Source organism: Helianthus annuus, chromosome 3 (genome assembly GCF_002127325.2).
Source record: "Helianthus annuus cultivar XRQ/B chromosome 3, HanXRQr2.0-SUNRISE, whole genome shotgun sequence".
NCBI classification, from domain to species: domain Eukaryota; kingdom Viridiplantae; phylum Streptophyta; class Magnoliopsida; order Asterales; family Asteraceae; genus Helianthus; species Helianthus annuus.
In genome coordinates this window covers 46,986,268-47,058,356 of record NC_035435.2, presented here as the reverse complement: position 1 = coordinate 47,058,356, position 72,089 = coordinate 46,986,268, and the positions used below count along the sequence as shown (strand labels likewise).

The 72,089-nt window shown below is 40.5% G+C and overlaps 2 protein-coding genes across 2 annotated transcripts; both read left to right on the top strand.

Moving 5' to 3' along the window:
* The first annotated feature begins 35,319 nt into the window (after positions 1–35,319).
* On the top strand, positions 35,320–49,941 carry LOC110931466. Its single transcript, XM_022174858.1, has 3 exons — positions 35,320–35,468; positions 35,607–36,442; positions 49,829–49,941. Exons 1-3 carry the CDS (start codon positions 35,320–35,322, stop codon positions 49,939–49,941), a joined length of 1,098 nt encoding a protein of 365 aa, XP_022030550.1.
* A 9,313-nt stretch (positions 49,942–59,254) lies between these two features.
* Positions 59,255–60,357, top strand: LOC110931465 (histone-lysine N-methyltransferase, H3 lysine-79 specific-like). Its single transcript, XM_022174857.1, has 3 exons — positions 59,255–59,644; positions 59,724–60,026; positions 60,070–60,357. The coding sequence occupies exons 1-3, from the start codon at positions 59,255–59,257 to the stop codon at positions 60,355–60,357; spliced, it is 981 nt and encodes a 326-aa protein (XP_022030549.1).
* The last annotated feature ends 11,732 nt before the right edge of the window (positions 60,358–72,089 follow it).

The window sequence follows — 72,089 nt, the reverse complement described above, 5'->3', positions numbered from 1 at the left end:
CGGCCACCACATTGGCTTTGCCCGGATGGTACTTTATAGCACATTCGTAATCGTTCAACAGCTCGACCCATCGACGTTGACGCATGTTTAATTCCTTCTGTTTGAAGATATGCTCGAGACTCCTGTGATCGGTGTAGATGGTGCACTTCGTACCGTACAGGTAATGTCTCCATATCTTAAGCGTGAAAACAACAGCTCCCAGCTCCAGATAGTGTGTAGTGTAGTTTCTTTCATGAACTTTAAGTTGGCGTAAGGCGTACGCAATGACTTTATCCCGTTGCATCAAAACACAACCCAGACCCTGAATTGATGCGTCGCAATAAACTATAAAATCGCCCGTGCCTTTAGGCAATGAAAGAATAGGTGCGCTGCAAAGTCTATCCTTTAAGTGCTGAAACGCTGATTCCTGTGCATTACCCCAACGATAAGTTACGCCCTTCTGCGTTAGTGAGGTGAGAGGTTATGCAATCTTGGAAAAATCCTTGATAAACCTCCTGTAGTAACCTGCCAAACCCAAGAATTGGTGAATTTCTGTTGGTGTACGTGGTGCAGGCCAGTTCTTGATCGAGTCTACCTGTCACACCCCAACCGATGGCGGAATCATCGGGGCGCGGCACTGAGCGAAACAGATTGTTCAGAAGTTTCCACAACAACTATCATACAATTCAGTTATATAACACGTCCCATACCGTGTCCCAAATAATAACAAGTTATCATAGAAATCAACTAAACAATATGGGAACTGTTCCGACAACTCAGCTTCTTAATTATTACAGACCGAATTTAAATATTGTTTCAAGACTTCTAGACGGCTAACGGTAGATCTTACTGACTACAGGTGCCAGTACAAGATCTACAGATAATTATGGCCCTGGAGCAGGTATGTGGACACTGTCCTAAGGTCACAGGCTCCTAGAAGCTTATTATTGCCTCGCTTCCCTAGCACGCTAGTAGCTTAAACACCTGTCACATACGTTAAAATAAAGGTCAATACACATAATGTAAAGGTGAGTACACAAGTTTGATATAGCATATAAAGTTCGAAAAGTTTACGCATAACCAAGCACGTACACAAGGGCAAACGATGCATGTAAATTATCAACATGGGACCATCGATACCAATGACTTCGAGTTGACTGTCCGAGACAGTTCGCAATACATGATTACCACTGTAATCCATGCAAGTAATTGTCCTTAGCAACCCCCGTGTGAACGGGTGCTGAGTCCAAACTATAGTACTACGTTGCTAAAGCAGGCAGATAGCACTCCACGTGTAAACATAATAAACAGCAATCATTTAGTCAAGTAATACATGCGAGTAGGTTAGCGTTCAAATAGTTTGTGTTGTTCGTGAATTTGATAGATTACGTATGTAACACCCAAAAGTGCTGAAAGCAAAAAGGGATCGAGTATACTCACAGTGGTTGGTTGTGGATTGAGAGGAGCACTGAGAATAGGTTAGCCTGAATAGTTCGATAACACAACGATGAGTAACGCGGAAAAAGTAAACAATGTACTTGGATCGAGTAGACCATTCGATCGGACGGCAGTTCGATCGAGTGGGCTGTTCGATTGGTTTGAAAGTCCGTTCGAACATCCATTCGATCGGCCGGCTGGCTCGATCGGCTGGTTCCCTCAAGTGGATTGTTTCTTCCTTTGATGTGAAGGATGTGTTTGTGTATGATGGTTTGTACTTTTAAAGTTTTTGCAGCATTACCTTTCAAGTTGGCCGATCGAACAGTCCGTTCGATCGGTTGGTCCAACCGATCGGTTAGCAGCAAGGACTTGACAAGATGTCACTCGATCGGGTGGCATGCTCGATCGGGTGACATTCCAATGTTTCGAAAAGGTTAAGTGTTGAAGTGTAGTATCTCATGATTCGATGAGTAATGTTTACAATCGAGTGGCTCGATCGATCGAACAGAACTCTGTCAATATTACACCTTGTGAGTTTGGGGGACTAAGTGCTAGTCGATCGGTTAGCCTAGTCGATCGGCTGGCATAGTCGTTCGGTTGGGCTGTTCGATCGAACAGCCTAGCCGTTCGGCCAGCTTCTCGATTCGGTTAACCTATCACTTAACACTTGGTTATTCCCGTTAATTGTTGATGTTTTAGAGATATTTTGACTACGAGTTGAACCACAAAGCTGAAGTCCCTACTTAGTCTACTGACTCGAGCAGGAATCACCCAAGCTCGGCCAGAGGCGGTTTGGAACTTAAGTTTAACGTTTAACCCGAAATCGGTATATCTCTCGGTAGAACCCGAATCTTGAACCATGTGTTTGTTTAGATTGATTTGTAAATCGGTTCAAGTCTCGTTTTCACCATTTTGAGTGTAAAAGAGTTGAAAGATAGATGAAAACCCATCTTCCAATCCTTTTCCACCGTGAAATGTTAAGATCTTTGGTAGATTTTAGGTTATTTATGTGGAAATCGGTTAGATCTAAGCTATTCATGGTGGAATGATGTCAAAACTTAGTGTTCTTGAAGAACACATGATGACATCACCCAAGAACACCCAGATCTTGGTGATTTCATGGATGAAATCCAAGTTTTGAAAGATAGAAAGATGGAGAATCGATTAATGAACAAAAACGTACAAGGATTAGAGCGAAATACTTACCGGTTTGAGAGAAATCTGAGATTTAGTGAGAAGAAGAGGCTGGTCGGTCAGAGCTTTTCCAAAAGTGGAAAGTTTGACAAGGACAGCCCTATTTATAGGCTTCCAAAAGTGGAAAGGATTGGCTGATCGAACAGCATCCCTGATCGAGCGGCTGCCCGATCGAACAGCCTGTTCGATCGGCTAGCCTGTTCGATCAGGTTGCCCTGTTCGATCGGCTAGCCTGTTCGATCAGGTTGCCCTGTTCGATCGGCTTGCCTGGTTTTGAGTGTTTCGCGACGATTTTTGATATTTCGAGTTCGATAGTTGAGGAGTAGAGTAGGATAGAGTTTCTATTCAAATTACTTTCAGTCCCAACTACTATATCTAACATACAAGCATCCTTACAACCTATTTTCAAAGTCGGTTTCGATTGAGTTTGATTATCCTTCGATTCTTGATTGATTTTGATTGATTCACCACACACTTTAACATAAAGTAAGCATGCACAAGTAACACGTAAGGCACACACACACGTATAAAAGCATTAAAGTTATCCACACTTGAGTTCGATGATTGATTTGATTAGCTTGATTATTGATTGACTAGCTTTATTGCATTGTTACTTCCTATCATTCACAGTCGGTCGTTGATTCACAGTTCGATTATCGGCCGATTAGTTTGATTATACAACACTTACTCCAAATAATATGAAAAATCAAAATGAAACTAAAATAAAATTAATCTTTATTGATCTTTAATTCCAATAACAGTCAACTCTTGACTTTGACTTTGACTTTTGGGAAAACACGGGGTGTTACAGTCTCCCCTCCTTTAGGGAATTTCGTCCCGAAATTAGGCCGAGAACCGTACATCGCCGTGTGATTTTACCAATTTGATGCTTCAGATCTATCTGAACAACTGCGGGTACTTGGCCTTCATGTCACTTTCGAGTTCCCAAGTGAACTCCGCGCCTCGTTTGCCTTCCCATCGTACCTTTACAATAGGAATGCGAGAGCGTCTGAGTTGCTTGGTCTGTCGGTCCATGATTTCGACAGGCTTTTCCACGAAGTGTAGCGTCTCATTGACCTGAAGATCGTCGAGTGGTATTATTGCGTCGTGGTTGGCTACGCATTTTCGAAGATTTGAAATATGGAAAGTCGGGTGGACATTGCTGAGTTCCTCCGGTAATTCGAGTTTGTAGGCAACCTTACCGATCCTTTCCAGAATCTTAAAAGGTCCAACAAATCGAGGCGCAAGTTTCCCTCTTTTGCCGAATCGGACTACTCCCTTCCAAGGTGATACCTTTAGGAGCACGTAGTCGCCAACTGCAAATTCGCGGGGCCTGCGTCGCTTATCGGCGTACATCTTTTGTCTGTCCCGGGCCTTTACCAAATTTTCCCTTATCTGGTGGATCTTGTCAGTCGTTTCTTGCAGAATCTCGGGCCCAGTCAATTGTGAATGACCGACCTCGTGCCATACAATAGGCGAGCGACATCTCCTACCATACAAGGCTTCGAAAGGTGCCATTTCGATGCTGGAGTGATAGCTATTATTGTACGAAAATTCGACCAACGGTAGGTGTTTGCTCCAACTACCACCAAAATCGATAACACACGCACGGAGCATGTCTTCAATAGTACGAATCGTTCTTTCAGTCTGCCCGTCGGTTTGCGGGTGGAATGCGGTACTCAAATTCAGCGTCGTACCAAGAGCTGCTTGAAAAGTTTCCCACAATCTCGATGTAAACCGAGCATCGCGATCAGAAATGATGTCTCGAGGCGTACCATGATTCTTAATGATCTCGTCGGTGTAGATTTGGGCTAGCTTGGCCACCTTATAGTCTTCTCGTATTGGCAGAAAGTGGGCTGATTTGGTTAGACGGTCGACTATAACCCAAATACTGTCGTGACCTGATGGCGTGGTCGGAAGCTTAGTTATGAAATCCATAGCTATGCTTTCCCACTTCCATACGGGTATCGGCGGTTGTTCGAGTAAGCCTGAAGGTCTTTGGTGTTCAGCCTTGACTCTTGCACAAGTTAAACAGCTACCAACATATAGAGCAATATCCCTTTTCATCCCAGGCCACCAGTACTTGTAGCGAAGGTCCTGGTACATTTTGTCCGCACCGGGATGAATGGAATATCGGGATTTGTGGGCTTCGTTCATGATGATCTTTCGCAAATCTGTCCTCCTCGGAACCCAGATTCGGTCCAGATAATAGAATATCCCGTTGGCTTTGCTCACGAGCTGAGTTCCATCGTGATAGATTCGTTCTTTCTTCAACGTACGCTCGTTAAAGCAAGCGTGTTGTGCTTCGCGGATGAGAGCTTCGAGGTTATACTGAGCCTGGATGTTTCGAACACCTATCACATAATTCTTTCTGCTGAGGGCGTCTGCAACTACATTCGCCTTGCCTGGGTGATAACGGATCTCACAGTCGTAATCGTTGAGAAGTTCTACCCATCGGCGTTGACGCATATTGAGTTCTCTCTGGTTAAAGATATGTTGTAGGCTCTTGTGATCGGTGAAGATCGTACACTTTGTACCATACAGGTAGTGTCGCCAAATCTTTAAGGCAAAGACAACTGCGCCTAGCTCAAGGTCATGGGTTGTATAGTTCTTCTCGTGGATTTTGAGCTGTCGAGATGCGTAAGCTATAACCTTGTCTCGTTGCATGAGAACACAGCCAAGTCCAAGGTTTGAAGCATCACAATAGACAACGAAGTCATCGCTTCCGTCCGGCAGTGTAAGAACTGGTGCATGGCACAGCATGTGTTTGAGGGTTTGGAAAGCAGTCTCCTGCGCGGTTCCCCACACAAAAGGCTTGTCTTTATGAGTAAGGGAGGTAAGCGGTACAGCAATCTTTGAGAACCCTTCGATGAATCGCCGGTAGTAACCGGCTAATCCGAGAAAAGAGCGAACTTCTGACGGATTCTTTGGCGTAACCCATCTCTTGACTGCCTCAATCTTTGCGGGATCAACGTGTATACCCCGACTATTCACAATGTGACCCAGAAATTGAACCTCTTCCAACCAGAACTCACACTTGGAGAACTTGGCGTAGAGTTGATTTCCCTGAAGCAACTCGAGGACCAATCGCAAATGCTGCGCATGTTCGGCCCTCGATCTGGAATAAATCAGGACATCGTCGATAAATACAATGACGAAACGGTCTAAGAACGGTTTACACACGCGATTCATCAGATCCATAAAGACCGCGGGTGCGTTAGTCAAAACAAAAGGCATGACAACAAATTCGTAGTGGCCGTATCGGGTTCGAAAAGCGGTTTTGGGTATGTCTTCCTCTTGAATCCGCAACTGATGGTAGCCTGAACGTAGATCAATTTTGGAGAAACACTGAGCACCTTGTAGTTGGTCAAACAGATCATCGATTCTTGGTAAGGGGTATCGGTTCTTGATGGTCAGCTTGTTCAATTCCCGGTAATCGATGCACATTCGGAACGACCCGTCCTTCTTTTTGACGAAAAGGACTGGTGCGCCCCATGGAGAAGTGCTCGGGCGAATGAAGCCTTTTTCAAGTAACTCTTGGAGTTGGTTTGAGAGTTCTCGCATCTCAGATGGAGCGAGTCGATACGGAGCTTTGGCCACTGGGTTGGCTCCTGGAATAAGGTCGATTCGAAAGTCGATATCACGACTTGGAGGTAATCCAGGAAGATCATCAGGGAACACCTGAGGAAATTCTCGGACAACGGGGACATCCTTGACTTCAACTTTCCTTTTCTTGTCCGTCTCTGCTACAACAATGTTGGCCAAGAAGGCTCGATATTCCTTGCGGAGATATTTGCGAGCTTGAAGACATGACATGAGCTTGAGATCTTTTGCAGTAGTTTCACCATAAACACATAGAATATCACCACTAGCTAGCACAAAACGAATCATCTTATCGGAACACACAACTTCAGCACGGTTTTCACGAAGAAAGTCCATGCCTACTATGATATCGAAACTTCCGAGCTGCATTGGAATGAGATTAATCGGGAATATATGATTGTTGAGCTCGAGAGTACAATCACGGAGCACAGAATTGACAGCAATGGTCCTTCCGGTAGCGACTTCTACTTCGAAGGGTGACGAAAGATAAGAGCGCTTACGTCTAAGAAGCTTCTCAAATTCAAATGACACAAAGCAGTTATCGGCTCCAGTATCAAACAAACATGATGCATATATACCATTCACGAGGAACGTACCATTGACCACGTTGTTGTCAGCTTGAGCCTGGCGTGCGTTGATGTTGAAAGTTCTGGCGTGAGCGGCTTGTTGTTGAGGCTGCTGTTGTTGTTGCTGGGGTTGTTGGGCTTCTTGTTTCACCACTCTGTTCGGGCACCGGTTTGCGAAGTGGTTAGGGTCACCACATGCAAAGCAGGTCCGAACATTGTTTGCCGGGGCCTGTGCAGCTTGAGGAGCTTGAGGAGCTTGAGGAGCAGGTAGCAGGGCTTGGTTAACAGCGGCTTGAGCTTGCGTTTGACGAGGACCATAGCGGCAATTCGCAGTGAAATGCCCGTAAACGTTGCAGTGGGCACAGTAACGGCAGGCCACACCCACCGGGTGATGATAAGAACATGTAGCACAGAGTGGGTGGGGGCCGGTGTACGCACGCTTAGCCGGCGGCGCATTGATCACTGGCGCAGTGCGCTGTGGTTGTTGCTGTTGTGGCGGTACTGACTGAAGAGGAGCAGCATTGGTTGCGGCGGCGCAACTCTTGTTCTTCTTTCTTCTTCTCGAGGACTTGGAGGCTTGAGCAGTAGGGTTGTCGGTTGATGCGGCAGTAACTTGATGCAACGACTTGGATGGCTTATCCCAGACACCAGCCTTAACTCGCTTGTCGTTAATCTCGGCAGCGAGTAGGTAGGTTTCCTCGATTGATGCGGGTTTGGCGGCGAACACGAAATCTGCAACACAATCCGGAAGAGCACGGATGTATTTCTTGATGGTCATCTCGGGAGTCTTGACCTGGTCTGGACAGATAATGCTCAGTTGTTTGAAACGGGCGGTGAGACCAGCGTTGTCGCCCTCCTTCTGCTTGATGGTCCAGAACTCATCCTCCAACTTTTGGCGTTCGTGGGGAGGACAGAACTCGTCCAGCATGATAGCCTTCAGTTCCTCCCACGTCAGCTCGTAGGCAGCGTCGTTCCCGCGCTTATTCCTTTCGGCTGTCCACCAGTCCAGTGCCCGCGACTGGAAGACACTGGTAGCATTGAGAGTTCGAAGATGATCCGGGCATCCGCTTTGACGAAGGGTAACTTCCACAGAGTCAAACCAGTGAAATAAGCCTGTAGGGCCCTCTTCACCGGTGAACTCCTTCGGTCCACACGCCTTAAATTGCTTGAAACTGAACGGAGCTTTGCTGGGTTCAGTGAGGGTTCGGGATTCTTCCGACGACTTGCTGGTGTTTTCGTACACCTCACTGACAGCTTTCGCTACAGACCTTGAGATGAGCTTGGCGAGACGTCGGTCTCTCTTTTCCTGACGGGAAAGGTTTTGGCGAGTTCTTGATGATGACGACATGGTCTGCAATAGACATCGCCATAGGGCTCAACACAACGAATTCGAATCTCGCACGTCTTAGTTTACTAAAGCTTAGAATCACGTCGCATCTCACGTCACGTAACACATATAAACACATAAGCACATAATCATAGAGGCATATAAGCACAGAAGCAATTAGAGCACATAAGCAATTAAGCAAATAGAGCACTTAATTTCCTAAACACGTACGCAATTTTATCACAGAGGCTGTCAGAAAACAGAAACCTATAACCACAAGTCGAGTGTCGTTCGTTTTGCATATCGGATAGCATCACATTGTATCGTCTAACTTAGTCGTATAGCGTAGCATAGCACACTGGTTTCGTTTAGATCACATCAACAGGGGTTTGAATCGAGATAGGATAGCAACAAAAGTCACGCAGATTGATAACAAATGGAGCAATCAACGAATCTTAAAACACGTAAACAGGTAAATCATATAAAATCAATAAAGCAACACTTAAAATCGGAAAATGGATTGTCTGCGGCTACTAGACTTTGACTAACCATGGCAATTTAACTATTCACAGTTGACTTGTCGTCACTTTCGACTCTAGGGGACATGTTTCTGCCTCGATTCTTGGGCATTATGCATGCGCATTCTAGGCCATACTCGTGAGTTCAGGTCGTTGGAGTCCGTCAATTGCCTTGGCGAGATAAAATAAAGTCGGAATAACTGCCAAGGTTAGGGTTTCACCCCCAGCTCAGCAATTTCTTCCTTGTTTTAAGAAAAATTTAGAGGAAAGTTTTCATCAAATTACGGGTTTCAGCCCTGATTTGGTATAATTCTCCCCCGTCTGTTGATAGAAAATCGCACAAAATAATTGGCAAAATTTGTAATTTAGGCAGGAATTCGCGGGTTTCACTCCTAATCCCGTCCAAATTACAAAATTTGGCTCGGAGTTCGGATGTAATGATAGAATAGAAGGAAACAACATAAAATAAGCACATAAACTTGGTCTCTTGGTTTCTAGCTATAGTCTAGGTCTCTAAGACAGCGATCCGGACTAGATCGTGTCTAACCTAATTCCCTATAGTTATGGCTCTGATACCAATCTGTCACACCCCAACCGATGGCGGAATCATCGGGGCGCGGCACTGAGCGAAACAGATTGTTCAGAAGTTTCCACAACAACTATCATACAATTCAGTTATATAACACGTCCCATACCGTGTCCCAAATAATAACAAGTTATCATAGAAATCAACTAAACAATATGGGAACTGTTCCGACAACTCAGCTTCTTAATTATTACAGACCGAATTTAAATATTGTTTCAAGACTTCTAGACGGCTAACGGTAGATCTTACTGACTACAGGTGCCAGTACAAGATCTACAGATAATTATGGCCCTGGAGCAGGTATGTGGACACTGTCCTAAGGTCACAGGCTCCTAGAAGCTTATTATTGCCTCGCTTCCCTAGCACGCTAGTAGCTTAAACACCTGTCACATACGTTAAAATAAAGGTCAATACACATAATGTAAAGGTGAGTACACAAGTTTGATATAGCATATAAAGTTCGAAAAGTTTACGCATAACCAAGCACGTACACAAGGGCAAACGATGCATGTAAATTATCAACATGGGACCATCGATACCAATGACTTCGAGTTGACTGTCCGAGACAGTTCGCAATACATGATTACCACTGTAATCCATGCAAGTAATTGTCCTTAGCAACCCCCGTGTGAACGGGTGCTGAGTCCAAACTATAGTACTACGTTGCTAAAGCAGGCAGATAGCACTCCACGTGTAAACATAATAAACAGCAATCATTTAGTCAAGTAATACATGCGAGTAGGTTAGCGTTCAAATAGTTTGTGTTGTTCGTGAATTTGATAGATTACGTATGTAACACCCAAAAGTGCTGAAAGCAAAAAGGGATCGAGTATACTCACAGTGGTTGGTTGTGGATTGAGAGGAGCACTGAGAATAGGTTAGCCTGAATAGTTCGATAACACAACGATGAGTAACGCGGAAAAAGTAAACAATGTACTTGGATCGAGTAGACCATTCGATCGGACGGCAGTTCGATCGAGTGGGCTGTTCGATTGGTTTGAAAGTCCGTTCGAACATCCATTCGATCGGCCGGCTGGCTCGATCGGCTGGTTCCCTCAAGTGGATTGTTTCTTCCTTTGATGTGAAGGATGTGTTTGTGTATGATGGTTTGTACTTTTGAAGTTTTTGCAGCATTACCTTTCAAGTTGGCCGATCGAACAGTCCGTTCGATCAGTTGGTCCAACCGATCGGTTAGCAGCAAGGACTTGACAAGATGTCACTCGATCGGGTGGCATGCTCGATCGGGTGACATTCCAATGTTTCGAAAAGGTTAAGTGTTGAAGTGTAGTATCTCATGATTCGATGAGTAATGTTTACAATCGAGTGGCTCGATCGATCGAACAGAACTCTGTCAATATTACACCTTGTGAGTTTGGGGGACTAAGTGCTAGTCGATCGGTTAGCCTAGTCGATCGGCTGGCATAGTCGTTCGGTTGGGCTGTTCGATCGAACAGCCTAGCCGTTCGGCCAGCTTCTCGATTCGGTTAACCTATCACTTAACACTTGGTTATTCCCGTTAATTGTTGATGTTTTAGAGATATTTTGACTACGAGTTGAACCACAAAGCTGAAGTCCCTACTTAGTCTACTGACTCGAGCAGGAATCACCCAAGCTCGGCCAGAGGCGGTTTGGAACTTAAGTTTAACGTTTAACCCGAAATCGGTATATCTCTCGGTAGAACCCGAATCTTGAACCATGTGTTTGTTTAGATTGATTTGTAAATCGGTTCAAGTCTCGTTTTCACCTTTTTGAGTGTAAAAGAGTTGAAAGATAGATGAAAACCCATCTTCCAATCCTTTTCCACCGTGAAATGTTAAGATCTTTGGTAGATTTTAGGTTATTTATGTGGAAATCGGTTAGATCTAAGCTATTCATGGTGGAATGATGTCAAAACTTAGTGTTCTTGAAGAACACATGATGACATCACCCAAGAACACCCAGATCTTGGTGATTTCATGGATGAAATCCAAGTTTTGAAAGATAGAAAGATGGAGAATCGATTAATGAACAAAAACGTACAAGGATTAGAGCGAAATACTTACCGGTTTGAGAGAAATCTGAGATTTAGTGAGAAGAAGAGGCTGGTCGGTCAGAGCTTTTCCAAAAGTGGAAAGTTTGACAAGGACAGCCCTATTTATAGGCTTCCAAAAGTGGAAAGGATTGGCTGATCGAACAGCATCCCTGATCGAGCGGCTGCCCGATCGAACAGCCTGTTCGATCGGCTAGCCTGTTCGATCAGGTTGCCCTGTTCGATCGGCTAGCCTGTTCGATCAGGTTGCCCTGTTCGATCGGCTTGCCTGGTTTTGAGTGTTTCGCGACGATTTTTGATATTTCGAGTTCGATAGTTGAGGAGTAGAGTAGGATAGAGTTTCTATTCAAATTACTTTCAGTCCCAACTACTATATCTAACATACAAGCATCCTTACAACCTATTTTCAAAGTCGGTTTCGATTGAGTTTGATTATCCTTCGATTCTTGATTGATTTTGATTGATTCACCACACACTTTAACATAAAGTAAGCATGCACAAGTAACACGTAAGGCACACACACACGTATAAAAGCATTAAAGTTATCCACACTTGAGTTCGATGATTGATTTGATTAGCTTGATTATTGATTGACTAGCTTTATTGCATTGTTACTTCCTATCATTCACAGTCGGTCGTTGATTCACAGTTCGATTATCGGCCGATTAGTTTGATTATACAACACTTACTCCAAATAATATGAAAAATCAAAATGAAACTAAAATAAAATTAATCTTTATTGATCTTTAATTCCAATAACAGTCAACTCTTGACTTTGACTTTGACTTTTGGGAAAACACGGGGTGTTACACTACCTTTGATGGATCAACATGAATCTGATCCTTGTTTACCACATGGCCTAGAAAGTGGACTTCACGAAGCCAGAAGTCGCATTTTGAAAACTTGGCATACAGCTGTTCTGTTCGAAGGAGTTCCAAAATAAGTCGTAAATGCTGCTCGCGTTCTTCCTGACTCTTAGAATAGATCAGGATGTCGTCGATGTATACAATAACAAACTTATCCAAGTAAGGCATGCACACTCTGTTCATAAGGTCTATGAGACTGCATGTGCGTTTGTTAACCCGAATGGCATGACCAGAAACTCGTAATGTCCGTAGCGAGTTCTGAATGCTGTTTTGGAGACGTCCTCGTCCTGGACTCTCAGTTGATGGTAGCCTGACCTCAGATCAATCTTTGAGTAGTAGCTCGACCCTTGCAGCTGGTCGAACAAGTCACCAATGCGTGGGAGTGGATAGCGATTCTTCACGATCACCTTGTTGAGTTCACGGTAATCTATGCACATACGGAAGGTACCGTCTTTCTTCTTCACAAACAATACTGGAGCTCCCCAAGGCGAAGAGCTAGGACGAATAAAACCTTTATCCAAAAGTTCTTGCAATTGTTTGGACAGCTCTTCCAGTTCGGTTGGAGCTAAGCGATAAGGTGCTCGAGCTATGGGTGCTGCTCCAGGAGCTAGTTCGATCTGGAATTCGACCTGGCGATGAGGCGGTAGCCCAGGTAGATCTTCAGGAAACACTTGAGGAAAGTCGCGTACTACTGGAATATCCTCTAATCTCTTCTCTTTCGTTGATGCGTCAGTAACAAGTGCTAAAATAGCGGTGTGGCCCTTTCGCAGACACTTCTGGGCCTTAAGAAAGGAGATGATGCCCACCACGGCACCACTCTTGTCGCCTTGAATTTCGAGAGGTTCTTTACCAGAACAGGGAATACGAACAATCTTTTCTTTGCATAGGATCTTTGCTTGCTGTTGGGATAACCAATCCATCCTAATGACAACGTCGAAACTACCCAGAACTATAGGAATGAGATCGATAGAGAAAGTCTGACCAGCGAGGACAAGATTACAACCCTGAACTATGTGTGTGGCTTCTAGACTTCTACCATTTGCTAACTCTACGACATGCTTGGTGTTCAAAAGTGTTGGTGTGCGCTTGAGCATTTGACTAAATTTTAGAGACACATAACTTGTATCGGCACCCGAATCAAATAAAACAGTAACATAAAAGTCGTCGAGAAGGAACTTACCCATCACCACGTTCGGATCATTCCTTTCTTCACCCTGACCCAACATGAACACACGACCCCTAGCATCATTGTCGTTATTGTTTCCCCCATTGTTGTTCCTATTATTGTTCCCATTTCCATGGTTGTTGTTCTGATTCTGATTCTGATTTATCTGTGGGCAGTGTCTCTTAAAGTGACCTTCAGCACCACACTGAAAACATCCTTTGTTTCCCTGTTGCCGTTGCTGATTCTGCGGTGCTTGCTGTTACTGCTGACGATTCTGACTTGCAGGCCGTGAGCTCCTGCAATCTTTTGCCTCAAGACCCATCTTGACACACCTCTGACAACGTCCCCTGTTGCACTGACCACTGTGGTGTCTGTTGCATTTGTTGCACTTTGGGTGGTTCCCTCGATATCCACCCTGCCCCTGACTACCAGAAGATTACTGACCAGGACTCTGGTAGTCATCAGTCTTTCGCTGTTGTGCCTGGGACTGAATTGTAGTCGAACCCTTGCTGGAATCTCCATCCCATTTTTGTTTTTTGTCACTGAGAATAGCAGAAGTAGTATTAGTGCCGATATGTTTAGGCAGCTTGTTCTGTTCCACTGCCTGGTCTGTGAGACGATGAGCAAGACGAGTAACATCCTGAATAGTAGCAAGGTTGGCAGACGTCACATGGCTTTGAATCTCTGGAACTAAGCCTTTGAGGTACAGCTCAATGCGCTTGATGGGAGGATCCACCATAGTTGGACACAAGATAGCCAGCTCGTTTGACCTTTTCATATACACCTCTATCTCTGACCCTGTCATCTTCAGGTTAAAGAACTCCACTTCCAACTTGTGGATGTCATCACGAGTGCAGTATTCCCTCTTGATCAATTCCTTGAAGTCATTCCATGGGGTGGCATTAGCAGCCGCCAACCCCAGCATCTGAACGTGCGCATTCCACCAAGTTAGCGCAATGCCTTCGAGAGTACCAGTGGCATACTTCACTCTACGAGCCTCAGGGCATTCACACATCTCGAAGACCGATTCGAGCTTCTCGAACCAGTGGAGGAGTCTAACAGCCCCTTCAGTGCCACTGAATGTACTAGAACGACAGTCCATGAAAGTCTTGAATGTGCATACAGGTGGCTGAGTGTGCTGACCTGTTCTGTATAAGAACAGGACAAGGTTAAACACAATAGTTGGTGTATGAGGGTAGGATCTAAAGATCCTAGAGTGAGTTGCGACTGTAGGGTATACCTCCTGCTTGAGCAGCTGCAAGTGCCACGGCAACTTGTTCGTTATTCAAAGCCGTCAACTGGGCTTGAGTCATATTGACACGTCCACTCATAATCTTCACAACAAAAGGGAAACATGAGTGAGAGAGGTTCACGAGAGTGCGATGACAGAAGAGAGTAAGCACACATGTGTTTTCAATCAACAGTTGCTACGTTTACCTAAGCATAGCATGAGCAAAGTCCTATGCAACTAACAAGTAGGCAATAAAACATAAACCATATCACCTATAGTGTTGAGTCTTGCACGTGGAGCGAAGCGTCGTTGTGGATCGTTGAGCACTGTTCTGGTTATAGTCTGGTTTTATCTAAAAGTTTTCCCCCTTTTTTTTAAAACCAAGTTCACTATAACAAATGGCTCTGATACCAATCTGTCACACCCCCAAAATCCACACGCGTAGTATCACCGCTTAGAGGCGTGACATGACCAGGATCAAACCACCAATTATATCGAACATTTCAAGTAATAGATAAAGTTCAACCCATCAATATAAAAGGTGTTCAAAACAAAACATAGTTACGTGTTTTAGCGGAAGAATAAATGTGAAAACCCAAACATAAGTATTAAGTTCGAAATGTTATAATGTTTGGCATCCACCGTCCATGTTCCACAACGACCGCGCCTCCCTGTGCAAGCTCCATAAGTACCTAACGTCCTGCAAGGCATGTAACAGAGAGTCAACAACAAAGTTGAGCGAGTTCACATTTGGTTGTTCAGTTAATGAGTTCGTTTCAGAAATTGTAAGTTCGTTTCATAACCATGTGTTACCCAGTATCTTTGTTTCCAAGCCTTTACAATAATAAGTGGGGTCTTCCCATGTTGTATGTACTAGACTAGTTGTATCTATAGGTGTCCTTCCCAATCCGAGGACAATGGTAAGTATGAGTTTAAGTAGGTTTTACGTAAGTGTCCTTTCCTAACCGAGGACAGGACGTAGCGAGTACGTAGGTTTAGCGCTGGTGTCCTTCCCCAAACCGAGGACAATAGTACGTAGGTTTTACGTAGGTTCTAACACTGGTGTCCTTCCCAAACCGAGGACAATAGTACGTAGGTTTTAGCATTGGCATCCTTCCCAATCCGAGGACAGTGTTAAGTAGTCTAGTAGTGATAAAAGTACGGGTAGTCACAAATCCTATTCCCAACCCACCGGGAATCCCATGCCTTGGAAAGAGTGTGAACTCACCTTGGTTTGCTCGGTTTGGTTAACTACTTAGTTCCAATTAATCAGTCAAAGCCTATGGTATGCACGTTTACATAATCAGTTTATATTCACGAAGTTCACGTATAAGTTCAATCATAGTGGGTATTGAATCAGTGATCACCAAATAACACATAGCACATATTCAAGCTCATGCAAGTCATGTTTATCATTTAACAACAGTCAACTAACTCAGTTAACCCCTAACAGACCTAACTGAGTTCACTGTGCAATTTAAACCCTTGACGAAACATACTTGTTTCGTCGTGCAACCCTTTGCGAAACACCCTTCGTTTCGTCATGATCCCTTCGGCGAAACACCCTCCGTTTCGTCATATCTACCCTCGGCGAAACACCCCCTGTTTCGCCGTGATTTGCGTTTCGTCTACAAGATCAGTTACGACGTTAACAGTTACACAGAAAACCTTAATTCGTCGATTAACAGTTCACAACAAACATACAATCATACAGAACCCATACAACAATCATCGATACCAATTATTATACCAATCATAACATAATCATGTGTTAACCTTGGACAATCTAGCATATATGTTGACCATTACATGAGAACACATTTACAGATTCATTAATATTAACATTCTATTCTGATCAACAATAACAAGCAATCCAATCTCGACACACGAAATTGTAACCGATGAACTAGATCATGTTATATCCAATTCATCATCTAAACATGAACCTACGCATTACTTAGCATAAATCCCTAATGACTTCAATTAAACAATTAACGGTGACATCAATCAAGCAATCATGCAAGGGTTAAATACTAACCGCGATGAACAGAAAGGATGACTTGATCGATTACCGAGAGATTCGAGGACACACATTTACCGTTAACAGGGAGAGAGCTCTAGGGTTTCTTATTTGCTAAAGATATCACGAATGGAACCGTACTACACAATAAATAGTCACGTAACGTACTGGGCCCTTAATGGGCTTCGGCGAATCATGAGCCGGCAAAACACCCGTTTCGTCGGGGTGTTTATGACGAAACACTATATGTTTCGTCGGTATGGGTTATGACGAATGACTTCATTTCGTCGAGTGTGGGTTATGGCGAAACACTCCTGTTTCGTCGATCACCTTCAGGTTTAACAGTTTAAGTTTTCAAACAGGTTGCATTTTATTTCAACAAACATACAGAGGCAACAATCACAAAATGTTTCAATACAAATCAGACACGTGTACAATTACAAGGAAAACAATCAAACAACTAAACAGTTAACGCGCAGTTAATGCGAAGATGGAATCCTGGAAACTCGAGTTGTCACACTCATTCTATACATTATACATTTCATCTTCTTTTCCGATCTTTATTCAAAAGAGTATATGCTCAACATTATTCACATAACAGCTTATGCACACATTTTTATAAAAACTCTATCATCGCAAATGATACAATCAATAATTATATACCAATCAAGAATTACAAAAATGCAGATTATCTACACATTCTACCCATTCCTTTATTCAAACAGTTCACCGGTCACCACTACCAAATTATACTAAAACAAATTGCAATTTATAACAACTCCCATTTATGGTCATCTTCATAGTTAATTATTTGGTATAGACACGAACCCCCAATTTAATAGTTCAACAATTCAACATACTTATTTGTAAAACCTGCTCTAACAGTTTGTTATGGAACAGTAGCCAGCATCATTTATGTCCAAATTCCAAAATCGAGCAATTAAATCAAACCAAAGGGCAGATGTATCCAAACAGCTAATTCAACACATACTTAGCTAAAACAAAAACACAGAGATTTCAAGGAAGTCGAGATAATTACAAACTGACCGAAAGATTTCACGAGACCAAAGGGGTGTGTTGTGCTGCCATCGCTTCATGTTCTGAGCCGATATCCGCACCACTACCTCCGCCGCTAGTCAGAGCCCCACCTGGGCTTAAAACGCCGCCACTGCCCGACACCGTTGCACCGTCACTGCCCAGATTCATCATCATCTTCAATCATCATCGCTATCAGAAGACGGCCGAAACGGGGTATCACCGGGTGGTCGCCGAAGAAGCAAACGACGCCGCTCTCTTCCTCTCCCGTCTCCCTTTCTCTGTTCCTTCTCTGCTCGTTGTCATCGGTGATACAGAGGGTGCGGCTGAATACGAAGAGGGTGTGTGGTATAGAAAGGTGAGAGGGTAATCCGATACAAAGAGAAGGGGATTTGGTGTGACGCCGGAATTCGGTCGGAGATCGTATCTCCGGTGATCGGAGTTTTTGAGGGGAGCGAGCTGAATGTTGATGTGCGGCTGAATACGATAGATTAGGGTTTTAGGTTTATGCAAAATGAGAGAGGTGGGGGTTTAAGTTTATATTTAAGGGTTTTTAGGTTAGTTGGGTTGGGCCTAGCCCAAGTGCATGAATCCGTTAAACGATTAGGCGTCTCGCTCAACGAAATGGCCCGGTTTTGTTAACTCATACATAAATAATTGGAACTCTCGTCATGGATTATTATTATTTTGCGTATTTAATAATAATAGTAGTAGTAATAATAATAATAATAATAATAATAATAATAATAATAATAATAGTAATAATAATAATAATAATAAACGCCCGTTTTTACTAAAATACCCTTCTCTCGACAACGAGAGTACGGGTTGTCACATTCTCCCCATGTTACTGGAATTTCGTCCTCGAAATTAGGCTAAGGTCAAATGATACGCTCTATACATATACATATACATATACATAGACTCCATCACCATACGTAGATACAAGCAGTTTCACGAAAGTCTACAAAACGAACATGTAAGCCACATAGCACATAAACTCACATAGCACGAAAAAAATCACATAGCACAAGATCCACAGAGTTCGTACGTGTTTCACATAGTATAGATTGATTATAACATAAGGATGAAATCACGCGGGAAAGCCCAAAGCGTCACATTATCCCCAAGTTCAAGAAATTCCATCCCGAAATTTAGCGCGCAACCACTGACAAGCTAGTGTGTTTAAACGTTTACGTGGGGCGTCACATCGTCCCCTTGTTGGTTGGAAATTTCTTCCTGAAATGCAGTTGTAGCCTCAGTGCTGGAAGTATTGTTTGTAAACAACTGGGGATACATGCGCATCATCTGGTCTTCCCGGTCCCAGGCAAACTCTGGGCCACGACGCGTGTTCCAACGAACTCGGGCTATTGATATCTTGCTAAGCTTGAGGGTTTTGGTTTCTTAATCCATGATCTCAACCAGTTCCTCAACGAAGCGTAGTTGGTTGTTGATCGCGAGTTCCTAAAAAATAGAGCGACGAATGTTTCAACTGACAGACACTTTTTCAGATTAGGCACGCGAAAGACGTTGTGTACCGCACTCAGCTCTCCAGACAGGTTTAGTCTGTAAGCTACCTTACCGATCCTTTCAGTAATTTCGAATGGTCCAGCGTATCGCGGATTGAGATTACCCCTTTTGCCAAAACGTGCCACACCCCTTCCAGTGTGAAACTTTAAGTAGAACCCGGTCCCCGACCTGGAATTTTAGAGGTTTCCTACGCTTATCAGCATAGCTTTTCTAACGGTCTCGAGCTACCTCTATGCGTTGTTTGATTCAGGCAATCTTACCCGTAGTGTTGAGTACAAGTTCAGAGCCAGTAATTTGGCTTTCGCCAACTTCTGCCCAACACAAAGGTGACCGACATTCACGACCGTACAATGCCTCAAATGGTGCTTGACGTGTTGTAGTAGTCACACGCAAATTTAAAACAAATTACAACTAATAGATAGCAGCAAATAGGTATTGAACACAAGGGGTTTGTGGAAAGTGTGTTGATTATATAGCTTTGTGGATTAACTACAATTAAACTAATTTGCAGAAATTAAAATTCAAGAGTTTGGATTGTTTGTTTTTAAGAACTAGGTCACTAACTAATTGCAAATCAAAATTGGTTGTTTAACAGATTAGGAGAAAATGACCATCTTAGGTTCCGGTTTCCATGGATAATTGTGGATAAATCCAACTAGAAAGAGTTACATAGATATAACTCATGCATAAACATTTGTTGTGATAAAAGGGAACAAAGTACTCGGATTATATAAATGCGAGGTTGTTACCCGATGACCAATTAACCAATATCCAACCCTAACCCTTCTCGTGATATCTCGATTGTCAACGATACCAAGAATGTACGATTCAGACTAGGATCAAAACATCAATTAACAATTTACAATCAAACATTCATGCACCATAATAAACATAGCAAACACACCAAGTCTATTATTCTAAAAATAAAGATAAACACACCATAGTCATAGAAACCTTCACCTAATATGATCACCGAAAGTTTAGCCTAACATAGTTTGGTGAATCATCATTCCAACAAAATCAAAGTTCATACGAATCAGAATAAAACCGAAATGTTTAGAAATGTTCCCAATCACTTGCACAAGCTAAAATTCGCCCAAGAACTTCAGAGAAACGTTCCCAATGATGATAGATATGAAAAGACACTTGAAAACGGTTTAATAAAAGGCAGTTACACATTTTGCGTCAGGGTCTACCGTAATTTATGGTACCTACCGTAAATTACGGTAGCTTCAATGTTGTTACGCTGCTTGGCTACCGGTTTACGGTGGAACAAGAGACATTCACGGGCTACCGTAAATTACGGTAGCCACCGTAATTTACGGTGGAGCCCTGAATGCTCTTCTTTGTTTCTTCTTTCCATCCTAGTGAATCCCGTTCCACTCCATTCCATCTGAAGCGGCGTTTTCCCTCGTTTTAAGCTCCAAACGCACCTGAAACATAAACAACTGTAGTTATCTAATTCAAGACAACTACATGATTAAATGGGGAATTAACTTGTATTTTAACACACTTAAGGGTTGTCCTATGGACCACCCGTCACATCCCCACATTTAACCGTTGCTTGCCTCAAGCAACCCATCAAAACCATTTTCAAATGCACAAGCGATCAACATAAATGAAGCATAAACATGTTATCCTTTTACTATCCTTTTACTAGCCTTTTCCTAACAGCCAAACAACACACCCCTCGCTATATCTCTCCTCTTGGCGACAAGTAAGCACTAGCAAAGATAAGCTAGACACACAAAAGGCAAACGGGTGATTGCACAACTATATTCTTGTACCTAAATCGACCTTCCACCTAACAAGTGCCAAAACATGAATGCAAATCAAAGGGACTTTAAGTTTGTAACGTGGCTAGGCATACGGGTAGGAAATGGAAATATATGTAGTAACGAATGACTTAACCCGGTCTTTTATTACACAATAAAACAAACAAACAAAATCAAACAAAAACTTCTATATACAAGACAACTCATACATCATCTTTTTCATTTTGTTCATTGCTTTTTCACTTTTTTTTCTTTTCTTTTCCTTTCTCTATTTTATTTTAACATAGAGTAACATTCAACATAACATATCTAAGCACAACTATAACAACTGCTAACACTATAAGACCGGGTCAAATCGGATATATTTTTGGGGAACTAGGTAAGGGTTAACAAATGATTGGCTTTAGGCACAAAATGGGCAACTAAATGTCCAAATCCCCGCCGCTCTCACTACCAAGCTCATATATATAATTTATGAGGTCCAACCCCCCAAATCCCACACTCGCACACACTATGATGAGGCTACCTAAATGCCCTTATCCTTTCTACATTCATGTTTAACTAAGGCCTCAAACCGAATTCAAGCACAAGTTCTAATGCACCCTCACCCATTGCCACTCTCATCAAAGACAAGTATTATTTATTCACATTTGTGGCTTTAACTCTCACCAAGATAAAAGGGTAAATAAGGGTTGCCGGTGTGTCACTCGGGTTAGTACAAGGTGTTCAAATTCCAACAATATTTCGCTTGATTTAAAATTTTTAGAACCATCAAAATTTTCCCCCATCCCCACACTTGGGATACATTGTGTCACACCGCGACCACGTAAAACAACAAAACGTGGCGAAAACGTCGGAGAGTGTTGTAACAGAATCATTGTTTCATAACCATGGATCAAATAGTTTGTTTTATTGAATTATTGAACTCATTGTTTTTGGTACAATTCAGATAAATACAAATAAATTGTTTCTCAGTTTTAAAGTCGCTAAGGCACAGGTCCATCCTATGTGAAGCATGCATCAATAATCATCACACAGCAGTACCTGAAACATATATGAAAATAGGTACGTCAGCATAAAAATGCCTGTGAGTAACATAGGATTTTGTGTATTAAATTCATGGCTTTGGATAATGTGAGAAAAGGTTTTATGTTTTCAAAATAACCATGAATCTAATGTAAAAGTTTTGTTTCTGAAAACGTGTCGTTTTGGAACAGAGTTTATAGTATAGACAAAAATATACTTTGGTTTTGAAAAGCTTGTATAAATAGTATAACAAAGTATACTTTAGTTTTGAAATGGTTAAATGGATAGTATATCGAAATATACTTTAGTAATTAAAATAATAGTTTTGGTAGTATATCTCAAATATACTTTGGTTTAAGGATAAAAGTGTTGGTAGTATATCAAATTATACTTCGGTTTGAAAATAGCATATCAAATATGCTTTGGTTTAAAAATAGCATATCAGTTATGCTTTGGTAGTATATCAAACTATACTTTAGTTTATGAAATAACAAAGTAGGTAGTATATCAAACTATACTTTGGTAAACAGTAGCATATCAAACTATGCTTTGGATAGTATATCAAAATATACTGTAGTTTAAAATAACAAAATAGTATGTTAACACATATGTTGGATTTTGTACTTATTATATCAGAGTATACTTTGGTAGATCACATTTGAGAGCACATCAAACTGTACTTTTGTAGTATATCAACATATACAAAGAAAGTGTGATTTGGTATTCATTCAAGCCTTAGTGTATCAAACTACACTTTGGAGACTATAGAAATACCACGAAGGCAATTTCTATTTGGTTTAAATTTGGTTTCTGACATTCCATACAACGGGAATGGGGTGTCTAGTCCTATAGCGCTATATCATACTACCAATCGGCTGGGTGAATGTATAAAAATGGGTACAATCCAACAAATAGTTTTATAAGTTTTGGAAAATCAGTGTTTAAACAATAAGTATTCGTTTAATTTGTCAAAAGAATGAGTACTAAGCATGTATAATCATGTAGTTTAAAATCAAGAAAATAACAGATAGGCATATATGTTTCACCCCAAAACAATTGAAAATAGTAAAAGAGGGGACTATGTACTCACTTGAGATTGCAAGTGTCCTTGATTAAGTGTCCTAACAAAGCTCGGGAAATCAAGGAATCAAGTGGTACCTAGTATGGAATTGCTATGTTAAACAATCGGATCCTAAATCGCGAGATAGGATAGAATGAGGTTCTATAAATCAAATGAGTAATTGAACTCATATGGTATGATTTAATAGACCTAACATTCTGATTTAGAAGTCTACCTAAGTGCTTTCGACCCGTTTCGACCCATTATGGAAGCATAAGCCACTATAATGCGTCGTTTGCGTAAAACTATGTTCGGATGGTTAACTATGTGCTATGTCAAGTCTTACATGCCCAATTATCCCTAAACATGTTACTAATTCAGATTATATGCCAAAAATATGCTCAAATAGTCAAAATACGGATTTTAGCTTCAAAAGGGTATTTTGGTCATTTGCTATGGGCATACAAGCTAACTAGCATACGATTAACCAATCCTATGTGATCATAAGGTATAACCTCAGTGGTTATTCCCTATGCAACTATGATCACTAACAAAGCTTGGTCGGATCCTAAAGATCGACCAAACGGGTCGGGTTCGAAAGTCTAAGCGGTTGTTTAGACCGCTTACCTTACGACCCTAAACAAGCACAACTAATAGTGTCGAGTTAGACATGTCAAAACATGTCTAACCTACTGATTTGGTATCAAAAACAATGTGTTTTGATACCCTAAAGTAGTTCCGAGGCAAAATGCGTGCTAAAATGCATTTTGACCGAAACTTTGACTCGACACTACAACCTAGTTAACGTGGTAATCAGCGGCTATAATCACGAAGGATTATAACTATCGTGATTACAATCACGTGTCAAAGTTCAATTGAACTTTGAATTGACCAATTGATGGTCAAAACCGAAAGTCAAACTGTTGGCCAAACTGTTTGACTTTCTGCTTAAACATAAAGAACAAGCATGAAAGAAGACTTACAAAGGGTCCTAGCTCTCTTTTCTACAAAGAATAAAGTTCCAAGCAGATTAGAAAGCTCCCAAATCAGATTAGAGAGGTGAAGAGAAGGAAATGAGCAAGGAATGAGGAAGTTGGCCAAGCTATTTATAGTTGTTGGTGATGAACAAGATCATCACAAGTGGTTTGTTTAACCATTAAGCAATAAATCATGACCATCCATTTGTTACAAACTGATTAGGAGCCTTGGTGAACACACAAACTTGCTCAACACACCAAGAATTTACCAAAACAGCCCCTGAATTTGCAAACAGTTGCTGAAAACCAACTTTCTGGTCGCTGGGCACCTGAGGCGCCCCGCGTAAGGTTTGGGGCTGGGCTTACGCGCCCCGCCTGAGCCCCCAGATCAGCAAAAGTTTGAAAAATGACAGTTTTGGTCCCTGCATGCATTCGAGTCCATTTTTGGCACTTTTGACACCCGTTAAGCCATTTTCAAGGCTCTACAAGGTCAATAAAGTTTAGAGGACTCAAAATATGCTTGGAACACTCTCGGATGTCAGCTCGTTTGGTCGTACGGTCGCGTTGTTCGTTAAATTACGACGAAAATCAAACGGACGCGAAAACGAACCAAATTAAGCGACGAATGGGATTTTTGCATGCCGATCACTAAAATAAAAATATTTTAGTGTGTACAAAAATTTTGGATGTCCAGATGTGTCCAGAACGTAAGATATGCGCGAAAATGCAAACTTACGCCGTTTTTGACACTTTTAGTCCCTGTAAGATCATATAAGCATGTTTTCGCACACCGAACCTATCAAAGCTTATTTCTAAGCTATGTTTAGGTTATATATGGTATGTTTAGCTTATGATCAAGTTCCAGACTGAACGTTAGCTTACGAATCGGTATAGTTTCGCAGTTTGACGCAAATAGTCCCTGCGATCGAATAAACTTGTTTTTGCCATACCAAACCTTCCAAAACTTATTTCTAAGTTATATAAAGGTCATTTAAGGTATGTTAAGCCTATTTCACTATTCCGGAGTGTTTGTCGCGTTAAACTGATTACGTTTATGCACCAGTGCGCGTATAACTTTCCAGAAAGCGATTTAAAGCTCGGAGTTGAACAAGAATTGATATGTGCAAAGGATACACATATTTATACAAATCTCAACTATGAAACACAATATTTCATAGGTTTGGTATTTGTTTGGTGTTCGTGGTGACACAGGTGTCACAGTCTCCCCTACTTTAGGAAATTTCGTCCCGAAATTTAATTCTAGAGGAAACTTGTGAAGACAACTGTGATCGTTTCGCTTTCGAATGAATCCTTCGTTTCCCAAGTAGAACTCCAGGTCATGTTTGGATTCTTAGCAAATCTGTTAACTGCCAAAATGTCGTTGTTGTAGTAACGAAAACATGGGGTTTAGAACAACGGATAGGAGAATGTTTCCTATGAAGACTATTATAGGAAACGTGTGTGTGCTCGAAAACAGAGTCGGAGATTGCAAAATGACGTTGGCCAAGGTCCAGGACTTCTAGTAATTTAAATAACGCTACTTTCGCAATGTAATAAGGAACACTTATATATAGGAAGTACCAGCGGCGTATCCACCATGCCCTTTTTACATTGTTCCCGTCTCGTTATTCTCATCACTATGGGTCTTAACACATGACAAAACTTGCTGTGGTTTCTGTGCACTGAATTCCATAATTACGTATGCATCCATAATTACGTAATTCCTTGCACAGTCCGCACAGTTCATCTCATAATGTGTAGGGTAAAATCAAATAAACATGAAATGACTTGACTAGACCACCAAAGGATCTTTTTAACTAGATCAATGAACGATCTTTTTAACCAGATCAACACATGATCTTCCTTAACTAGACCGTTGTATGATCTCTTTAAATAGACCATTTAAGGGATCTTTATAACTCGGAACCAAATAATCGTTTTAATACAGCACTTTGGAATCCAAGGTTTTTACTATTTGCATAGAAGCCCCTTAAGGATTTAAAATAGTACTTTGAGTATCCTTCTGAGAATCTAACATATGAAAATACGAAAGATTCCACCAGGACTTAGATAATGAGCTTTGGAATTACACATAAACACAAAATCACCAAATTGTGTATTCGTTAATTTAGTTATCAGCTCGTTTGTGAATTATTGCATTTTGAAGTATACTAGAAATCCAATCACGGACTTCAATTAGTACTTTAAAATATCCTCAGGAATCTAACTATGAAGATAGGAAGATCTTATAAGGATTTGGAATTTGTTTCTGTCGCGTTATAACATTCATATTAGGACACATAAAGAATCCAATCAAGGACTTACAATAGCACCTTTATCAAATCAAAGATTTGAAATGGTACTTCAAGTATCTGATTAAGAATTGCACCTGTACTTTGTTTCTTAAAAGAAATTAGTACTTAGGATTTTTGGGAAGATCACAAATGATCATAGAATAAAGGAATCACACGAGAAGTTTGTTCTGATAAGAACATGGTTCTTTGGTGTCGGTATTGTAGGGGTATGTCGACACATACATACAATCGTATCAGTTTTGGAAATAAAATTGGAACGACCATTTTATTTATAATAACTGAATTGTCTCAAATGTCAAAAGATAACAACAAAAGAAAAACAAAAGTCTAATTGTTCACTGCTGCATTGTCATTTGCGTTTGCCTCGTTTATGTTAAATGCTCGTCCGCGTGCTGGATTTGCATTAACAAGTCTCGGGCAATTGTTCCGATAGTGAGTAAGATCACCACAGTTATAGCACGATCCAGGTGGAGACCGTGCTTGAACAGCAGCAGGATTTGCAGCATTCTGGTTTTGGATAACATGGCGACATGTATTGACCAAGTGTCCCAAACGCCCATAGTGGGTACACTTGTGACACGGTGTCTGATTCACATGATGACGGTTGCATTTGTTGCACAAGGGTGTAGTACCAATATAGTTCTTCCTAGCACGTGGCTGTGCTGGTTGATTTGGTGCAACCTGATCATTCTGAGCGACTACTGCGAAGTTTTGTGAAGCCTTACGCTTCTTCGACTTCTTAGAGGACTCAGTCTGTTTATCCTTTGGTTTATCTTGTGCTGTCTTGTCAGACGGTCTCGGATCGCCTTTTCGGAAAAGCTTACCCTTCCTGATTTGAGATTCAGTCAGGGTGGCAGATAGTTCAATGGCTTGTCTGACGGTAGTAGGGTTGCTACCAGTAACAATATCCTGAACTGGGTCAGGAAGACCATCGATGTATCTTTCAATCGCCTTATCCAAGGGCGTAACCATAGTAGGACATAACAGACTCAATTCCTCGTAACGATCAGTGTAGGCTCGATGTTCACCGCTGTCTTGTTTGAGATCATCAAATTCCCGTTCCAAAGCCCTAAGCTCATGACGAGGATAGAATTGCTTCATCATTAGAGCCTGAAGCTCTTCCCAGGTTTGTGCCATTGCCACATCGGCACCTCGATCCCTCATTATGCCATTCCACCATGTGAGTGCTCTTTTCTGGAACACACTTGACGCGAACTCAACTTTTCGCTCGTTTGGGCATTGCACATGACGAAATGTGCTTTCAAGGCTTTCAAACCACTGTAGGAGCCCCGTGGCCCCTTCAGACCCAGTAAATGTGAGTGGCTTAGCTGAGTTGAATGTCTTAAAGGTGCACTAAACATTGTTATTGTTATTGTTTGCCTGATTTATCTGGGTGATAAGGTTCGGGAGTACAGCAGCGAATTGCTGAGCGATTAAGGCTGCCAAAGCGGCATCCTGAGCTTGATCACGTCGAGGAGGCATATTCTAAAAGAGCAAAGAAACATGAGGGAAAAACGAGTGAGATGTCATTGGATATTCAAAACTAGATGTTAAGAATATCGACAAGGCATAAGGATTGTGACCATTTGTTCGTTACTTAAAACAAACGACACTGTGACAAATCAAAGTAAATGGGTCAATATAATGTATCACTGAAGACATGCTCGCCTATAAGTGAACACTCACCCCAAGAGTTCCCAGGTAAGAGTGACTGGTCCGATACTGCGGATTTGTACGAACACTCTAGCCTTAGACAGAAAACTCAGGGTACAGGCATTCACCCTTCTAGTTTGCACGTGTTCACATTATTTAGACCCAAACTTTGACGAGATTTTGAAAACACCGAAGGCTTAAAAGCCTAAAAACAAATCATCTAAGGATAGATGACTTCTTGTGATGTTTTGAAAAATTTTGACTCGAGAGAATGAATTGTGTTTTGTTTTTGTTAATCACCTAAGGATAGGTGATGTGTATTGTTTTAAGACTAAACACAAGATAACTTGTGTTAGGGTCCTAGGAAGGTTATAGTCTAGGTCAAAGCATTACTAATAACCTAATTCCCTATAACCATTGGCTCTGATACCAACTTTTCTGTCACACCCCGACCACGTAAAACAACAAAACATGGCGGAAACGTCGGGGAGTGTTGTAACAGAATCATTGTTTCATAACCATGGATCAAATAGTTTTGTTTTATTGAATTATTGAACTCATTGTTTTTGGTACAATTCAGATAAATACAAATAAATTGTTTCTCAGTTTTAAAGTCGCTAAGGCACAGGTCCATCCTATGTGAAGCATGCATCAATGATCATCACACAGCAGTACCTGAAACATATATGAAAATAGGTACGTCAGCATAAAAATGCCTGTGAGTAACATAGGATTTTGTGTATTAAATTCATGGCTTTGGATAATGTGAGAAAAGGTTTTATGTTTTCAAAATAACCATGAATCTAATGTAAAAGTTTTGTTTCTGAAAACGTGTCGTATTGGAACAGAGTTTATAGTATAGACAAAAATATACTTTGGTTTTGAAAAGCTTGTATAAATAGTATAACAAAATATACTTTAGTTTTGAAATGGTTAAATGGATAGTATATCGAAATATACTTTAGTAATTAAAATAATAGTTTTGGTAGTATATCTCAAATATACTTCGGTTTAAGGATAAAAGTGTTGGTAGTATATCAAATTATACTTCGGTTTGAAAATAGCATATCAAATATGCTTTGGTTTAAAAATAGCATATCAGTTATGCTTTGGTAGTATATCAAACTATACTTTAGTTTATGAAATAACAAAGTAGGTAGTATATCAAACTATACTTTGGTAAACAGTAGCATATCAAACTATGCTTTGGATAGTATATCAAAATATACTTTAGTTCAAAATAACAAAATAGTATGTTAAAACATATGTTGGATTTTGTACTTAGTATATCAGAGTATACTTTGGTAGATCACATTTGAGAGCACATCAAACTGTACTTTTGTAGTATATCAACATATACAAAGAAAGTGTGATTTGGTATTCATTCAAGCCTTAGTGTATCAAACTACACTTTGGAGACTATAGAAATACCACGAAGGCAATTTCTATTTGGTTTAAATTTGGTTTCTAACATTCCATACAACAGGAATGGGGTGTCTAGTCCTATAGCGCTATATCATACTACCAATCGGCTGGGTGAATGTATAAAAATGGGTACAATCCAACAAATAGTTTTATAAGTTTTGGAAAATCAGTGTTTAAACAATAAGTATTCGTTTAATTTGTCAAAAGAATGAGTACTAAGCATGTATAATCATGTAGTTTAAAATCAAGAAAATAACAGATAGGCATATATGTTTCACCCCAAAACAATTGAAAATAGTAAAAGAGGGGACTATGTACTCACTTGAGATTGCAAGTGTCCTTGATTAAGTGTCCTAACAAAGCTCGGGAAATCAAGGAATCAAGTGGTACCTAGTATGGAATTGCTATGTTAAACAATCGGATCCTAAATCGCGAGATAGGATAGAATGAGGTTCTATAAATCAAATGAGTAATTGAACTCATATGGTATGATTTAATAGACCTAACATTCTGATTTGGAAGTCTACCTAAGTGCTTTCGACCCGTTTCGACCCATTATGGAAGCATAAGCCACTATAATGCGTCGTTTGCGTAAAACTATGTTCGGATGGTTAACTATGTGCTATGTCAAGTCTTACATGCCCAATTATCCCTAAACATGTTACTAATTCAGATTATATGCCAAAAATATGCTCAAATAGTCAAAATACGGATTTTAGCTTCAAAAGGGTATTTTGGTCATTTGCTATGGGCATACAAGCTAACTAGCATACGATTAACCAATCCTATGTGATCATAAGGTATAACCTCAGTGGTTATTCCCTATGCAACTATGATCACTAACAAAGCTTGGTCGGATCCTAAAGATCGACCAAACGGGTCGGGTTCGAAAGTCTAAGCGGTTGTTTAGACCGCTTACCTTACGACCCTAAACAAGCACAACTAATAGTGTCGAGTTAGACATGTCAAAACATGTCTAACCTACTGATTTGGTATCAAAAACAATGTGTTTTGATACCATAAAGTAGTTCCGAGGCAAAATGCGTGCTAAAATGCATTTTGACCGAAACTTTGACTCGACACTACAACCTAGTTAACGTGGTAATCAGCGGCTATAATCACGAAGGATTATAACTATCGTGATTACAATCACGTGTCAAAGTTCAATTGAACTTTGAATTGACCAATTGATGGTCAAAACCGAAAGTCAAACTGTTGGCCAAACTGTTTGACTTTCTGCTTAAACATAAAGAACAAGCATGAAAGAAGACTTACAAAGGGTCCTAGCTCTCTTTTCTACAAAGAATAAAGTTCCAAGCAGATTAGAAAGCTCCCAAATCAGATTAGAGAGGTGAAGAGAAGGAAATGAGCAAGGAATGAGGAAGTTGGCCAAGCTATTTATAGTTGTTGGTGATGAACAAGATCATCACAAGTGGTTTGTTTAACCATTAAGCAATAAATCATGACCATCCATTTGTTACAAACTGATTAGGAGCCTTGGTGAACACACAAACTTGCTCAACACACCAAGAATTTACCAAAACAGCCCCTGAATTTGCAAACAGTTGCTGAAAACCAACTTTCTGGTCGCTGGGCACCTGAGGCGCCCCGCGTAAGGTTTGGGGCTGGGCTTACGCGCCCCGCCTGAGCCCCCAGATCAGCAAAAGTTTGAAAAATGACAGTTTTGGTCCCTGCATGCATTCGAGTCCATTTTTGGCACTTTTGACACCCGTTAAGCCAGTCAACAAAGTTTAGAGGACTCAAAATATGCTTGGAACACTCTCGGATGTCAGCTTGTTTGGTCGTACGGTCGCGTTGTTCGTTAAATTACGACGAAACTCAAACGGACGCGAAAACGAACCAAATTAAGCGACGAATGGGATTTTTTGCATGCCGATCACTAAAATAAAAATATTTTAGTGTGTACAAAAATTTTGGATGTCCAGATGTGTCCAGAACGTAAGATATGCGCGAAAATGCAAACTTACGCCGTTTTTGACACTTTTAGTCCCTATAAGATCATATAAGCATGTTTTCGCACACCGAACCTATCAAAGCTTATTTCTAAGCTATGTTTAGGTTATATATGGTATGTTTAGCTTATGATCAAGTTCCAGACTGAACGTTAGCTTACGAATCGGTATAGTTTCGTAGTTTGACGCAAATAGTCCCTGCGATCGAATAAACTTGTTTTTGCCATACCAAACCTTCCAAAACTTATTTCTAAGTTATATAAAGGTCATTTAAGGTATGTTAAGCCTATTTCACTATTCCGGAGTGTTTGTCGCGTTAAACTGATTACGTTTATGCACCAGTGCGCGTATAACTTTCCATAAAGCGATTTAAAGCTCGGAGTTGAACAAGAATTGATATGTGCAAAGGATACACATATTTATACAAATCTCAACTATGAAACATAATATTTCATAGGTTTGGTATTTGTTTGGTGTTCGTGGTGACACAGGTGTCACACATTGACCCCAATGTATGGTTTTGGAAGGAATTGATCGCTACAACAACATCAACAAACACTTAAAACCTCAAACCCCAAATTTCTTTTTGGTCTTTTTCATTTTATATTTTTTTTTAAAACATAAACACCACCAAACTCGCACAACCCAACACATAACATCAAAACTAAAACACCACCCTTCCTCCCAACCATGAACATAACAAACAAATATTCACAAAAATATACAAGAAAAAACACAACCTGGCTAGTAGTAACGAGGCTGAGGAGGCCCAAAGATGGAAGTCATCATCTCCGACCATTCTCCAAATGCAAACGAACCGCTACCACTCCCATTTCCTCCTTGTTGTGAAGCTCCATGTTGTTGATCTTGACGGGGGTCCACCCACTGCGAATGATGAAGCGGCGGTGTCGGACATGAAACGCTACCATCATACGGTGGCAATGACGCATAATCCACCGGAGGTGGATCCACAACTATCGGCCGCCCGCATGCCAATCCGCGTGCATTCGCCGGTTTTGATCATCGGTGTACCTGTTGTTCATCTCCTGCTCAAAGGCATAAGCATGTGTGCAGTTCCACGACTCCTGTCGGTCAAAGTTATGTTTCAATGCCCGCTCCATACTAGCCCCCATCCATGTTTGATGATCAAAGAACGTGCGCTCAGACCCCGACCATGTGCCAAACACCGATGCTGGTGGACGTTGGTTTTCAATGATTTCTTGCATGGTTCCATCATATGCCCAATTCGGCTCAAACGAACGCTCCATATAATCAAAGAAACCTCCACCATGCGCATGACCTCGACATGGACCCCCTTGGTCCACATTCATGTGCTCACCATGCGGTTCATCGGCGTAATCTTCATCCCCACTCGGGGGGCTCATCTTCGCTCCCAGGCTCATCTGCCTCGCCTGGTAATAATGCCCTCGCATCAACCTTCAAAGCACGCCACCTTTGACCTTCCGACTTCAACTTATGATAACGCTCCGACTCATCTCTCTCAACCAATAACAAAAAGGGGTTAACCCTGACATATGGGATCTCTCTCTCTATTTTAAATCCCTGATTTCTCATTTTATCTCTCTCAAAATTGAGATCCATTCTCATCTCTCTTTGGAGATTGTTCATCTCCATCACCGGAGATACACTCGGACCACCGTCTCCTTCGCCACCGTCAACGGATATCCCTCTCCGACCACCTCCTCCATCGCTTCTCACTCTCTATCAACGGAGATCACACTCCGGACCACCGTCTCCTCTGCCACTGTCACCGTCTCCTTCGCCACCGTTCTTGTAACATCCCGAAAATACAAAACTCTTAAATTCCAATCATATTACTAATAAATTAGTAAAATAAAATAACTAGGGATGGGACTAACCTAGTTAGTTAATTACCTATGAGTAGTAAGAGTTAAAACATGAGAAAAGCTAAAGTTGAGGGACCAATTGTGTTTAAATGTAAACTAAGAATACTAAAACATAACAATTAACTCACAACACCATTGTCTGGTGTTGTCGAGATCGACCAGGAGACAGGGGCGAACCCAAGCTCCCTTTCAAACCCTAGACTCCCTTAAATCATACAAATTGAAGGTCAAGATCTGTCCCAAATCGAAATTCAAGCTGAGATTAGTGATCCTCATCACAAGAGGATTACAAGGTATGTAAAATTTGATGAAAACTCTCAACTTGAAATTCTCATGAAATTGAGAATTTCTGAAATTTATGGTTGCATGTTGGTTTTATGATGAATTAAGAACCCCATAGTGTCAAAGGACAAACCCTAGTCGATTACTTGATGAAATTGTGCTTAATTTGTGTAAAATTCATAATCACCACCTAAAGTGATAAGTGGGTTTTGTGAAACTTGATAAACACTAGGATTATAGTGGTTGTTCTAGTGTAATTGAAACTTTGTTAATTGAATCCAGAATTATAGAAGTTAATATTCATGATTGATAGTTAGATTGTTGAAAATCAGGGCTATATGACAAGCTATGAACTTGTTAATAAATCATGTAAAATTCTGCCCATAAAGTGTTTGCATAAATGCCTCAAAGAAGGCTTAAAACTGAGAATTTAAGTTAAAACGCATAATTACGATGTTTCGGCAAATTATGCGATATGTGATTTAAAGAGAGTTCTAAATATGCCATAATTGAACTCTATAGGAAAGGACACCGGAGCATCAAGCGGACAAGCCGGTGGCAACTTGCGTTTGAAGGGTCCACTATGAAGGTATGTAACTTGACTCGTTACGTTAAACAAACTATTATTAAATTATGCGAATTCTCGTTGTAGGTAGTTATGGTGTCGATTGTAGCGACCAAGATCATTTCTTGAATTAATAGGCTAAGAGTGACAAGAAACCGTTTGGTAGTCATCATATTGGAGGATTCCACAAGATGAGCCAAACGGGTCGAATTGTTGTGCAAATTGTTGTACCAGTGATCTTGAGAGTCAAAATGGTGATGACAACCACAAGAGCATTAAACCATCTGATTGGTAAAGAAATGCGAGTGATAATAAGCCCCAGAGATTGGGTATAAAGTGCCATAAATTTACTAGCCAAATGATAGCTAAATGTGTGAAGTTGAAATGGGTCGAATAATTTCATAAGCGACTTTTAGTTGTTCGGCCCATAGGATAAACTTTTGGTATGAAGATTGAAATAGGGACGTTGATAACTAATTTACAGGCATATAGGGGAAAGAATCACTTAAAACGACATGCGAATTCGGGTAAAATCAACAAAATAGTCAAAATAGCAAAGTTACAGGAGCTACCATAAGTTACGGTACCTACCGTAACTTACGGTAGAGAACAAATCGATACGGTGATTCACTACTGCCTTACGGCAGATATAATCATTCAGAGTCCACCGTAACTTACGGTGGGTACCGTAAGTTACAGTCGAGCCCAGAAAACTTTGAAGGTTTATTCTTTTTATCATTTTGATGTCGGTACTTGTTTTTATGTATTATATTAAGGTCAAAACTAATGTTGTTAGTGGATACTTACGGTGGATACTTTTTATCATTTTTATGTTTATTCTTTTTATCATTTTGATGTCGGTACTTGGAATGTAAACTTTTGTTAATCAACTTATGAATTTCTGAATTAGTCAGTGGTTGACTAATGTGTGGATTACTTTTAAACTGTGTTTGGAATTATGTTTTTAATTAGAGACCCTTTAGTTTAAATCGCTAAATTTATAATGAATTCAATTAGTGATTAGTCGGGTGTTAAAAGTTGGTAATCAGAGCTTAAGGTTGTCAACAAAGTGTTCGGTTCAAGCTTGATCGATCGTCCGGTAAGAATTAACTTATTATGTTAATAAATTATGTCTTATGTAAGAATGAGAAAGGAATTGATGTGCATGGGAAGAGTGTGTTAACACACTCAAACCCGGAAAGTGCATTAAATGTGAACGGTTAAAGCAAGTTGAGAACTTGGCTAAACCGAAACATATGAAGCAATGTTATGAATGAAATGTTTAATGTTTAATGTAAACATTTCAGTTTCAAGATGTCTGAAGGAAACGACGATGATCCGGTGCAAACAAGCACCGAACAAATGAAGGAGATGATTGCCGAGGAAGTAGGGAAGGCAATTGAAGGTAGCCTATCTGGGTTTATAGACAAAATTCAAAGCACGGTGTTGTCGCTTGTCAAAGAGTGAGTTAAAAGGTTGGAGGATAGTGTCAACCTAATAAAATAAAAATCGGGAGAACGCAAGGGGTGTTCGTACAAAGAATTCATGGCGTGAAAACCGCCAATCTATAATGGGTAAGTTGACCCGATAATTTGCCAAAGATGGTTGGGCGACATCGAAGGAGTGTTTGAAAGGACCCATTGTGATGAAAGCGACTTTGTTGCTTACGGAACGGGTCAGTTGAGAGGTCAAGCCAAAGATTGGTGGGACAATAAAAAGAATGAAATAGGAGCCGAAGCGGCGAAAACCATGACATGGGAAGAGTTTAAGACGCCGTTTCTTAAACATCATAGCCCCAAGGCGGTCATTAATAAAATCAAGGAAGAGTTCATGCAACTGAGGCATAAGGGCAAGACCATAGACAAGATCACGGCAATGTTTATGGACAAAATGAAGTTTAGTAGTGAGTTGGTGACGAATGAAGAACAGAAAATATACTACTACTATAACATATTGAGCGCTGAATATAGGGAGTTTATGACTCCTTCAAAATACGAGACCCTTACCGAAATCATAAACGTTGCTCGGGAAAGAGAAATTGAGTTGAAGAAACAAGTTGAAAGAGGTGAGCGAAGGGCGCAAGATGTGAACCCAAGCCCTACAAAGAAAGCCCGAACTGGAGAGTCGGGAAAGAAAGCGGATGTTAAAGGCGGGTCGCCAAGTTGCAAGGTATGTGGAAAGGGGCACAAAGATGAGTGCCGCTTCAAAGATAAGCCGTGTCCGATATGTGGGAAGACGGGGCACACCGCATCGCTATGTCCCGGAAAAGTTTCCGTCTGTTACAAATGTTATCAACCCGGTCATAAAAAGTCTGAATGCCCCGAGTTGGTTGGAAAGAGAGACACAAAAGAGTCTCCAACGGAAGCTCCAAAAGTGAAGGCTAGGTCCTTCCAACTTACAGCGGCTGAAGCAAAAGCAGAACCCAATGTGGTCTCAGGTATATTCACAATTAACTTAATTCCAGCACGTGTATTGTTTGATACGGGTGCGAATAAATCCTTCATTTCGCATGGATTTATTCAACATCCTTCATTTGTACTGACGAAATTATCTGTGCCCTTAGAAGTTGAAATAGGGGACAACAAAAGCTTTATAGTTTGTGATATTTGTCGAGGCTGTAAATTAAATATTGATGATGAGGAATATTTGATAGACCTAATCCTGATTTCAATGGGAGAATTTCAAATAGTTGTTGGGATGGATTGGCTATCTCAGCACCACGCAAAGATCGTGTGTTTTCGTAAGGAGATAAAGCTAATATCTCCTAGCGGAAAACACGTTACAATCTATGGCGAAAAAGGAGGCAACCCCATAATATGCTCAATGTTGAAAGCTCACAAGCTAATGAAGCAAGGATGCAAGGCATTCATGATACACGCAAATGAGTCCGAGAAAGAACCACTGAAGATTGAAGATGTACCGGTAGTACGAGACTATGAAGATGTGTTTCCGGAGGATTTACCTGGGATACCGCCTGAACGGGAAGTAGAGTTCGGGGTCGAATTGATTTCGGGCGCAAAACCCGTAGCAAAAGCACCATACCGACTCGCACCGTCGGAACTACAAGAGTTGATGTCCCAAATTCAAGACCTACTTGACAAGGGATTCATAAGGCCGAGTGTGTCTCCTTGGGGCGCACCGGTACTATTCGTGAAAAAGAAAGACGGAAGCATGCGCATGTGTATCGATTACCGGGAATTAAACAAACTCACGGTAAAGAATCGATACCCGCTTTCGAGGATAGATGATTTATTTGACCAATTACAAGGTGCGAACTGGTTTTCAATAATTGACCTTAGATCGGGGTATCACCAACTAAAGGTCAAGGAGGAAGATGTGCCGAAGGCGGCTTTCCGCACGCGATGCGGACATTACGAATTCCTCGTGATGTCGTTTGGGTTAACAAATGCACCCGTGGCTTTCATGGACCTCATGAACCGGGTTAGCAAACCGATGTTGGATAAGTCCGTCATCGTGTTTATCGATGATATTTTGGTGTACTCAAAAAGTGAAGCCGAACATGCGCACCACTTACAAGAGGTGCTAGAGACACTTAGACGAGAGAAGTTGTATGCGAAATTCTCTAAGTGTGCCTTTTGGTTACGAGAGGTGCAATTTCTTGGCCATATCATAAGTGCCGATGGAGTATTAGTAGACCCATCCAAGATCGAGGCCGTGTCAAAATGGAATTCCCCGAAGAACCCTTCGGAAATTAGAAGCTTTTTGGGGCTTGCGGGATACTATAGGAGATTCATTCAAGATTTCTCCAAGATTGCGTCGCCATTAACAAAGTTAACCCGGAAGGAGGAAAGGTTCATTTGGGATGTTGAACAAGAGAGAGCGCTTCGGACGCTAAAAGAGAAGTTAACTCAAGCTCCGGTATTAACGTTGCCGGACGGAGTTGAGGACTTAGTGGTCTATTCAGATGCCTCATTGTCGGGGCTCGGGTGTGTTTTGATGCAACGGGGCAAAGTTATAGCTTATGCCTCGAGACAATTGAAGATACACGAGAAGAAATATCCCACGCACGATCTCGAATTGGCTGCGGTGGTATTTGCATTAAAAATATGGAGGCACTATTTATATGGGGTAAAGTGCACCATATTCACCGATCACAAGAGCTTGAAATACTTCTTCGATCAGAAGGAGTTAAATATGCGACAAAGGCGATGGTTAGAAACGGTGAAAGATTTCGACTGTGAAATACACTATCACCCCGGAAGGGCAAACGTGGTGGCGGATGCCCTAAGCAGGAAGGCAGATTATCTCCCGATACGAGTACGATCATTGCAACTCATTGTGATCTCAGGCTTACTTGAACAAATCCGAGAGGCACAAGATGAAGCAGTAAAGACGGAAAACTGGAGAAACGAGAGGATTGTTGGCCAAGATAAAAATCTCGAAATAGGCAACCACGGTTTAAAAACACGTTTCAGTAGAATTTGGGTTCCTAAGACATGTGAAGTTAAAAAGCTTCTATTAGATGAGGCTCACAAGTCCCGTTATTCCATCCATCCGGAGGCGACCAAGATGTATAATGATTTAAAGCAAAACTATTGGTGGTCCGGGATGAAAAGAGACATTGTGAAATACGTGGAAAAGTGTTTGACCTGCTCGCAAGTCAAAGCGGAGCACCAGAAGCCATATGGTAAGTTGCAACCATTGGACATCCTAGTCTGGAAATGGGAACAAATCACCATGGATCTGTTGAGCAAATTGCCCAAAACCAACCGCGGGTTTGATGCTATATGGGTAGTCGTGGATAGATTGATGAAAAGTGCTCACTTTATTCCGATTCGTGAGACTTATACATCCGAGAAAACGTCAGAGGTATACACCAATGAAATCATAGCACGTCATGGGGTACCGATGTAGGATCGTTGTTGAACCCGAATGAGTCGATCAGAAGAGTTGTTTATCCAATTCAAAGGCGGAAGCAATGAATCAGACGCTCAAACTAATTATAATGCTTCTTTGATTGATTTAACAATGTTTACAACCTGAAAGCAATTTGGCAGTACTTCGTTACAAGTTCCAGATCCGTTGCCAAATGAACAAACATGCACCTATATATAGTAGTGACAGGTTCGCTTATATGGACATGTCCATATGAGCGGACCTATTAGCTTATGGTTCGCTTTTATGGACAATGTCCATATAAGCGGACCTACTTGCTAAACCACCCACTTTCATTTCTCGAACCTCATGCACTGGATATCCTATCCTATCCTATTCTATTACATGATACAAGACGAAGTCAATAGACGTAATGCACTAACAGACTCCCCCTCGAATATTGACGAAGTCTTCAGTGACTAATCTCTGTTATGCCACCTCCTCGGTCTTGATCATTTTGCCATCTCATTCAGATAGTAACAATGTAAGCATCCATCTCTCTTTCTCTTTGAACAACTTTACACTTTGACTTTTTCACCAGGATCTCATCACTGGCTCTATCATCAACAGCTTCATCAACAGTATCTTCATCATCAGCAGGCTCCCCCTCTCATCAAGCTTCCGTGCTTTTAGGGATCGACACCTAGCTTTCCATCTACAAGCTCATCCTCACTTTCAACTTGTCTTCAGACTCCCCCTCAGACTTTGCTTTCGGGATCGTAGTCTGGTACACTATCTGCAACACTCACACAGTTTATAAGTAACAACAATTTAAATCCATCAAAACAAATCTCTAATCCACTCCCCCTATCAACTAACTTTACAGATATGGCAGCGTTAAAGAATCCAACTCCCTCACAGTTTATAATCCAAGTTCAAGCTAATGACCTTGGAGATATCACAAACTGTTTTTGAAATTTTTGATTTTAATATCAAATTTCAAATTAATGAACTTGTTTTATTTTCAGAAACACAACCAGCTTACTTAGATTTTGAAACTCAGCATGTCAGACATCGGTTGTCAAAAATAACACAGAAGTCAAAATCTTTTTGTATTTTCTGAAAATATAAAGCAGTAAGAAATATGTACAAACATATTTACAGACAGTATTTTTGTTTTGAGTATGCGACAGAGGATCATATCAGTTTTTGACAAGTCACACGTACTGTTAAGCTTTAATTCATACTCAGAATTAAACAATTCACATAGACTGTTTCTAAATTCTCAACACAATTTTCAATCTATTCAGGATACGAATTAAATGTTTTAAAGACTTAACTCATTCATGTGTCCCACCTCTTGAATATACTCCCGTATCCAGAATCTCAAAATTCAGTCTTACAGATGATTATACTATAATGATGTCTGTACATAAATTAGGACATGCGAGAACTGAGGGATCTCAGGTCGATACTTCCGTATGCGAAGAGAGATATCAGTTTCGACTTTGGTATGTCCCCTTTAGAGGATCTTTTAGCTACAACAGATGATTATCAATTTTATTGTCTAATCAACTGAGGGCTAATGCTGTGTTTCAAGCATTTCAGGCAAATCATTATCCAAGGACTAGGTCAGAACTTCCGTTCAGCAGAAGTCCCGGAATAATACCCCAGACATCATCTAGTAGAAAAACCTAGTATATCAGAATACGAGACCTTTCAAACGAGATTTCAGGGGTTACCTATATATCCAAGTAGTGTTCCCCACAAATTTCGCAAGTTTGAAATTTTAGGTTTATATCCCGAATAAATCTACTAAATGTGCGAAAATCTATCAACACATCATCAGTAAAACCGTTTAACACTTTATACTATACCAATCTTTAGCGTACTGTAACTGTCTACTGATGTACTCTCATTTCCTCTTTTTACACAAAACTTAAATTTTTGAATTTTATCATGTTTTTGGCTTTCTCAAATTTTCTAATGTTTTTGTATTTTCTGACAATCTTTCTCCCCCTAAAATGCAAAATCATTAAAAGAAATTTGACAAACCGATACTGATAGCTTTGTCTCGCCATCCATGTTCTGCTAATCATGCACTGAATCATACTAAAAGCAGTAATTACCCCCATGATTTACAACACATTGATTTTTACAGTTTGAAAACCGTTTTCAATCTAATGAATGTAATCATGTTTGTTCAGCTGTGAGGGTTTCGGCGTATTCAATCAACACGTATTTTTGAAATTTTCTATTTTTGACAAAAATTAAAAACAAACATATTTTTGGTTTTTAATTTTCAAATTTTTAGGGTTTTGAAAATATTGTTTATTTATGTACAGAAAAACAAACAAACTCCCTGTTTCAACCAACACAGGGTCCAGCAGCCTCTTCCTCTTGTTGTGCCAGGCTGCTCCAACTTTCAATCTCACAGTCTTCAGTATTCTTGAGCACCTGCACATTCAACTAACTGAATTACTTGAACAATTTAGCCTAGGTCTGTTGGACCTTAGGCATTTCAACACAATAATTTTCATTCAGTGCTGGAAATTCTTTATCATTTTTCACAAAAACTTTCTCAATTTTAACTTCAACTTTCTCATCTTTTACCAAATCAACATGTTTCTTAACACTCCATGTTTGACCTTTCGGTGTACCACATGTACCACGTTTGTAAAAATGTGAATCTTTTTGAACACTTTGGTTTTGAACAACATTTTTTGGTTTCCAAAACTCTTGAGGTTTTGTCATATCAACTGATGTTTTCCAACTTTGTGTTGTTCTGAATCTGGGTGTGTGAGTATTCCAGGTCTGTCTTGAATCAAACCTGTTCTGGTTTGATTTCTAATTTTGATTCGAAGCAAACTTGTTTGTGTTCAACATCCAAGTTTGTTTTGAATCAAATCTGGTTGACCTTTGTCGCACATTCTCAGATTTTTGTTTCACAGCATCAATCTTCTTTTTGTCAACATCCACAGGTTTTAGATTTGGACACTTTCGTGCAAGATGTCCTTTTTTATCACATTTGAAACATGTTCTCATGGACACATCTTTGACCTGTGGTTGTTGCTTTTTCTTTTTAGCAAAGAACTCATCATTAGACTGTCGTCCAATTTTAAGTTCTTTCTCTTCAGCTAAACTGTTTCCTTGAACAAAACTCATTTTTGCCTGATAATTTGGCACTTCATTTTTCTTTCGATGCTGTTTCTTCTTATAACCCAACCCAGCCTTCATGTTTTTCTTCTTGAAACCAGATTTGTGATATGAACCTTTACGACTCTTACCGACAAACTTTGAAATCTCAGATTTCTCAATCTCAACCATTTTGAAAACTTTATCAACCTTTTCTGAAATCACATTCTGAATCGGGAAGACAACATCTAAGAATAATTTGTCTGATCCAATCATGGTATAAACCAATCCCTTTGAATCATCATTCAAATTTTTCTCGGATTTTGTGTTTTTCAGATATCCATCATGAAGATTTCCTTCATCTTCATCTTGTGATTCAGATTTACCTGTAACAATCGACTCTTCTTTCAACACTCTTTCAACGACTTTGCCTACCACCTCTGAATCATGAGAATCATCAGATTTGGAATAGGTTATGTCAATGTTGTCTGGCAATTGGTCTACCATGTTGAAAGCTTTTTCGACCTTTTCCTCATCATAAAATGCAAACTTTTCCGGTGGTGGAACTTGATGAAACTCTGAGCCAATGCCTTTCTTGTTTTGCTCAGACTCACCATCTCCCGGTTTTATATTGAAAATTCGTTCAAGCACATATGACGACACGTGGTAACTTTTTAACTTGTTATTATCCTGTTCTAAATCAGCAATCTGTCGCTTTAGCTTAGCAACATCTTCAATATAGGAATTAACAACATCTTGTTTTATAGCATACATTCGTTTAAGCTCTTTAGTTGTTTCAGAAAGATAATTCATTCTTGATTGAGCATATTTCATTTCATCTTTCACTTTATCATATGACTCTTTTGTAACATGATATGATAATTTCATTGAGTCATATTCCTTTTTCATTTCTTGACAAGCAATCTCTTTTTGTTCGCATTCATTTTTCATTTTCATAACATCTTCTTTTAAAACTTCATTTTCTTTTTCTAACTTTGTACATTTTCCTGAAAGTTTTTCATCATTTTCGTTAAAAACCTTTTCTTTTTCTAATATCTCTTTGCATTTTTCTTTGAAAATGTTTTCGATTTTTGTGAATTCAAGATCTCTTGTTCTGAATTGCTCATCTTTTTCAGTACAAGCTATGCACGGTTCCATGCATTTCTTGCACTGATCAACCAGTTTCAAGTTTTCAGAATCAGAATTTACCTCGGTGATTGGCACTTCGGTGTTTTCAGCAGTTTTTGTCTGCTTCTGATCAGCATCATCTTGCTTCTTTTCAACACTGACTTTCTCACCAGCTTCACCAGCTTCCAAATTCTCATTCTTTTCTTCTTTTTCTTCTTTCTTCACCTCTTTTTCAATCTGTTGTTCTTCAGTAACAGCTTTCTTAACCTCTTCATTCACCTTAACTTCTTCACTTTTGATTTCTTTTGCAGCTTCACTCACAGCAACCTTTTTCAAATCATTCACCATCTCTTCAACATTCTTCTTCATTCTCTCTTCATCCCTTTTTCTCAGACATGATAGCATGGTATATCTGATTTCCTTTTCAAGCCTTTTAGCATATGTGTCATCTCTCGTCACATTTTGATAATATTCGGCTCTCAAGGGGACAACAAGAAGAACATCATCAAAGATTATGTCTTTCTTTGGAACAACCGGTTCTCCTTCTCTGTTGTAGTAACATTCTCTCTTCTTATCCCATCTTCGACTGCTGACAGCACTCTCATATTCTTCCTGCATGTCATCCATTCTGTTGTACACCACGTTCCATTCTTTGTAAGTCTTCTCACTTAAAATATCTTCTCGAGTTTTCTCTTTAATTTCAACTTTTTCTTCACGGATTTCAGCAGTGTCTTTGTCTTTGTTTTCATCTTGAATCTCAGCAACAAAAACAAACTTTCTTTCCTCTGTTATAGCTCTCCCATGAGCTGTTTTACGAACATTCTCTAAACGATCTTCTTTTGGACAGATAGCAGACCAATCATAGCCTTCATCATCGTAAATTACAGCATAAGCTCTTGACTTTTCTTTCGGTTTATCTTCAATCAACTTTGGCTCTTCTCTGCTTCGATGGTAAATCGCCTTTCGATAATAATCATCGTTGAAAGGATGTTCATTTCCTTCAGCAACTTCAGAGTTTCTGCATTCTCTTTTGAAATGACCTTTTTGCTTGCATCTGAAGCAGGTCACTTTGGATTTGTCGAATCCAAGCTTTGTTGACGCACCTCCAAGCGATTGTTTTCCGGTAATCTCCATATACCTCTGAGCTCTGCGAATGTCAATGAGCTCCATCTCTTCCGGATGAATCTGGTCGTAGTCTTCTTTGGTCAACTCAGAGTTTCCAATTTTGCCAGCTACAAGACCTTCATATGACTCCAGAACCGATGCAAGAAAACTCATTTTCTGCTTCGCTGCATTAATGCTCATTGCGGGAGAATTCTTCAGTTTAAGAGCAATGTTGCACAGAATTTCTTCAGTTTCATCAGAACCTGTCTTTGAAGATGAATGATATCCAGAATGATGACTTGTTGACGTTGTTGGTGGTTCTTTCATCCTTTCACCACTAAATGCTGTTTTTGGTGAACCAACGCTTCTATCAGAAGAGACACTACCTTGGTAGTACAAACCAACATTCTGGTGATGTGAAGAACTAATCATCTTGTTCTGTTTCTGCAACTCCAAATCATGACTTTCAATCTTTTCGAACAAAACATCAAGAGCAATATTGTCATAAGAAGCATCATTTTTTAAGATAAAAACAAATGTTTGCCACTGATCAGCTCGTGGTAACGCTTCAATGACTTTATCAATAAGTTCCTCCCTCGTTTTATCAATTTTAAAACGTTCAAGTTCTATTTTAAGATGACAGAAAATCTCAATCATTTGTCTCACTGTCTCTCCTTTTATATTATCAAACAGATCAAATTCTTTTTTGAGTAAAGCAATTTTATTTTTTCTAATCTGTTTTCCCCCCTCCGCTTTAACTCTTAAAGCTTCCCAGACTGATTTTGAGGATCCATCATGAGTAAGCAAAGCAAATATACCATTTCTGATTGCTGTCTGGATCAAAGCAACCATTCTCTGTTCAGCTGCAAACTCAGATTTTTCTTCTCTGGAAAATTTCTTGAACGGTAGATCTTCGTTTTTGTCATCTTTTGGCCTTTCGTATCCGAACTCTAAGCAGAACCAGCTCTCATGTGCATATGCTTTTGCCCAGTTAATGAATCTTTCATTCCACCAAGTATAATCCTCAATGCTTTCAAGAGTAGGTGGTTTTGATTGCGTTCCATAGAAGTTATCATGCTTGATGTTCTCGTTGATGGCTTTCGTGATGGTCTTTGGTGTAACATTTGCAACCTCAGACGATTCGGATGTTAACGCGTTAAAAAACATGTTGTAAAACTCCTCACCATTGTTTGACATCTTTAATCACCTGAAAGCAAACAAACAAACTCAATCAGTTTAAACAGTATCAAGTTATCTGAAATACACTAATACTCGATTGTCGTGAAATGATCTTGACACGAAAATGTTCACTTTCAAGCGAAATATGACACACGGGCGAAATCAGATCGAACGTATGAGCGAAACCCAAGTTGACTAATGAGCGAAACTGGTTGGACAGATAAGCGAACCCTTTGATGACAAATAAGCGGATCTACTGAGCTTTGTCACTAAAAGCGGACCAATCAATTAACAGAAGAGCGAAACTAATTATGTCCGAATAAGCGGATCTAATTGTGTCCGAATAAGCGGAACTGCTCACTGTACGTATAAGCGGAACAACAATGTCCGTTCGAGCGAACCCTTTGAGCGGACCTATGTATTTTGAAGCGAAACTGGTGTCACAAAAGCGAACCTTACGAGCGGAACCTCAACAAAATGACCCAATAAGCGGACCTCTGGAGCGGAACTACAACAAATATTGTGACACTGAAGCAAACCTAGATGGTCATAAAAGCGGAACTACTTGTCTTTCGAGCGAACCTATCCACTGTCCGAATAAGCGGAACCACATCCGAAGGTTATTTTGTCCATTTTTAGATTGAATTTTGATATGAAACTTTCAAGGGTTTGTTATTATCCACTAATACACATTCTGTGAAAAATTTGGCCGATTTTAACCGTGGAAACTTGTCCAAATTGAAAAAGAAGGTGTAGAAGACAGAAAACAGATCCAATTGAGCTAAACTCTTCCTCTTGAGCTCTGATACCACTTGTAGGATCGTTGTTGAACCCGAATGAGTCGATCAGAAGAGTTGTTTATCCAATTCAAAGGCGGAATCAATGAATCAGACCCTCAAACTAATTATAATGCTTCTTTGATTGATTTAACAATGTTTACAACCTGAAAGCAATTTGGCAGTACTTCGTTACAAGTTCCAGATCCGTTGCCAAATGAACAAACATGCACCTATATATAGTAGTGACAGGTTCGCTTATATGGACATGTCCATATGAGCGGACCTATTAGCTTATGGTTCGCTTTTATGGACAATGTCCATATAAGCGGACCTACTTGCTAAACCACCCACTTTCGTTTCTCGAACCTCGTGCACTGGATATCCTATCCTATCCTATTCTATTACATGATACAAGACGAAGTCAATAGACGTAATGCACTAACAACCGATATCCATTATGTCAGACAGAGATACTCGGTTTACTTCAAATTTTTGGCGTGAATTCCAAGAACAAATAGGAACTAAACTATTCATTAGCACCGCTTACCATCCACAAACGGATGGGCAGAGTGAAAGAACAATACAAACGTTGGAGGATATGCTGCGTGCTTGCATTATTGACTTCGGGGGTAGTTGGGATGTCTATCTACCCTTGGTCGAATTTTCATATAACAATAGCTATCAAACGAGCATTAAAATGGCCCCGTATGAGATGTTATATGGTAGAAAGTGTCGAACTCCGGTATGTTGGGGAGAAGTGGGTCCACGAGGACTAGCACCTACGGATATAATCCGAAGCACTAATGAGAAAATTGAAGTGGTGCGAGCCCATTTGAAAGTGGCCCAAGATAGACAAAAGTCTTATGCCGACAAAAGACGAAGACCGATTGAGTTTCAGTTAGGTGATATGGTTATGCTAAAGGTGGAAAACTAAGCCCGAGGTTTATTGGGCCATTTAAAATCATTGAACGGGTTGGCAAGGTGGCTTATCGCCTAGAATTGCCAGAAGAATTGAATGGAATACATGGCACGTTTCACGTGTCGTAGTTGCGAAAGTGTCTAGCGGACGAAACAGCTTATGTCCATTATGATGATATCGAGGTGGACAATAGCCTGAATTATGCAGTGAGACCGGTGGAGATTTTAGATCGAAATGTCAAACATCTGCGAAACAAACAAATCGATCAAGTCAAGGTCAAGTGGGAGCATCGGAAAGGTTCGGACACTACATGGGAGTCCGAAGAAGAAATGAGACGTCTCTACCCTACATTGTTCGGTACGTACCTTGGTTTCGGGGACGAAACCCTTTTAAGGGGGGTGGACTTCTAACATCCTGAAAATACAAAACTCTTAAATTCCAATCATATTACTAATAAATTAGTAAAATAAAATAACTAGGGATGGGACTAACCTAGTTAGTTAATTACCTATGAGTAGTAAGAGTTAAAACATGAGAAAAACTAAAGTTGAGGGACCAATTGTGTTTAAATGTAAACTAGGAATACTAAAACATAACAATTAACTCATAACACCATTGTCTGGTGTTGTTGAGATTGACCAGGAGACAGGGGCGAACCCAAGCTCCCCTTCAAACCCTAGACTCCCTTAAATCATACAAATTGAAGGTCAAGATCTGTCCCAAATCGAAATTCAAGCTGAGATTAGTGATCCTCATCACAAGAGGATTACAAGGTATGTAAAATTTGATGAAAACTCTCAACTTGAAATTCTCATGAAATTGAGAATTTCTGAAATTTATGGTTGCATGTTGGTTTTATGATGAATTAAGAACCCCATAGTGTCAAAGGACAAACACTAGTCGATTACTTGATGAAATTGTGCTTAATTTGTGTAAAATTCATAATCACCACCTAAAGTGATAAGTGGGTTTTGTGAAACTTGATAAACACTAGGATTATAGTGGTTGTTCTAGTGTAATTGAAACTTTGTTAAGTGAATCCAGAATTATAGAAGTTAATATTCATGATTGATAGTTGGATTGTTGAAAATCAGGGCTATATGACAAGCTATGAACTTGTTAATAAATCATGTAAAATTCTGCCCATAAAGTGTTTGCATAAATGCCTCAAAGAAGGCTTAAAACTGAGAATTTAAGTTAAAACGCATAATTACGATGTTTCAGAAAATTATGCGATATGTGATTTAAAGAGAGTTCTAAATATGCCATAATTGAACTCTATAGGAAAGGACACCGGAGCATCAAGCGGACAAGCCGGTGGCAACTTGCGTTTGAAGGGTCCACTTTGAAGGTATGTAACTTGACTCGTTACGTTAAACAAACTATTGTTAAATTATGCGAAGCCTCGTCGTAGGTAGTTATGGTGTCGATTGTAGCGACCAAGATCGTTTCTTGAATTAATAGGCTAAGAGTGACAAGAAACTGTTTGGTAGTCATCATATTAGAGGATTCCACAAGATGAGCCAAACAGGTCGAATTGTTGTGTAAATTGTTGTAACAGTGATCTTGAGAGTCAAAATGGCGATGACAATCACAAGAGCATTAAACCATCTGATTGGTAAAGAAATGCGAGTGATAATAAGCCTCAGAGATTGGGTATAAAGGGCCATAAATTTACTAGCCAAATGGTAGCTAAATGTGTGAAGTTGAAATGGGTCGAATAATTTCATAAGCGACTTTTAGTTGTTCAGCCCGTAGGATAAACTTTTGGTATGAAGATTGAAATAGGCACGTTGATAACTAATTTACAGGCATATAGGAAAAAGAATCACTTAAAACGACATGCGAATTCGGGTAAAATCAACAAAATAGTCAAAATAGCAAAGTTACAGGAGCTACCGTAAGTTACGATACCTACCGCAACTTACGGTAGAGAACAAATCGATACGGTGATTCACTACTGCCTTACGGCAGATAGAATCATTCAGAGTCCACCGTAACTTACGGTGGGTACCGTAAGTTACGGTGGAGCCCAGAAAACTTTGAAGGTTTATTCTTTTTCCCATTTTGATGTCGGTACTTGTTTTTATGTATTATATTAAGGTCAAAACTAATGTTTTTAGTGGATATGACCCCAGGTAATGAACTGGATCTTACGGATGGCGGTCAAGCTAGATGCTGAAGAACCGAACACTCACTTTTGAGCTTCCGCGTTAAATTAACTTTGATAAACAACGTTTTGGAATGTAAACTTTTGTTAATCAACTTATGAATTTCTGAATTAGTCAGTGGTTGACTAATGTGTGGATTACTTTTAAACTATGTTTGGAATTATTTTTTTAATTAGACACCCTTTAGTTTAAATCGCTAAATTTATAATGAATTCAAGTAGTGATTAGTCGGGTGTTACAGTTCTCCACCATTCAACGGGGACAAACCCCCTGGACGCCGCCGCCGCACAGGGGGTGGGTGTGGTGTCTGAAAGTTTGCCAAGTTGTATCAGTCGACGTCATCGCCGGTTCCGGCGGCGGATAGGGTTTTGTTCCCGGTGGTTGTACCAGCCGACGCCATCAGGTAGTTTCTGTGTTTTTTTTTTCATGTTTTCAAAGACCAGATCTTCTGGTTGTTTTTCATGTTTTCAAAGACCAGTTCTTTTGAAAGTTTTGAATCTGGAAAAAAAATTTTGAGTTTCTTGGGGGTTTCTTTGATTTTTGTGGGTTTGATCTGTTGATTCTGTTGATAGGTGTGGAATCAACTATTGATATGTTGATTCTATTTTGTGGTGGTGCATTTTGTGGTGGTGCAGTTTGTGGTGGTGCGGTTTGTGGTGGTGCGGTTTGTGGTGGTGGCGACTGAGCCGGCACGTTCTTTCTCCGACGAGAGAGATCGAGGTTTTGTGGTGGTCGATTTATGATGTTGCAACGGAGGTGTGGCGGTGGGTTTGGTGGTGTGGCAGTGGGTTTGGTGGTGTGGCGGTGGTTTTGGTGGTGTATGGCAGTGGTTGATGTCGACGGCTCCGATGTCTGGGTTTTGAGGCCGACGGCTCCGATGTGCGGTGGGTGTGGTGGTGTGGCGGTGGGGTGTGGTGGTGTGGCAGTGGGTTTGGTGGTGTGGCGGTGGGTTTCGTGGGTTTTGATTTGTGTTCTTTTGAATCTGTAGGTTTTGATATGTTGGCTGTGGGCGGCGATGATGAAAAAAAAACGCCGATTTTGATGACGATGGCGCGGCAAGTACGGCGGAGGGTAGGTTTTTAAACCTGCAACCCCTCTTTTGCAGCCTTTTGATTATCGGTTAATCTGAGCCAAACCTTGTTTTTTTTTCGAGATAGACTTTGTTTTGATGTTGTTGGTTTTTAATTTTTCCCCCCTAGTCGATGATGATAACGATATATCTGAGACATCTCCCGAGTTTGCGATTTCTGGGTGCGTTCGTTTTTGCGTAAAGAAGTTTTTGTAAAAAAAATTAACCCGTAAAATTTTTAACGTAAAACGTAAAAAACTTAAAAAGTTTTATGTAAAATGTAAAAAGTTTTCACGTAAAACGTACAACGTAAAAAGTTTTTCGTAAAACGTAAAACGTAAAAAATTTTAAAGTAAAACATGAAACGTAAAAAGTTTTACGTAAAAACGTAAAACGTAAAAAGTTTTACGTAAAACGTAAAAAAGTTTTTCGTAAAACGTAAAATGTAAAAAGTTTTTCGTAAAACGTAAAACATAAAAAGTAAAAAGTTTAACGTAATACGTAAAAAGTTTAACGTAGAACGTAAAAAGTTTAAAAGGTTTAACGTAAAACGTAAAATATAAAACGTAAACCTTTTTCTACGTAAGTTGTAAAACGTAAAAAACCATGTGATAAAACGGCGCCTAAACAAGGGGCGTGAATGTGGCGCATAAAAACGCCGCGAAAAAAAACGGGACGTAAAAAATTCTGCGTTAAAACGGGACGTAAAAACGGCGCGTTAAAAAATGACGCTTGAAAAAGTCGAGCGTAAAAAACGGCGTGAAAAAACGACCCATTAAAAAACGATACGTTAAAAATCCGGGCGTAAAAACGGCGTGCAAAAACCGTCGCGCAAAAAAAAATTGCTTTTGTTAAAAAATTTTGAATTGAAAAATGTTTTTAATAAAAAAAATCTTTTTAAAAAATAAAAAGTAATATAATAAAACTAAAAAGTATATAATAAAACAAAAAAAAGTAATAAAAAATAATAAAGGCAAAAAGACAAAAAAAGTGTTATTTTACTAAACTACCATTTTGGATTAAAATATTAAAGATATAATAAGACAAAATGTATTTAATATTAATTTTTGTTACTTTCAATCTTATCCATCCATCTTATTGATCCAAAGGCTAGAAAGTGGTTCTCATGGTTGTTACAACTAGAGGTGGTTTTCATTTTAGGGATCCCCTATATATATATATATAGAGAAAGTATAATGTACATTACGGCTTAACCTACAAAACGTACGCGACCAAATTACGCAAGTGCATTCGAAAATCATGCAAGTTATAAATGGAAACCTAATCACGCATGGGAGTAGGTTTTGTGCATTATTACGCATACATGTATGTAATCACGCATGGGTATTTTGTTCAATATATAATCACGCATGTTATAAACTTAATCACGCATATTGTTAAGTCGTCGCGTACGTTATGTACGTTAAGCAGTTTTGTACGTTAACCTTTCTATATATATATATATAGAGAGAGAGAGAGAGAGAAAGTATAATGTACTTCACGCCTTAACGTACATTAACGTACTTCACAAAATATATAACATGCGTAATAATTTTTTTGACCAAAATAATGTGCGTGATTTTGGATCTCATGTGTGATTATGTGGTCCCATGCGTGATTATGTGGTCCCATGCGTGATTATACCCCTGATCCAACGGTTACCATTGTCTCCTACGTGAAGTATGATAAGCCGTGAAGTATGTTAACCTTTCTCTCTCTCTCTATATATATATATATAGGGGATGGTTCAAATGAAAACCACTTTTATTGTGAAAACTTGAAAACTAACTAAAAAAAGCCTAAAAAACACTCAAAAAATTTTTTTTTCAATTTTTTTATAAAAATCGCTAGTTTTTATATATATAAAAAAACTTTTTTTCAAAAAAAAAAATTGTTTAGTGCACATGTGTAATACTACACATGTGTATAGTGCACATATGTAATAATACACATGTGTAGTATTACACATGTGCACTACACAAATTTTTTTTTTAATTTTTTTTTATATTAAAAAACCTGCGAAATTTGTTTTGCAAAAAAATAATAAATAAAAAAAAATTTATGTTTTTTTGGCTTTTTTAATTAGTTTTCGAGTTTTCACAATAACTATTGGTTTTCATTTGAACCTTCCCCTATATATATATATACACACTCTAGTTGTAAAAACCGCGAGAACCACTCTCAGCCAATCAGATTATGCCAACTAAAAGGGTATTTTGGTCTTTTACCTCAAATGTCAAATCCCCCCCTCTCTCTCTCCATTTAATGCTTGCCTCTCTCCTCCTTTTTTTATTTCCATCCGTCTCTCTCCTAATTTCTTCAAAAAGTGAGTTTCGTTTTCCCTCCCACACTTTTCTCTACAGATCTAAACACACACCTAGAAACCTTATCCTCACTTTCATATTATCTTCAAAACACACAACAACAATAGCAACTCTCACTCCCTCCCTCTCGATTTCCTGTCCAGGCAAGCACGTCGGCCGGCTACCGGCCGTATTACCGGCAACGGTACCTCCGGCTTCTCTAGCGAACACCCCTCAACTTCCCTTCTCATACCCTATCATACCCATATACCTCAGATTCACGGCAGCGGCGGTGGTTGTGGTTGTGAATTCAAACTCCGACAGCCGCGTTTCTCGGAGACCGACACAAAAGCCGGCAACAGAATGGCAGCGGCGGCGGGTGAAAGAGAAGACGGCGGAGACGCCGATTTTTCCGGTGACTGCTCATCGGCGGAGGTGGCACATCTTGTTCTGGCGAGATCAACGACAGCCGCAGATGTTGAAGATTGACGATAAAAAGAGGGTGCTGATGTTGAAGGTACTCGACGGTGATAACAGTCGCCGGAGCCACGCCATTCCAAACACGGGTCAGGTTTGTTTGGTTCATATTAAACTCGAGTTCGGGTGTTTCACTTCAAAGTGTGGATTCGGGATTTTGTTTCGGGTCATGTCAGAATTGTTACAGCTCGGGTAATCTTTGAGAGCTTCGGGCCTTTTTGGGTCAAGTTCAGGTTCGGGTGAAGTCCAATCAAACTAGGTCAGAGTTGGTTCAACGAGTCGGGTTAGATTAGTCATGGGTTCAGGTCAACAAAGTCAACCTTAGTCAACGGCTCGGTTAACTGTGATCAACGGCTTCGGTTCAGGTCTCGGCGCGATTTATTTCGTTATTTTTATAGTTCTATTTATTTTCGTGAAAACGAGCTCGAACCGATTCGATTAAAGTATAGTTACGTTTTGATATAGTTGACAAAAAATTGATATTGTGATTGATTATTGAATTTTGAAAATTATAACGACAACTTGTGTTGTCGGGGCGTCCAAAAACAGAGGAAACTCTGCACAAATTTTTTTGTAACGTAAAAGGTAAACTTTTTAATGTAAAACGTAAAACGTGGAACGTAAATTTTTTAACGAAAAAACGTAAACTTTTTAACGTAAAACGTAAACTATTTAAGATAAAACGTAAAACGTAAATTTTTAACGTAAAACGTAAAACATAAACTTTTTAACGTAAAACGTAAAATGTAAACTTTTTAACGTAAAACGTAAACTTTTTAACATAAAACGTAAAACGTAAACTTTTTAACGTAAAACGTAAACTTTTTTAACGTAAAACATAAAAAGTTTAACGTAAAATGTAAAACGTAAAAAGTTTTACGTAAAATGTAAAAAGTTTAACGTAAAACGTAAAAAATTTAAAAAGTTTAACGTAAAACGTGAAACGTAAACTTTTTTAACGTAAAAGGTAAACTTTTATGCAAAAACTATTTAACGTAAAACGTAAAACTGTTTCAACGTAAATTGTAAAACGTAAAAAACCGTGTGATAAAACGGCGCCTAAACAAGGGGCGTGAATACGGGGCATAAAAACGCCGCGAAAAAAACGCAACGTAAAAAACGCCGCATTAAAACGGGACGTAAAAAACGGCGCGTTAAAAAAACGAAGCTTAAAAAGCCGAGCATAAAAAATGGCGTGCAAAAACGACGCGTTAAAAACGATGCGTGAAAAAGCCGGGAATAAAAACGACGTGCAAAAACCGGCGCGCAAAGAAAATTGTTTTGTTAAAAAAATTTGGATTTAAAAATGCTTTTAAATGTATATATATATATATATATATATATATATATATATATATATATATATATATATATTATATAGGGTCAGGATTTAGGGAGAACAGGTGAAAGTGTGAGAACGGTGAGAATGATTATGGATCGTCAGATCAAAACAGTCTATGGACTAGATGGCGCGGTGGCGTTTTCGTAAATAACATAAACTTTTTAAAGGGGGTGCGCTTCCATAAGGGCAAAAAGGTAAATGTTCATCTACAAAACACATCAAAGCGTGACCGAAACATATATATACTTCCTAGAGAACCACCCCAAAACCAACGTAAAACGCGAAAACCCTAGAAAACGCGAAACAACAAAAACTATGGCGTCGAAAAATCAAACCAGATCCAGAGGCAAAAAACATAGTGAGTTAACTTCGATTTACATTGTGCTAGTTTATGCTGCTTTTGGCGTTCTAATTTTAACAATAAATTTGCAGTTTCTACAAGTGTGGAAGGGGAAGGGTCATCTGCTCCAAAATGCCAAAAACCCAACGAGCAACGAAAGAAGACAACAAGAGGACATGGTATAGAATGATACTTTTCGTGATGTAAAAATACACTTTGATACTTTGTTGCCAAAATTTGTATCGTTTGTTTAACAATGTATGAGAACGAAATTTTACATATATGTCATTCTCTTATTGAAAAAAAACATATATCATTTGTGTGTTACTAAACGCCACAAACATGTATCCTTTAATAGCTTTGTTACTAAACGCCAAAACATGTATGGTTTGTGTCACACCCCAACGGATGGCGGAATCATCGGGGCGCGGCACTGAGCGAAACAGATTGTCCAGAAGTTTCCATAACAATTATCATTACTATTCGATTTAAATAATACGTCCCATACCATATCTCAAACAACAAATAAATTATTACAGACAAAAATCCAGGCAAATATTCTGTTCCGACAACTCAGATTTAAATAAAAAGCAATTGTTTATCTGCTTCTAGAGACCCTTAATTTGACTACTACAGACAACTATTTGTTGGGCTCTAGAGCTTTATTCTAGCCTCGCTTTCCTAGCAGATAAGCATCTTAAGCACCTGTCACATACGTTAAAATAAAAGTCAATACATAAAATGTAAAGGTGAGCATACAAGTTTGATAGTAGCATAATAGAGTCGAAATAGTTTATGCATAACCAGCACGTACATAGAGGAAAACGAAGCATGTTAATTATCGACATGGATCTATCGATACCAATGTCTACGGGTTGACTGCCCGAGGCAGTTCGCAATACATGATTACCACCGTAACCCATGCAAGTAACTGTCCTTAACAACCCTCGTGTGAACGGTTGCTGAGTCGAAACTATAGTACTATCATTGTTAAGGCAGGTAGATAGCATTCCATGTGTAAACATAACAACAAGTATTCATTTAGTCACGTAATACATGAGATAACGGTTAGCGTATAAAATATTGCGTAGTGTGTTCGATTGTGATTTATAATAAGTAACGTATGTAACACCCAAAAGCGCTAAAGCAAAAAGGGTTCGAGTATACTCACAGCGATTGATGGATTGAAGGGAGCGCTTGAGAGTAGGGTTAGCCTGAATAGTTTGATAGCATAATGATAAGCAACGCGTAAAACGGAAAACAAGTGTTGGAGAGTCGGACAGCTGGTCGATCGGACGGTAGTCCTTTCAAACGGCTGACCATTCGGTTGATAGTCCGTTCGGACAGTTGTCCGGTCGGACGGGATTCCGATCGGATGGCTGTTCGAGTGGATTGTTTCTTCTTTTGAGTAGGATGTGTTTGTGTATGATGGTTTGACTTTTGAAGTTTTTGTTGTAGCATTTGAAAACATTGAAGTATCTTTACTTTTTAGGTCGGTCGGTCGGACGGTCGTTCGATCGGCCGGCAACCCGATCGGCTAGGTACTTTTAGCAAAACAAGTTCTCAGCAGGCTGTCACCTGATTGGACGGCTGTTCGTTCGGGTGGCACTCCTAGTGCATCGAACATGTTGAAAACTTCGATTAAGTGTTGAGGTCAAGTATCTCATGATCCGAAGAGTAATCCAATCGGACGGTAGTCCGATCGAATAGCAGTTCGTTCAATACTCAACTTCAAGGAATAAATTGATTAAGTGTGGGACCATGTGCTAGCCGATCGGCTGGCCAGTCGATCGGCTGACTGTCTGATCGGCTGGCTGTCCGTTCAGACAGCAGTCCGATCAGTCAGCACTCTGACCTGATCAGCCTGTTCGTCTATCACTTGGTCGTTCTGATTGTTTGTCGTTTTATTGAGGTATTTTGACAACGAGTCGAACCATAGAACCATCGTCTTTACTTGGTTCCCCGGATCGGGCATGAATCACCCAAATCCGGTCGGTGAACTGTTCAAGACGTAGTTTAACGTTCAACCCGAAATCGGTGAACCTCGTGGGTAGAATCTGGATCTTGAGCCATCAACCATCGGAATGATTAGCAAGTCGACACAAGCTCCATTTCTATCGGTTAGAAGGCATTGAGTGTAAAAGAGTTGAAAGAAAGTTGGAAAATCCATCTTTCAATCCTTTTCACCGTGTTCATGTTTAGATCTATGAAAGATCTTTGTTTGTTTATGTGGAAATCGACTAGATCCAAGTGATTCTTGGTGGATTAAGGCCAAAACATGAAGTTCTTCAAGAACACCATGATGACATCATCCTAGAACACTTGAATCTTAATGATTTCACGGTTAGAAATCAAGATTTGAAAGATAGAAAGGTGTAGGAGTGCGTGTAGATCAAGAAAGTACAAGATTTAGGACGAAATCTTACCAGAATTGAGAGAAATCTGAGAAAATGATGAGCTAAGCGGGCTGGTCGGACAGAGGTTTCCAAAAGTGGAAAGGATGACAATGACAGGGGTATTTATAGGATGCCAAATGAGGAAAGGGCTGGCCGATCGGTCGGTCAGCACGATCAGACAGCTTATCTGATCGGACAGTAGTCTGATCGGCTAGTTGTTCGATCGGCAGGTATCCTGATCGATCAGTGCCTGATTTGAGTGTTCGGCGTGACGATTTTTGATATTTCGATTTGCGATTTATGATAATACGATAGAGTTTCCTATTCAAATTACTTTCAATCCCAAATACTATATCTACATACAAGCATCTATATCTCGCGCTATCTCTTCTCCACTAATTTTCATAATTCGATTTCGATTGAGTTCGCTTGCGTTTCGATTGATCACCACTTATATAACATAAATAAACATGCACAAGTAACACATAAGGCACACACACACGTATAATAACAACCAAAGTCGCATAATTCGGGTTTCGAGTTTGATGATGATTAGATTAGATTAGTTCGATTAGCGTTTACTTAACTTTATCGCATTGTTACTTCCTATTATTCACAGTCGTAAAGCGGTTCGCAGCGATAAACATTCGATTGCTTCGATTGTAATTAATTACTCCACATAATACAACTAACGTAAAAATACATAAAATAGACTAATTACAGACAAAGAAGTCAAAACAGTAATTGAGCAAGGAGTGACAGATCGCAATTAGCGATCTTTTCTTCCTTTGACTTCAATCTTGACTTTGACTTTTGGAAACACGGGGTGTTACAGTTTGTGTTATAAACGCCATTTAACTGTTATTGTCTTATTCAACATCTATCATCTGATATTGATTTATAAAATGCCATACATGTAACACTATGTTATTAAACGCCATAAAATAAAACGCCATGAAATCATTTTTATAGGCGAAGAGAGGTTAAGATTGAGAATAAATGTCCACACTGGAAAGGCCCAAAACGCCAATAAGAGGAAGGCATTAAGTCAGAATGTTGAGGTTGAGGAAGAACCATATCATGAGTTCAGTGGGGCTAGGGTCTTGTCAAGAGTAAAACCTACAAACTTGACTAGTTGGTTTATGAATCTAAACCAAAATCAAAGACAAGCAGTACACCAGATGGGGTTTGGTGCTACACTAAGGTTGAAAAAAGACACCGTACCGACAATGCTTGGGTACTGGTTGGTTAAAAATTACAATGAAAAGACAATCACCCTACACGTTGGCAACAATACCATACATATGAATGAAGAATTGATAAACTCTTTAATGTGTATACCTAATGGAAGGGTGCCCATGAACATGAAAAAAAGACCAACAACTAAAGACCAGGTGGTGGCTGAGTGGAAGCATAGTTCCAAGGGTTGGGCTGGGTTAACAGACCAAGTGTGAAGCTATACTTTGAAAACGTTTTTCCTGTGATGCATGGCTTTGGGAGAGACTTCTGCCTAAATTTCCTTGTAGCATTCTTCACTATAACGGGGCATGCAAGTGATAATGCAATCGTCAACAAACAATTCTTGCACAACGTTACACCAGACGTTCAAATAAACCAATGAACTGGTGTAGTTATATCATCCAATGCTTGCAACACGCCAAAACCGCATGGTCTCCAATCAAATAAACCAAATGAACTGGTGTAGTTATATCATCCAATGCTTGCAACACGCCAAAACCGCATGGTCTCCAAAAAAGCACTACACAGGGCCACTAATCATACTTGCGGTAAGAATAAAATTTCCCTATATAACATATATCATTTGTGTGTCATTAAAACACCAAAAAATATATGTCATTTGGAAAATCTATTTTGTCACAGCTTGCCTTGGTGAACGATGCTTGCAATAGGAAAAAAATGGGACCGAAAAGAAGGATACCCAATTGAGTGGGTTACAACAGATATTCTTGACTTATTTGAGAGTGCAATGGCAAAACGCCTTGTTGGCAATGAAGTAAAAAAGGAAAACAGTCAAAAAGGCTAAGGAAGGCAAACCCAAAAAAACAAGAAAATGCAGGTTGTTGTTGATGATGAAGCTGATGATGACGATGTTGAGAATGAAGATGAAGATGATGTTCACAACGTTGATAAGCATGCTGATAACGATGATGATGATGAGTTTGATGATGATGATGGTTTTGATCGTGATGATCATTATGATTATATGGGGCTCCACCCTGTTGTGCAAAACGCCCTCTACATCAATGATGAGAATCAAAATGAGAATGAAGATAATGAGGATGAAGATGCTTCGCTTCAAAGGATGGTGAATGAGGATAGAGAAAGCTGGGAAATGATGTTTGAATATTATGCATCAGGGAACCATGCTCTTGTCAGAGGAGTAACACAGTATGACAACATTTTTGCTCACGAAGAAGAACAAAACAATGAACCAGAAGAGGTATGCTGTTCAAATAATAAATTTAAAAAAAAACCACAAAACACCATGATCAACAAAATCCCTTTTTTTAATTTAACAGGAAATGGTTGATAAATTGGATGGGGCATACAAAGAATTAGAAGACTGTTACAATAAACTGAGCACATTGTTAAAACAGTCAAAGACTGAATACCCAAATAGCCTCCTGGTACACATTAAATACTCACAATGTATGACATTGTTGGAGAACATCTCAAAATTTGTTGATGAAAACGCCAAAGAAGTGCCAGCTGAAAGAGAGGAAGGTAAACATGAAACTGAGGTTGAAAATGAGGTGGTACTAGGAGGTGAAAATGAAGAAGAAGGGGAAAAGGAGATGGCTGGAATAGAAAACGTCATTGAAGTGCAAAAAATTGATGAAAACGCCAAAGAATTTGAAAATGAAGAAGAAGGATAAGGAGGAGGTGAAACTGAAGAAGAAGGGGAGAAGGAGATGGCTGGAATTGAAAACGCCATTGAAGTGGAAACAGTTGATGAAAACGTCATTGAAGTGGAAAGAGTTCATGAAAACGCCATTGAAGTTGAAAATGAAGGAAAAGGAGAAGGAGAAGGAGAAGGAGAAGGAAAAGGGGAATGAGAAGGAAAAGAAGAAGAGGAAAGGGTGTCGGAAGGGAATGGTGAAGGGGATGGAGAAGGAGAAGGAGAAGGGAAAGGAGAAGGGGAAACGAGAGTAGAAAACGAAAGGGATATGGCCGGAGAACAAAACGTCGAACCCTCGACTGCTACAACAGCCCCCATATATGATGATATGAGGATACTATATTATTAGTTGGAGATATAAATGAAAATGATATTGAGAGATGGAGTTGTGATTTCAAGACACTTGAATATCACATTTCGAGATACAATGGGAAAAAATAATTAAAAGGAATATGGCAGAGATTTTGAAGCTGCCACGACAAGATCTAAAACAAATTATTGATATAAAAGAAGGTCTTGATAATTCAAGGATGGTGGATGAAGTGATTAAAGAAACAAAAAAAACATCTGCAACTTTCTGAAGAGACCCCAAAATGCCTGTATTTGATAAGATACCAAACGTCCCCACGACAGAAACACAATACAGTCAAGCATTCATTACTGAACTAGAAAAAACTGAAGGGGAGATGGTAAACAAAAGTGTTGACCAACAAGGTGTAGTGTTTGATAAAACGCCATATGAGCAGCCACTATCTACAGCTGGGAAAAACCTTTGAAAACTTTTGAAGAGGAAGAGACACCCAATAAACCATAAGATGAAAACGTCATCAACACATCACCACCAAAAACGCCAAACAGGTCAAATGTGCAGGAGAAAGGTGATGAGGATAAAACTCCAGACATCACAAAGTTGATGCAAGAAAATACAACTTTAAACCTGCCTAGTGATGAAAAAGCTGATAAAGATGATGAAGAAGATAAAAATATAAACAAAAAGACTATGGCTGAAGAGGAGAAGAGAGATAAGAAATTGAGCAGGGCATGTTTGTCACCTTATGTAAGGAGGCAAGTGGTTATACATGAACCAAGGACAAACCCTGAAAATAATCTTTCCACATACATCTTCACTGGATACGGCGATTACGAGTATGTACACTTCTCTCAAAATAAAACGCCAAACTTTCCATTTATAACGTTTACTTGAATATGCATGTAAAAACGATCAAAACGCCATGTATTATAATAGAATGAGTTTGTATAACTAAAACGCCAAATGATGCTTTGTTAGGACTGAGGTGTTCAAGATGGGAGAAAAGTTTATCATGAGGGTGATTTGTGAGAGCATGAAACTAGGATTTCAAGCACACGTCTCAATTATTCTATGTTGGGCACATATCCTGAACTATGAAGAAAAATACAAGGCTCCAGAATCACCCTCAAGGTTATTCTGCTCAGAATTACTGCTGGTAACTCTTTTGCTATATTTAATTGATAAAATTATAATAAGACATTGTTTTGTTGTTTAAAAATGTGGTACTCAATATTACAATATACTCCGGCATACGACGAAATGCCAAAAGAAAATATACGAAACAAAGAATTCAACAGAAACATGGAAATTGTTCTGAAAAATACACGTTTCAAAGGAGACAAGAAAAATAAAACCATCAAAGATTATGAACTGGTCTTCGTGCCAATAATATGGGAAAGACATTTCTATGTTGTCTGTTTCAACATAAAACACGAAAGAATTGATGTATTGGACAACAGCGGTGCAGGGGATGACGTCAGCACCAAAGACAAGTATGAAGGATGGGTGGGAAGGTTGGTAAGTATCTTAAAAACTTTGTATATAGGAACTATGTTGACAAAACGCCAGACTAATATATGCAAAAAAATGTGAAACTGCAGCACAGTGCTTTTGCAAACTACTTGCGTATTAAAAAACACCCAAAGCATAAATCATGAGCAAGGCGAAGATTGTCAGACAACAGATGGATTGGAGGACAACGTCTAACGTGCTCGACTGTGGGATTTTCGCAATAAGGCATATGGAAACGTACATGGGGGATATAGCTGGTTGGAGATGTGGTTTGGCAAAAGAAAATGCCCCAAATCAACTACAGCAAAGACAACTAAATGAACTAAGGGTAAAATACATTCGAAAAATCCTGCTTCATATCGAAAATGAAAACAGAACACAATTGACAAAACGTGTAACAAAATTCTTGGCTTTAGGGGGACAAAAAATACGTGAAATGTTTGACACAGCGGACAAGAGAATGGCACAAAGGATGATAGATAATGTAGATTAGCTTAAACGCCATGGATTGTAAAATTTTAATGTTGACTATTGTGCTTTACTCTTTAGATTATTACATCTACATGTTTGGTTGTGTGATTTTCTATCATATTATTGCAAATCAATGAAAACGCCATGATTAGAATAATTAACAAATAGTAACCAGTTAAATAAAAACAACATTAAAAAAAGAGTTAAAAAACTAAATTAAAACAAGTAAAAAACACAATAACACCATATCTGTTGGATATTAATAGAACGCCATTAAAACATAAACGCCATCCGTAAGAAAAAATACCTTTTTAAAAATACGCCATGTAAAACAAGCATAAAGATGAAAACGCCATTTCTATTTAATTTTTTTGGGCAACGAAATCATAATCCCATTGTTTAGCGGGAAGTGGACAATGACAATCGTACCCCCGCACATAATTTAGAGCGCTATACCACGTGGCCGACCAGGATCCGTTCTCACACTTTTCACCGTTCTCTCCTGATCCCGTACCTATATATATATATAGGGTTAGGTTAACGTACAATATCCCTTATCGTACAATATATACGCGCTCATCTTAGCCGTCAGATCTTCATCCCACAATGAAATCGCATGTTGGTTTTTTGTAACAGTTTCGCATGTTGGTTTTTTAACATGTGATTTCATCAAAATTACCACATGTGAAATTGTTACAAAAAACCAACATGCGATTTCATCAAAATTATCACATGCAAAATTGTTACAAAAAACCAACATGCGATTTTATCAAAATTATCACATGCGATTTCATCCATGCTATTTTATTACATGCGATTTCACTATATTGTACATATTGTAGGTTAAGGAATATTATATTTTACACTTTCACTATATATATATATATATATATATATATATATATATATATATAGAAAGAGAGAGAGAGAGAGTTAATTACATAGTTAGTCCCTATGGTTTGCACAAAATAACATATTTAGGTACTAATAGTTTAAAATTACCTTCTAGGGTATTAACTTTTCATTTTGTAACATTTCTAGGTATTAACTTCTAAGGTATTAACATAGTTAGTCCCTGTGGTTTGCACAAAATAACATCATTAGGTACTAATAGAATGGGATTTTAAACTTACAAATAATGTTAATACCTCCAAACGTTATAAAATGAAAAGTTAATACCCTAGAATGTGATTTTAAACCATTAGTACCTAAGTATGTTACTTTGGGCAAACCACAGGGACTAACTATGTAATTAACTCTATATATATATATATATATAGGGGAAGGTTCAAATGAAAACCACTAGTTAACGCGAAAACTCGAAAACTAACTAAAAAAGACTAAAAAACATACCAATTTTCGTTATTTTAGGTATACAAAAAAAAAAAAAAACTTTTTTTCAATTTTTTTTGTATTGCACATGTGTATGTGTACTACACATGTGAATTATTACACATGTGCACTACAATTGTTTTTTTTTTTTTTTTTTGAAATTTTTTTTATACAAAAACTAGCAATTTTTAATAAATAAATTGCAAAAAAAGGGTGTGTTTTTTAGGTTTTTTAGTTAGTTTTCGAGTTTTCGCGTTAAAAATGGTTTTCATTTGAACCATCCCCTATATATATATATATATATATATATATATAGAGAGAGAGAGAGAGGGGGGGGAATACATGTGATAGAGAGAGTGTGTGCATGAGAGTTTTTAAGTAAATGCTTTTTTATTTTGAATTTTAACATTAATATTAATAAAAATAGGTTAAATGGTAAAAAAAACAACTCACCTTTATGTGTAATGCACATGATCAAACCTAATTCTAAAATTTAACTGTATTAGGTCAAAAGGACACCACCTGTAATCATGTGCTAATGTAAAGAACAACCACTTTAACTTTTAAAGTTAAAGGACAGCGCCTAAAAAAATTGTGAAACATAAATGAAAAGTGCAATTTCTCTTTTTGTAACAAAACCTTGATTTTTTTATAATGCCAACATATTTAAATTAGTGTATTTTTTTAATTTTTGTTTTACCCTTTTCCCTACCTGAATTTAGCCGTTGTTCAGTTGCTATTTAGTACGATGTTTGGTAGTCATATTTGGTCCCTATTTTTTTGTTCGGTTGCTACTTAGCGCAGTGTTTGGTGGTTGAAGGGGTATGGTCCCAGATCTCGCGTCAGCATGACCGCGAGTGACCATTACCCTTATCAAAACCCCCACTAGCTAACAACCTACCTGTGTCCATGCGGAACGCGCAGACACGGTGGTTGAATCCAATCTGCCCAAGGATGGAGGAGGACTTACCTGGAATATGAGAACGGTAGAGCGATGTGGTATGGCATCGCATCTGGTGTATGAAAACGGAAGTATTCACAACGACGCGGCCTAGCACCGCATCCAGTGAACACTTCTATCAAGACAAGTAAGCTGGATAACAGCAACAGTCACCACAGACGACGATGCGGCCTGGCACCGCATCTCGCGTATTTCTTGATCAAAGAGTAAGACGCGGGAAGATTTACAGTTACCGCGAACAGCGATGCGGCCTGCACCGCATCCTGTGCACTCATCAAGTGGGACTAACACCACAGAGCAAGTAGCACCAATGGCAGCCGCCTGTCAGGTCTACATAAGCGACAGACTGACGTGGCGTCACCTCCATGGCCGACATATCTGACACACCTGCAAAGGTGCAGCATGCCGTCAGTCTATCCATCCACCTCCTTCTTCACTCCTCGGCTATAAATACCAACCCCAAACCAGGTTTGAGGTATCTCTTCACAACTCTCTCACTACTACTACTATCATACTTTCCTTCCCAAGCAGACTACTGATTCTCACGCCGGAGAGTGGTAACAAGGAGCACCCCCCACCCCATCCTCCTTGTTACGAGTCACGGCTTGTTCCCTTGTGCAGGAGATCAACCGGCAGGCGATCCAGCCAGCGATCCTCGAGAGGAAGGGATTAACCCTTCTTGACGAAACCAGTATGTTAACCCTGCCTGGTTAACCATTGTTTCATCATTGGCGCCCACCACTACTCTTAAGCACTTTTTTGTACCATCCCTCTCCCTCTCAAAAGATCATGTCTGATCATCCGAATAACACGACTGGGGATAACCTAAACCCCACCAACTCAGGGACTGCGAGGATCCCTCCTCCAATCCCAAATCCTAACCACATTGGCACATCAACGCAAAGGGGTCCATCTCTAACATTCGGACACGACCTATCATAGTACGCATCTGTGATCCCTCCGGACATGGACCCTCACACCTGGTATGACCAGCAGGCAGCCCTGCTGGCCGCAACATACAACCGAGCTTGCGCTGAAGCGCAAGTACAAGCCGGGCCTACCCCGGCACCACATACACCTGCGGTCCGTATTTTACAATATGACGGCAGGGCACCCTCGCGTCCAGCATCCAGAAGCAGGCGTGAAGACCGCGGATCCTCTTACTGTGAGGTCCGCACAATAAATGAGGACGATTCTCATATGGGTCTCGCACCAGAGGCCCAATACAAAGCCGCCTGGGCCCCCAAAGCGATAAGAGGCGACAATCCACAGTCCACCGCGGTTCCGGCATTCAAAGCCGACTAGGGCCGCTGCCCCAAAACGAAGGATATGGCCGTACCGACCCGGACGACCATACATATTGCGGGGATTCTCATGACACTTGCAGCAGACCGGGAGGACGCAACTATTCTCCTCCCACTCACCCCCGCAACACATGCCTCCGCGCTGCAAAGCGCCCCGAGAACCAACCCTACAGGCCAAGAGCCGCGGCCGAAAACTCTAAATTCGCCAGAAGAATCGCACACGCCCATGTCACCACCACAAAGTTCCCATTCAACATTGGGAAATACAACGGTTCGTCCGACGAGGACGATCACATGAACATTTTCATGGGCGCAGGGTGCAACGGCAGGTGGGACGAGCCCACCTGGTGTCATTTTTTCCCCCAGACCCTGACGGGTCTGTTCAGGGCTTGGTTCGATTCTTTGCCAATGGGATCATTGGCCTCCTTTGAGGAACTACACGCAAAGTTCCTCGCACATTTCAGCCAGCAGCGACGTCACGTACGTGATACGATGGACGTCATGAATATCTGGCGCAGGGACGACGAATCTCTTGAAACATTCGTCGTCCGATACAATAAAGAATGCCTGGAGATAGGCGACGTGGCCGACCAAATGGCACGTAACCACTTCATCAAAGCCGTCAGAGATGAACAGATGGTTATGACTATCTCTAGCAAAGACAGCTTGCCGAAGAAATGGGAGGATGTCATGACTGCGGTCAAGACATACGCCCAGACTCAGCGGTCCCTTAACCGCACCTCAGAAAGGCACTGCCCCAAGCGGAAGGTCAAAACTCCTGCTACGAGCCCAAGCGCAACAATAAGCGCAACCGGGACGCAGGGAATCGCGGCAGCGATACCAAACCATACTTCCCGCGTACCAACCAGTTTGACGCAAGGGCAACAATTAACGCCCAACGGGACAACCGGGCGTCAAAGAAAGAATCTCGGGACCGCAACTGGACCGAGATAACTAGGTCGCCTAGCGAAGTCCTTCTTACGGACGCACAGTTCCTGCGACCGGCCCAACCAATGAAGTCCAAGAAAAATCAAGATCTCACTCTCTACTGTGAGTATCATAAGGACTCGGGCCACACAACAAACAACTGCATCAGTCTCCGACTGGAGATTGAGCGAGCCCTAAAGGAGGGGAAGCTGCAACACTTGTTGCCAGGTGGACAAAAAGCCACCAAACGCATCACCCCCCATGGCGAGGGCACCTCCTCCGGGAAGAGGACCATGTATGTGGCCTCGACCCATATGATCAACGGAGGCAAAGGAAGGCCGCGCAAGGCAGCGAGAAGACCGGACAATGACTGGAAAGACGAGCAAGTCGTCTTCCCAAAAGTCCGAGGCGGTCCGCGCGACAGGCGTGCCGTCGTTATCACCGGCCAACTAGCTCATTACTGCACCGAGCGATTATTCGTCGACCCGGGCAGTACTTCTGGTATCATATACGAGCAGTGCTTCAACCAGTTCGATCAAGAAGACAAAGATCGGTTGCAAGCAGTGGATTACCCGTTGGCCGGGTTCGCAGGGGAAACTGTCTTTCCCCTTGGCCAAATTACGTTTCCTGTGCGCCTCACCAGCGGAAGGCACACACGAACAGAAGAGGTAAACTTCATGGTTTTACCTCATACTTCCAAATATGACATGCTCCTTGGGAGAGAATCCGAAGGTGATTTCAACATGATTACGTCCGTACCCCATTCTGCAATCGGTTTCCCAACCGAAACAGGGGTTGCGATAATCTATGCACGCAGGGAAGTTATGACGTCGGACGAACTGCGTCCGACCAAGATAGCAAGGCCAACCCCCAACAACCAACCAGAAAAATGGGTCCTCAACGCAAAATACCCAGAACAAAAGGTCACGTTGGGCCACGCCTTGTCCCCCAACACCAGAGCACACCTGAAACAGCTGCTCTTCAGGAACCAATATATTTTTGCGTGGGCACCCGCAGACATGACCGGGGTCCCACGCGACATCGCGCAACATTTCTTGAACAGCTTGCCAGGTATCAAGCCGGTGATCCAAGGCCAACGCCACCTTGGATCCGCAAAAAACCAGGCGATGCGTGAGCAGGTCGAAGAACTGCTCTCCGCAGGCATCCTGCGGGAAGTCAAGTACCAGACTTGGTTGTCCAACCCGGTCATGGAAGCAAAACCATCCGGGGGCTGGCGCATGTGTGTCGATTACAAAGACCTTAACAAAGCCTGCCCCAAGGATTGTTACGCACTTCCGGAAATCGACGAAAAGGTCGATAACCTCACACCATTTCGATGGAAGTGCTTCCTCGATTGTTACAATGGCTACCACCAGGTACAGATGGCAATCGAGGATGAAGACAAAACGGCATTCCGCACCCCTACCGGAAATTACTGCTATACAAAAATGCCGTTTGGGTTGCGCAACGCGGGCGCAACCTATCAAAAACTGATGAACGACACTTTCCGTGGGCAAATCAGCAAAAGTGTCGAAATCTACATGGACGACCTGGTCGTCATGAGCATGGAAGAAGATACCATGCTCAATGATATTGAAAGAACATTCCAAACTTTGCGAAGCGTCAATATGAAGCTCAATCCAGGTAAATGATCGTTTGGAATGGAAGAAGGCAAATTCCTTGGATTCATCGTAACCAAAGATGGATTCAAGGTGAACCCGGAAAAAGTTCAGGCGATCGACCGCATGCCATCGCCTTCAACGATGAAAGAAATGCAACGACTAGCCGGCAGACTAGCCGCACTAAATAGATTTCTAGCCAACCATGCAACTAAATCTTATCCTTTCATCAAGACCCTGCGGAACTGTCTAAAGAAAGAACAATTCCAGTGGACCGCAGAGGCTGAAGATGCCTTCCGGGAAATGAAGGAGTGTTTGATACAACTCCCAACCCTAACCGCGTCACGCAAAGACGAACCACTTATATTATACCTATCCGCCGCAGACAATTCGGTAGGTGCGGTACTAATAGTGGAGCGGGAAGGAGTGAAAACACCCATCTACTACATCAGCAAGATGCTCAATGACCCAGAAACAAGATATTCAATAATGGAAAAGTTGGTACTAGCACTAGTACACGCATCAAGACGGTTGCGACGCTACTTCGCAAATCACGTCATCATGGTGTTAACCAACTACAGGACCGGCCCGATCCTATCCAAACCTGACATCTCTGGGAGGTTAGCAAAATGGGCAATCGAGCTGGGCGCACTCACGCTAAACTACAAGTCGCGCCCCGCAATCAAAGGCAAGGTCCTGGCGGATTTCGTCACCGAGGTACCGGAAAATCGCATCCAAGAATGCGAACAAGAACAAAACCCTGCACCACCGCCACCTTTTTCAGAAATATGGGCACTTTTTACCGATGGTGCGTCCAACGAAGAAGGTGCAGGCGCAGGTCTGCGACTCGTCAGCCCCGATGGCCAGGAGCTTACCTATGCAATCCGCCTTGATTTCAAAAGCACAAATAACGAGGCAGAGAATGAGGCTCTATTGGCAGGGCTATCTCTAGCAGTTAAGCTCGGCGTACAACATTTGGAAGCACACGTCGACTCCTTGTTAGTTGCAGGTCAGGTGCGCGGTGACTATACCGCAAAAGGGGATATCATGATCCTCTACCTTGAGCAAGCCTTGCAACTAAAATAAAAATTCATTTCCTTCAATATCCGTCATATCAACAGAAGTGAAAACAAATCCGCGGACGCACTGTCAAAACTCGCGTCCACCAGCTTCCAACACTTGGCAAAGGAGATACGCATTGAAATTCTGCAAAATCCCTTAGTACCCCTGCGCCAAGTGAATGTCATCCAGTACGGTACAACATCCTGGATGACACCAATCATTGCATACTTACAATCAAGTGTGACTCCCGAAAACAAGTCAGAGGCACGCAAGTTGCAATACAAAGCGTGCCATTATCAAATGGGAGACGGTATCCTACACCGCAAATCGTACCTAGGCCCACTCCTACGCTGCGTCAACCCCCAAGATGCCACATACCTCATCAGAGAGATACACGAGGGAATGTGCGGCATACATGCAGGGCCACGCATGGTAGTGGCTAAAATCATGAATGCTGGGTATTACTGGCCCGGCATGCACCTGGATGCCGTCAAAGAACTGCGCAAGTGTATTAATTGCCAGCGGCATGCCCCCAAGACCTTGCGCCCCAAGAACAACTTGATCCCGGTCACCACCGCATGGCCCTTTCAGAAATGGGCAATTGACGTGGTCGGACCATTCCCAGACGCACCAGGTGCGGTCAAATTTATCATAGTAGATGTCGATTATTTCACAAAATGGGTAGAGGCAAAACCACTTGCCTCAACCACTGCTATGATAACGAGGAAATTCATTTGGGAACACATCATCTGCCGTTTCGGTCTACCAATGTGCATCGTTACCGATAACGGCACCAACTTTGCCGCCAACGAATTTCAAAAATGGCTAGAAGAACTACATATTGAACATATATTCTCCTCCGTGGCACACCCGCAAGGGAATGGCCAAGTTGAGAGTATCAATAAAAGTTTAGTCGAAGGCATCAAAGCAAGGTTGGGAATAGCCAGGCGTGGCTGGGTCGATGAACTCCCAAGCATCTTATGGGCTCACCGAACAAGCCCAAAAACAAGCAATGGGGAGACACCCTTCAGCCTGGTCTATGGCTCAGAAGCGGTAATCCCCACGGAAGTAGGGCTTCCTTCACCTCGAATGTTGGCTATCAACAGAATAGCCAACGATGAAGCACGCACACTTGACTTGGACCTCCTAGAAGAAAGGCGCGAAAACGCTGCCATCAACGAGGCCAAATACAAAACCAAGCTTGAAAAATACTACAATTCACGCGTGCGGGTTTGTACATTTAACCCGGGAGACTACGTCCTCCGCGATAACGAAGCATGTAACGCTGAGCGCCCAGGGAAACTTGCCCCCAAGTGGGAGGGTCCCTACCTCATCAAAGAGTTCTTGGGCAAAGGTGTGTACACACTACAAACGTTAGAAGGCGATACTATCGCACGCACATGGAATGCACAACAGCTTAGACGCTGCTACATGTAAGCCATGTTTTTTACATTTTCATGTAACCTATCGGGCCGCAGGCCATTTGCAAATAAATAAACGAGCGATTCAATACAGTATTGTTTGTTACTACTATTACAAATGCGTGTTCCACTTTGCGGTATCCGCAAAAACAGATTGGCAAAATCTTCATTCGCGATACCCACGCAAAGTGCTAACCACACATCAATATTGTAATAGGCCAGCAAAGGCAAAACAATAAGTGTCTATCCGGCCGGATACACAAGTTTTTACAAAACTTACACAATTCCTAAACCCTAATAGGGCAAACGATGGAATTGACTCATACTCATACGACAAGGGTATAGAGTATACTCGACCCCATTCACAATGGGTAGAGTTCCGGATACACAAGTTTTTACAAAACTTATACAATTCCTAAATCCTAATGGGCAAACGATGGAAATGACTCATACTCATACGACAAAGGTATAGAGTATACTCGACCCCATTCACAATGGGTAGAGTTCCAGATACACAAGTTTTTTACAAAACTTATACAATTCCTAAACCCTAATAGGGCAAATGATGGAATTGACTCATATTCATACGACAAAGGTATAGAGTATACTCAACCCCATTCACAATGGGTAGAGTTCCGCATACATACGCTCAAACATGCAAGAAGTAAAAACACTTGTACAAATTGACCAACAGTTAAACTTTATATTCAAAAAATTCATGCACCCACGTGGTGCACAACGGATTTACATAAAGTTCTAACATATACAAAGAGGAAAACAAAAAAGGGGCATGCAGGCCAACCTAGTCCTACTTTGTACCACTGGTACCCGCGCCATCTTGGCCGCCACCAGCAACATCTTCCTCTTCCGCATCGGCATACAACATCCGCAACCGGTCTACATAGTCCGCTGCATCTAAGCATTCATCAAGCTTCTCAACAGAAGAAAGAGACATGTCATAAAATGATGCAACGGCCGCCTCAAGAAGCGCTTCGGTGTCCACATCACGAAACCCGGACCGTTCATCAGTATAGCCGCCTTTAGACAAAATGTTTATATGGCCGATG

Excerpts from the sequence above, each read along its gene's own strand:
- LOC110931466 (XM_022174858.1), top strand. The coding sequence starts at position 35,320 with ATGTCTGAAGGAAACGACGATGATCCGGTGCAAACAAGCACCGAACAA. Across the intron at positions 35,469-35,606 it reads GTGTTGTCGCTTGTCAAAGA|ATGGTTGGGCGACATCGAAG; the intron begins GTGAGTTAAAAG and ends AATTTGCCAAAG. Across the intron at positions 36,443-49,828 it reads AGAACCCAATGTGGTCTCAG|GTGTGGAATCAACTATTGAT; the intron begins GTATATTCACAA and ends TTCTGTTGATAG.
- LOC110931465 (XM_022174857.1), top strand. The coding sequence starts at position 59,255 with ATGCAGGTTGTTGTTGATGATGAAGCTGATGATGACGATGTTGAGAAT. Across the intron at positions 59,645-59,723 it reads AAAACAATGAACCAGAAGAG|GAAATGGTTGATAAATTGGA; the intron begins GTATGCTGTTCA and ends TTAATTTAACAG. Across the intron at positions 60,027-60,069 it reads GAATAGAAAACGTCATTGAA|AAGAAGGATAAGGAGGAGGT; the intron begins GTGCAAAAAATT and ends TTGAAAATGAAG.